At 34.3% G+C, this 71099-nt stretch overlaps 3 protein-coding genes and 3 non-coding genes across 12 annotated transcripts; 2 read left to right on the top strand and 4 right to left on the bottom strand.

Moving 5' to 3' along the window:
• Window positions 1-15984: 15984 nt before the first annotated feature.
• TRNAK-CUU (transfer RNA lysine (anticodon CUU)) lies at window positions 15985-16057 on the bottom strand. The gene has a single exon. It is a non-coding gene; the product is annotated as a tRNA-Lys (tRNA).
• A 2490-nt stretch (window positions 16058-18547) lies between these two features.
• LOC108360431 (serine--tRNA synthetase-like protein Slimp) lies at window positions 18548-20323 on the top strand. The gene is made up of 2 exons (XM_017612709.1): window positions 18548-19003; window positions 19061-20323. Exons 1-2 carry the CDS (start codon window positions 18683-18685, stop codon window positions 20144-20146), a joined length of 1407 nt encoding a protein of 468 aa, XP_017468198.1. The 5' UTR covers window positions 18548-18682; the 3' UTR covers window positions 20147-20323.
• Window positions 20324-20568: 245 nt separating this feature from the next.
• Window positions 20569-70339, bottom strand: Brf (Brf RNA polymerase III subunit). Its single transcript, XM_017612710.1, has 7 exons — window positions 69646-70339; window positions 69471-69575; window positions 25792-25941; window positions 23229-23459; window positions 21690-22299; window positions 21479-21603; window positions 20569-21390 (listed from the first exon to the last, which is right to left on the bottom strand). The coding sequence occupies exons 1-7, from the start codon at window positions 70085-70087 to the stop codon at window positions 21236-21238; spliced, it is 1818 nt and encodes a 605-aa protein (XP_017468199.1). The 5' UTR covers window positions 70088-70339; the 3' UTR covers window positions 20569-21235.
• Window positions 22908-22980, bottom strand: TRNAK-CUU (transfer RNA lysine (anticodon CUU)). Its single transcript has one exon. It is a non-coding gene; the product is annotated as a tRNA-Lys (tRNA).
• TRNAK-UUU (transfer RNA lysine (anticodon UUU)) lies at window positions 23568-23640 on the bottom strand. Its single transcript has one exon. It is a non-coding gene; the product is annotated as a tRNA-Lys (tRNA).
• On the top strand, window positions 26595-67933 carry LOC108360430 (BTB/POZ domain-containing protein 6-B-like). 7 transcript variants are annotated; one of them, XM_017612704.1, is made up of 7 exons: window positions 26595-26789; window positions 53950-54539; window positions 64360-64899; window positions 64987-65137; window positions 65213-65429; window positions 65525-65982; window positions 66042-67933. In XM_017612704.1, the coding sequence occupies exons 2-7, from the start codon at window positions 54128-54130 to the stop codon at window positions 66577-66579; spliced, it is 2316 nt and encodes a 771-aa protein (XP_017468193.1). In that variant the 5' UTR covers window positions 26595-26789; window positions 53950-54127; the 3' UTR covers window positions 66580-67933. The 7 variants fall into 7 exon arrangements, with proteins under 7 accessions (XP_017468193.1, XP_017468195.1, XP_017468191.1 ...); XM_017612706.1 differs by lacking the exon at window positions 26595-26789 and adding an exon at window positions 39629-39736 and having other exon boundaries at window positions 64990-65137; XM_017612702.1 differs by lacking the exon at window positions 26595-26789 and adding an exon at window positions 39629-39736.
• Window positions 70340-71099: the final 760 nt, after the last annotated feature.

Here is a 71099-nt window from a genome sequence, read left to right as displayed (position 1 = left end):
TTAAGGGACATAATGCGCTCTGCTCTTTCCTGTTCCTGATCAGGGCTGGACACTCCTATGTTTGACAAGGGTTTCATTATTTCGCAATGGGCAGTGACAGATAATGTAGAATGTGATTCGGTTTCAGGACTTAGTCTGGCTGTTACCTTTCTTTCTTTCCCAATAACGTTGCACTTCCTCTTTCATCCATATACCGACGGCTGAGTGGAAGAGCGACTTATCCCGGCAGCCGATTCGAAAACGCCCTATCGCGGAATATGGCTTAAGAACACTCTAACCGATACTTTTACCGAAAAGGTCCCTATCTCAGAATTTAGTTGAAGAATGCCCTATCACAGCTGCCGATATATTGAATTTACATTGAGATAGGGTATTCTCGAACCATTTGCTGAGTTAGAATGTTCTTCAAACAAATTCTGAAATAGGCCGTTCTTGAAAAATTTTCTGAGATAATGCATTTTCGAACCGACTGCCGAATTAGGTCCATCTTTCACTCAGCTGTCGATATAATAGTTTTCTGGTGGAGCTCAATGCGGGACCAATAAATAGTACTGTGTCCATGAATCTCTCTACGGGCTTTTTTCTGGCGATAACATCTGCCACTTCATTGCCCATGCTAATAAAATCAGCCTTCATTTCACATACTCTTGCTGCGATTAGCCAGTCATGGAGCCTCAGTATACTAAATATGACTATGCCTCCACTTTTTTCCCATTCGTTTCCCCCGTTTGTTCTATTGGCGAGGAATATCTTGAAATTTTGTGAAGTTAAACACCGGGAGGCATGGGCCCACAAAACGAATGCGCAGTTCCTTGTTCTTTCCTATATATAATCACGAGAAAAGATGTTCCTCTGCATTGTCGCCTAAGATGAGCCTTTCTGTAAACAGTAGATCACCTTTCTTGATTAAAAATAGTTTTTTATTTTCATTGGACCTGACACCAAACTTTATATTGTAATGGTTACTTGGCCCATGGTATTTCAGGCCGAGATACTAAAAATCTCAGTTTATAGCAGACTGAATTTTGAAAAAGATTTAAAAAGTGACTTTCTAGTTAGCTTTTCAAATATCCAGGCGGCCATAAAAGTCCTATCCTATAGAGCATTACCTCCATGCTCGCCACGAAGTGCTTAGTTACTATCCAACTCTTGGCGACAAGAAACATGGTATCACTATGCTGTGGAATCGTAGATAACCGTCGACGAATTGGCAATCATCATCTCTACTTTTGGGGCCTGAATAGTTTTGTGCAAATGGAATTTAGGAAAAGTTTAGTCAAGAAATATTCACACTCAGAGGTTTGGCATTGCCTGCCGAGAGGCGACCGCTGTTTAGAATTTTTTATTTTTTTTTATGTTGCTTTGCCCAGGGGCCGATATACGAAGTGGTAGTATGCACCTCTAACCACAACGGACGCCTGTTAATTGGAAAGGATCGACATTTGAAAAAATGCTGGACTACAACATCGTCCATTCTAGCACAAATAGTTGAAAGTCTTTTTTAAGGCAGCTGAAAGACAAGAGTCTGAAAGATTTTTTGTTTAGTACCTAAGTCTTACAAAACAGCTCCCTTGCTAACTTTCATGGTAAAAAGCTTTTTTGACCGAAAGCATTGCTGAAAGTGCTGCTCCAACAGTTTCAATGGCCGGGTGTGCAAACCACGAGTTCGTATCCTCTGGGCAGCGAAATTTTGTATTTAATTTTGTTTCTTTCTTTAATTTGATTTTTAGATTTCATTGGTTTAAAAATAAAAATATTTTTTCTTCATTTTATTTAATTTAGTTTTTTATATAAATAGTTTATATTATGTAAACTGAACTTTCCCATCATGGTGTAGTGTTTCTTTTGTTGCTACATTTTGAAAACTTATAGCTAAAAAACAAACATAATACTTAATGCTATAGCCTCCTCGCTACGCTCAGGTAAAAGCATTTCCTTGCTTATTTTAGAGTTACTGTGTTTCCCTTAATATTACGCAAAATTTACATAATTTTAGAAGCTTTTCCTTAATTCACGTTGATGCAGAAAATAGTGCGTCATTAATTTAAAGAAGTAAACTTTTTAAATATAAGTAATAATTTGGCCAGTGCTGTTAGGACGAAGTTAATTGCTTTACTGGCAAATGTCGGCTGTGGCGTCGCGTGCAGACTGCTGCTTCTGGTTCGAGTCCGGTTGGAAGTGGTTAGAGTAAGCTAGGTCAATTATTTCAATTTAAATATAAATTACAAATTGTAAAATGAATTTCATATATGGAAAACCCTAAATACTGAAATATTTATCATAAAAAAATAAATGAGATACTCTTTTCTTTTAAATACGATTTAAAAAAAAATGCAATAAAACAAATTTAATAACAAATAAAAAAAAAATATTAAAAAAAAATAAAAATCCTGCTCTGGGAAGACTCTATCCTTGCAACCCTCGACTAGCACTCCAGAGCTTTGCTCATTGCGACTGTTTAAGCGCCATTTGCAAAATTACATACTTATTCTTTTGACGGCAAGTTAATTTTTCTTAAGAAGAAAGAAATTAGTACTGAAAACGCAGGAATTGTAATTTCCTTATATAGGGTCAAATCGTTTACTCATTAAGGCAGCCATGTCTTCGTAGCCATTTCAAGGTAATATTTCCATCATCAAAAAATGTTTTTTCTGTGTGTAGCGGATCTTCCAAATAGGCATTCGAAGGAAAGAAAAGATCTTTCTGCCACAATTAGAAGTAAAACACTATTTTGCCGAAAAAATTATTATTTTTTTTCAAAAACCTCAGTGTTTCATTTTATTTTACTTTATTTTGTTTGTAAATTACTATACAACTAACTAAATTCCCTACGAGGATATAAAGTTATGTATGTGTGTATACGCTTACATACATGTGTGTTGATGTGTGTTTGTGACTGACATATTGGCCAATGGATGCATGTCGTCACACACGCGCTTCATAATTCGCACAATGCAGAAAAGCAAAAATTGGTTGGCGCACGCCAGTACACCCACCCAGAAAAGCATTACGCACACAAACGCACACGCATAAATACATGTGCGCGTAAAGCAGCACTTTGTATAAATATTTATATTCTTCTATCTATCTACCTCCCGCTCCCACTCGCTTACGCAATCTATATGCCACTTGCGCCACGCCACTTAAATGCAATTTAACGGTAATTACTTAATGTGAAAACATAAATAATAATAAACAATAAGGCCAACAATGGAAAGGCTCAGTTATATTATTTTATTTTATCGTTTTCTTTTTTCTTTTTTTTTTTTTTGGTAATAAATTTTTCCCATTAATGTGCGTTAAATTGCTTTTACTCATCAGCGACACGAGAGGCTAGGCGGTAAAGCGCCCAACATAACCGCAAAAACACATACATTTACATTTATCTGTGTTAAAAAGCGATTACGTGTAAGCCATTCTTAGCTTTGACCGCTTACTCAAACACTCAATCGTTTCGGTCAAGGCTTCAACGCTTTCGGCCACTCATCCACTCAGGCACCCTGGCGTATGAGTGATGTTTAAGGCAAGCTTATTCATTTTTTTTTTTTTTAATTTTCTTCTGAAATATTTGCTTGCGTTTCTGCTGGTTCTAGCTATGTATGTATGTATGTATGATTTACTTGCTGTTCCTGCTAGCGTTAATCCTCTAGGCTCCTGCCTAAGGTCGGATATGAGACCCGCGTGTGTACAGCGCAACTGGCCAGTGACCGAGGCCAGCGCTGCGGCTGCGGCTGCGTGGGCGACTTAAGCAGAGGCTATGTTGTTGTCGAGTGCTCTCGAGGGCCCGTGTGTAGTGCACATTCGTTTACGTTTAAGCGGTTATGCGTGAAGCATTTTGCGCCAACCTCTTAAACTGCACACGTTTTTTCGCTTTTCACCCTTCCTGTGGCATAGTTATTTATTTATTTTTAATGCATTTAAATCGCATGCATGCACACACACACACACACACACACACACACACACACATGCGTTCGCCTACGCTTGTAAAAATGGGAAAAATATGTAGAATGTAAAGAAACACAAAAATCGGCTGCCTTTGGCCCTGAGTTGCCCGTTAGCACTCACTTGTGCGCCGAAGCAGTGAATATGCTCTCAACAACCAATGTACAAGGGCAAAACGTTTGCTGCCTCTGTGTGTGCAGGGCCAAAGAGTTAAATGTGTGAAAATTTAAATGCTGCAGCATTTCGTTGACTGCATAATACTTTAAACTGCTTAAGTCGACGAGTATCCATAACTGTCAGCAAGATTTTCAGCAAAGCACTGACATAGTTTAAAACATGTTAACATATGTATGTATGTATGTATGTATGTATGTATGTATGTACGTAGTGTGTGCATAGTTGCTTAGAAGACACCCAAGCACACATACATACGTACATACATACATACATATGTAACTACTTATGCAAACGCAGACGTGCTTTATCCGTAAGTGAAACGCTCGCATATGGTCTCCTCGCTTCACTTCACTTCACTTCATTTGACTACATTCTCTGCTCACCTTCCCCTTCGTTTTTGACTATTTAATGCAAATTTAGTGAAAATATCACCTTTTACTGGGTCACATGTGCATGAGAGAATCCGCTTACATTAGAGTTTACATTGTTGTTGGTATTCCATGGTCACTGCACGTTTGAATCAGTGTTGCCAGTTCGCAGGCAAATCGGATTTTCGGTCGAAAAACGGGATTTTCTGCATTCCATACCAAGCAAGAAAATTTGTTAATTGATAAATAAGAAAAAGCTGCTCTCTGTGGTAAATTAACGTAGTTCATATGAACCCTATCAGCGGAATTTCATTCACTTTAATGAATTGTAAAAGCAAGTTTATGAGTTATACAGAAAGTAATTGGGAAAAATAAACTGGTGTAAGTTAGAAAAACGTGTGGGGAACTCCAGAAGTTGTGTATTTTGAAAACGTTGAAAAAATTTCCAATCATTGCTTGTTTTGTTTCCAAATGTTTTGAGTTTATAAATTCTGAAAAGTATTTTGAGTGAATTTTTTGAAAAATTGGCTTTAGTGGTCCGTATTACCTCGCAGGTAGGAGTAAGGATTACGCTGCAATTTATACTTTTGTAGAGCATTCAATTCTGAAGAAAACCCATCATAGACCAAGATTATACCATAAAATGCCTCAGAGCTGTAGAGTTTTGAAAAAAAATCAAAGTTTACGTGTATTTATACGAAATCATTGCTCGCCTTGCGCGAGTACTTAATGTTATTATTAAGGTTTCGAGTTTTTAGGGAGATTTTTTTAGGTGTTTTCCACAAAATTTCGGGGTAGGAGTGAAAAAAAACCAATAGGCGCCAAAAAGAAGCACCCTAATTTACATACATACTTGCGTTTTATATCCGAAAGCATTTTATGTATAATAAATACATACAGCGCGGGATTTCTGTTATATCTTTAATATAAAACGGTATTTAGGTTATATTTAGACGGGATTTCATTAGCCAAGTTACTGGCAACACTGGTTTGTATGATAGTTTGCATCGCTCATACGCCCCGTATGCTGTGCTTTGGTTGTTTATGCCACCAACGCTAAGCGGCAGTGGTTACGATGTAAGTGTATGTAGTGTTTAAAACTGATGTACTCAAAGGAAGCTAATAATAAACGGATTTTATTTTCTTTAAAAGTTGTATATCTACGCGAGAAGAAGTTCCAATTAAAATTTAAGGATTTGCAAAAAAAAAATATTAAAATTGCAGCCGTTTGTAAACGCTGATAATTGAATTGAAAATTCCACTTGGCACTTGGTTTACCCTGAGCGACTTGTTATCAAGACACTGTTATCACTAGCAAGAGTTTAAGTGCAGAGTTTGAATAGCAGCGAGATGGAAATTACACCAACAGGCAACTCTTATTTGTGGGTCTCGATAAAGCACAAAAGTTTTTTTTTAAGTTAAAATGCAATAAATATAACGTACGGCAAAAACAAAAATAAATAAATTAAAACCACACGAAACTATGGGCAAAATATAATAAAGCAATTTTTTTTTTAGTTTTTTTACTCTGACGGCAGGATTTTTTTAAAAGAACTTTGTGGTTTTAAAGATTCATTTATTTATTCTAAAAAATATGGGTTATCAATGCAAGAGAAAATTTAAAAACATTAATGTCTTTTGGTTTAAAAGGAGGAATAGGTATTGAAAAAGAACTTTTAATACATTTTATTTTTTTTGCTTATAAAGTTGGGAAGTCGAAATTCGAGGAGGTGGTCATGTCCAATTTAAATATTGCAAATTTCCAAGAATACTCACGGATAAAATTTTATAAGGAAATTTTTAATACCCATTCATCCTTATGCAGCCAAAAATTTAATATTTTTTGAAATTTTAAAGTCGCGTGAAAAAAAAAATCTTGATATCAGAGAGAAGAACTAAATACGCAGTTTTACTATATTTTGCCAACGTTTTTTTGGATCTTAAGCCTCAGAGCAGCGACAACACACACATACGTACATAGTACATAGTACATGTATATCTGTACAAATCGCGTGCCGTGGTGTTGATGGAGATTCAACATTTGAAAGCTAATTTATATGTATCTGAGTGTAGCTGAGTGCGCAAAGATGCTTGCCACAATTCGTTGATATCCAGAGATGCTCAGGGTTCGAATTCTACTGCAGATAACATGGAAATTAAATTTTTTTTTTTTGATTATTCACTTCACGGATGCTTATTCAGAACGAACGCGGTCACTGAATTGAATATTTATCAATATACAGTACTTTCGCTGACGTTTATAGTAAGATCAATAACGTTTCTATTTGATTTTAATATTTTTTCCCTGAGTGTAGAAACTTCCCTGTTACCGCTATGGCTATGCCATAAGGTTGCTTTTAGTATCAGAAAAACAATTATGAAAAAATTTCAGATAGAAGGTTTTGAATATAAAACTGCATTCCGAATACCGGAAACTCCACCTATTGTAATCAGTGTTCAGGAGCTATCCGGGACTGACAACTTACTTACAAAAATTTGCCCTACAAAGCTCATAAATTACCGGATAAAAATATGAAAATAATCGCACTACATAAACTCTTCAACACTAAATATTTCTTTGCTATATTTTTTTAAATTACACAATTTTGAGTTTACAAAAGCTTAACTTTTAAATCTCTTAATTGTGTGCTAATCAGCTCAAAATCAAATCAATACAATTACTTAACTTACCTACATTACAAAATTAATGAGCAAAATAAGAAGATCGAGATAGTTAATAGGGCTTGCCAAAATCTATCCCTTACTACGCTCGCACTGAAACCACCGCATGTCAAGTGGCCCACTCGCATATGGTCAAGGTACATACGTAGTTGAGCGTTAAGCAAAGTGGCCAATCAACATGATGACCATGAGCATAGGGTAGAACTAGTTTGGCGTTGAAACAAAGCAACAACACACGCGGTAATAACTCGTAAGAAGACGTTCATTTTGTTGCTGCTGATCATCATCATCAACAGTTGAGCCATTTGCCATTCTTCGCCTATGTCAGCTCATTTATATATGTCGAATGTACACAAACACATAAACATATACATATATGTGGATATGTACATTAGATTGTATCATCTTATAAGGTAAAAAAAAGTTCGACATGCTCCCCTGAGTTTAAAGTAGTTTTGTAAACAATTTCTTTGGCTGAACCTAGAATCGCCTTTTTTACATTTGTCGGTGAAACCGCTTAGATTCGGAAACAATTTTTTTTTTTTTAAATCGTTTTGGAATAATTGAAATATATACCATGATAAAAATATAGTAAGGTAGAACCGCTGAGAGTCACTTTTAAAATTCTTGACGTTTCCAAACAATTTAATTTTTAAATTTATTCACAAACTCACACACACATTTTCATTTTCAATCTCAAGCAACAACAATTTCGAACAATTTCAATTTTTTATTTTTGTTGGCAAACTTCAAAAAAAAAAATCATGGCCGACAAATTGAGAGAACGGTTCTACCTTGCTATGTTTTCATCATGATATATACTACCTTTTGCATAGCTGAACAAAAGAGATTTATTTTCCTTGCATTAGTTTGATAGGAACTGAGATCTAGTGCGTGCACCAAAAAATGTTCTCCCCGAAACACGAACAACGATATATCATCCTTCAAGCTCAAACTGTAAATGTCGAAAATAAGTTGAAAATTTAAAAAAGACGACCACCCCATATTTTGCAGAAAAAAAATCGAAATTTCCTTCGAATCGAAACACTGCCATAGCAAAAATGTAATGATTTTTGGCAAGCTTTAATTCACTGACATTAGAGTGGTACGTTAGGGTGGAGAAAGCTGATATCTGGTGCGTAAGTATTAGAAAGGGATACTTGAGCTCAATAAACTTTGAAACACAAAAATGTTCGCCACGAAACAAGAACATCGATACATCATTTTTCAAGTTCCGAGCGTAAATGCTGAAAATATAACGAAAAATACAAAAAGGTGGCGCTACGTTTGGCAACAAAAAAAAAAACATAAAAAAAATCAAAATTGTCTTGTCTAGAGTCGCACTTTTTTTGGTACAGTCTAATGTACATATGTATGTATATAAGCGCAGATTGCATAGGCCACTGTCGATTCGCTTACTTGCACCTTGATGAGTGCAACCAACTGAAGTGTATTGAAGTGAAGTGGTATATGTAAGAGCCATTGTCCGGTTGGTTCTACTCGTATGTAGATGCATATGTATAGTACATGCATATGTATAGTACATGCACATGTACATATGTATATGAGCATCCCAAACTTATAGCCATGCATACTTCTAAGCCAATGTGCCAAATGTTATGCAATAAAATGAAGTGCGGCAGCTACTTGGCTTGCCACCTGGTGGCGGCTGCCAGCAATCGGCTGCCGACCCAACTTGTTAGGCAACCAAGTCAGTCAGCCAGCCAGCCGTATCTGCAACTAATTTCCTACCACACTGACTGCTCACACCATACACTCGTAGCTGCTATGGCTCTGTTGCTCCTATTTGCGGTCGAGACAAATGCAAATTAGCAGTAGTTGAGCAAATTGCACACTTCATTGTTTGAGGCGACACATTAATACGAAGAGTAACGCGCCATGCCGCCGCCAGCAACTGGACGCAGCAACGATGCAACAACGCTTTCAAGTAAGTAGTTGCTCAAGCAGACGCTTGTTTAATATGCCAACGCCGCATGACACACATACAAAACCAGCTAAATAGCTCTATATATGCGTCTGGTCATAGGATTCTAATTATTTGACTACGTACTTGTATGTGTAAACATGTATGGAATTTAATGGATGTGCTTGCATGTGTAAAATTATGTTAATTATATGTAGCAGAAAATTGTTGCAAGTTGCAAACTGCAACTACTACACGGCAATGCAGAGATTCTGGCTCGTCAACTTCGTGCCACTTCACAATAATTGATGATTAATTATGCAAATGAATGACGATTTTAGCAATTAGCAATTTTGCTGCGTGTGACATTCTACACAAATGTTTTTACACACAGTTGAACATTGAAACAAATATTTTAATTCAGTTCGTTTCGCATTTATGGACAAGACTGTCAAGATATCTTAATCTAAAAATTCTTCCAGATGGTGATATGCCTCTTGTTTAGGTAGGACATCAATTGTGTACACTCCGCGGCCCAAACATCGACTCGGACCACTACCTTGTTGCAGCCAAGATAAGCACCCGCATCTGTGCAGCAAAAAATGTGTGTGTAAATATCTAATTTGATTTTAAATATGTATATGAATTTACCTTTTTTCGAAATTCCTTTGGGACATAACCGCTCGTTAACCGTACAAATGCAGTGCAGTGATGTGTTACTCGACAAGCTCTCAGCAGTGCCAATTAATCATTTTTACGCAACGAAACCTTCTCGCGTTTTTTTGACTAAATGTTAATTTAACTTTTTAATGTAATTATTCATTATTTATTTTTTTTTTATAAGATTTTCACTGTGGAAACATTTTCTAGCAATGAATTTTTTCTGATTTTTCCAAGGCACTTTTTGTTAATAAAATGCAAATATTTATCGCAAAAAACTTATAATTTATGTACACGCTTAAGTAGCATAATTAATTAAATCAGTTGAACTTTCATATCTATATAAATATTGTCAGAATAAACGCAGTTGTAACATACATTACCACAAGTTCATATATAGTGTGTTTGTTAAAAGCTGCAAAGTAAATATTTTTTATAAAAAAGCCACCGAATAAATAAATTAAAACACAGCGAAAGTTACTATGGACTACACGAGATTTTTTGTTTGATTTTTAATTAAAATAAAAATTTATGGCTTCAGCCGATATTCGGTCAGTAGTGGCGCCAATTCAATTACAAATATACAAACACGTTAGCGTTCGAGCTGGCGAAAAAAAAACGAAGTTGTTGAGTAATCCTATTTGACAAGGCTTTAGTCATCATGGCAATGCATTTAACATGCAGGCGTTCGGTTTTTTGCTCCTTCTATTCGATTGCAAAAAAAAAATTTGCAGAAATTATGCTGTATATATGTATATTTATGTAGTTACATACGTACACATACACGCACATTTAACCTGCGCAGTCTTCTACTGACACCCATTGACTGCATGATGGTGAGCTTTCACCGCACTATACTTTCAATTCTGGCAACTATCTTGAAAGCTATTTTCTGTCTTTCGGAAGACTAATCGAAAGATCTACTAAATTTTCTAAAAATTTAATTAAACAAATATATGTACATGTGTATGTACTTATATATTTTTATTGAATAAAATAAAAATAAAATAAAAAAATAAAAATTTAGAAAAGGGAAAAGGTTAATGATTTAAAACACTAAAAATTAAATACAATTAAACAAATTTTTATTTTTAAAACAAAACAAACACTAAAATTAAAAAAAAAATTAAATTCAAAAAATAAAATAATAACTTAAATAATATAACTTTCTAAAAATTAAAAGAAATTTAAAAAATATATTTTTCTTTTTAAACCGGTAAAATTTAGAATTGAAAAAATACATAAATTAAAAAAATAAACGAAACTATTAGAAAAATACGTTTCCACAAATTAAATGAAAAAATATATTTTTATTTTCAAAACGGTAAAACCTAAACCTCGAACTTGGCCTTGGGGCTTGGACAACGCGACCAAAATCATATACAAGTATTTTCTGTCAAAAAAGGCTTTTCATTATGAACGTTGGCAAGGGAGCTTTTTTTGTAAGACTTTTATGGCGGAATAAACGAAAGCTTTCAAAGTATCTGGCCTACTGTCTTTCGATTGTCTTAACCTGGGATTTGTACATTTGTACAGATTTGGACATTTTTTACAAAAGAAGCATGTTGATCGTCAGACAATAGACGACTGTGGATGGTGTCAGAGAGGAAACTGCTGACAATTCTTTCAAGCGTCTTAAGCGCAAAGGAGAAAAGGCTGATGGGCCCAAGGTCCTTGGGGCAGTTCCGCAAACACCTTCGATGCCACCACAGAAAACTTTCAAAGCTTTTTTATAGACCCGGATTAACTGTCTTTTGGCCTTATTGAATTTCTTCCTGCAAAGCGAGTCTAATTCCGGCGACCACCCCATGGTTTAGGGTCAGCGCATGCCTGACTTAGGGCCACTGAGCAGGTCGCGGTAACTACATTGACCATGTTTTCTAAATCCTCGGTACATTTAGTTTTTTTATGGGGGCTAAGCTAAAAAACTTGTCTTCAAATAGCTTTTCATAATAGCTCCAATCTGTGTTTTTTAACTTGTTGATAGTTGGAGAGAAATTCGATACTATTTCAATATAGCGTTGGTCAGTGAAGGAGTGCTCATCCAGAACCAGCCAACTCTCAACTACCTCGATAAAGCTTTCACTGTATAAGATTATGTCTAACACTTCCTTACGGTTTTTAGTAGTGGAAGGTGGTAGGTTAGTTGCGAAGAGGTAGTTGAAAAGTAATTCACCACGATAATATATGTCTGTACTGCCCCAATGGACATGGTGGGCATTCGCATCGATACCAAAGAAAATGTGGCCGTGTTCGTATTTGGTCATCAAGTTCCGCGCCGTTGAATGAGCGGGGTCATAGGGCATGTATGGCGAAACCAGCACGATGAATGTGCTCTCCAGCTCAAATAGTGTTGTCGCTATGTCACCATCACTATAATTTGGTAAAATAAAAATATAAGTAGTTTTAACGTTGACACTTTTTGTGAACAGCTCGTAACCCGTGGGACCCAATCCACAGACTTTTGATTTCAAACCCACGGGTATTGGACTACTGCCACCTCAACTTCGCCCTTGAGCAGACGACATAGTAGAGCAGCCGAGGCAGCGGAGATCTCCGGTTCCGGCGCCGGTACGGGAGCCTCAATGTCCACGTCCGTTGCTGCACAGGGAATTAGAGGCGCGCTGAGCGTCCCCGCGATAAAACCTAATTATGAACTCGTCGAAGCCATAAAATACTCGGTCATTTGATGGATCGTCCTTATCTTCCATCGGCTAATGCGCAAATGATCGAGATGCTGAGGGATCTCGCTTTAAGGCGGATTGTAGACAGAATTCGCGCAACTTTCGGTTTCCAAATGGAGGAAAATTATTTTTGGCTACTCCCTGTTGAATGACGATGGAAAATTTTCCCCACATGCGTGGACTTCTGGACCCGGCACCATCCTCCCAATTAAATATTAGGCATCCTTAAGTTAATTCTTCATTTCTGGCTCAAATCTGTTTTTTTTTTTTAATTTGTAAAGTCCTGGAATGTGAAATTTTAAGTGATTTTCATGAGCAGCCATATAAAGTTTCTGAGTAGGTGCGAGCCGAATGAATGCATTATATCATTTTCCAACCAATGAGGTTTTTTTTAACTTAAATCTCCCTTTGGCGTATTATATGCAAATCTGTGCTTAAGCGAAATTCATTCACACGCTTTCAAAAAAAAAAGAAATGCTAAAATACATGTGTATGCCTGATGGAAATAAATACGTTTATGCATGTTCATTAGGGTGGTCCAAAAATGCATGAGGAGAAGTAAAGTCGGAATTTTTATGCGCTCACCACTAGAATTGTTCTATATCGAGAAAATATACTTTTTTTTTTAATTTTGAAACCATAAAATATTGAGAGGTCCCTCAAAGCGCCGCAAGTATTCCACGCATTTTTACGCACTGATTATCTGCAGAAGATTCCCAGTAAAAATACCCAAGTGTTTAGTTAATCATTTTTTCAATGCAACTATGATTTATATGTCCGCCAAAAACCCGGAAAAATGCGGTAGTGGGAACAATAAAAACTCGTTAGTATTAAAAAATGGTTAAATAAACAATTGGGTATTATTACCGAAAGTTTCCTAAAGAGAACCAGGGTTTTCCGATCGAAAAATTTTGATTTTCAAGAATTCTACACCACTCCTACGAAAAATTGTTTTTTTTTTTGTTTTGTTATATGTAATTATATGGTAAACTTTGAGCGCTTTGAGCGACCTCTAAACATTTTTTTGATTTCAAAATCCTAGGGGCTGAGAGCATTACAATTCTGACTTTAATGTTTTTGGACCACCCTAATGTATATATGTAGATATATCAAAAGCCCTATGGGCATTTCAAGCTTAACCGTGGATTTTAATACCACGAAAATACATGAAATGCATACATACATATGTATTTTCGCTAACTCAGAAACCTACATACATACATATTTATATATATGTTTAAGTATGCATGTATGTAAATCCATTAGCGGTTTAAACTCAATCGTGAAGTGCCAAGAATACGGCTGCATTCCATGGATACTTAAAAACATATACACACATATTTAATCATACGTACATTCGAATAAACATATATTTTTGGTCTCACCTTAATATGCTATGTATAAATGTACATTAGGTTGTCCCTGCGAATTCTATGCACACAACCATATATTTTCCTTTAGGCCTAAATAAAGTTCGACTCTGCAGAAAAATGTATCAATCGATAAAAAATAACCAACTTGTAGTTAGCTTTTTTGCGGGATTTCTATAAAATAGATTAAAAAGCTAACTTGTAATTAGTTGAAAAGTAGTGCAGGAGTAATGCAAACGTAATCGTTTCTTTAAACAAGGTTCTTTTTAAATATTCTCATACAAATTTTACTTTGAGTATCATTTCTTCCTGAACTTCATAAATACTTTTTTCAAATGTAATGTTAACTAAATAAAGTCAATAAATAAACAAGTAAAAAAATTAAATAAATATTGGTTTTTTTATTAATACTTTATGCGCAAAATTAGTTAGTTACCAGTTAGTTGACTTCTCATGCGGGGGTAACCGCCCCTGACTATTTCGCGGCCATCGCCATAGAAATATATGTAATTAGCCTTTCTCATAGAAAATATATAGATAATAGTGGCCTTTAGTTCCCCCCTAATCAACTTCAAGTTAACTTATAGTTAGAAGCATTTCATGTAAGGGTATAACCCTAATGTGTGTGCAAATTTTTAGTTCCCTAATATTTTTCACAAATACAAACATACATATATACGCATTTCGAAGGATTTTTTTTTAACATCTTTCACTTGATAAAACCAAAAAGAGAAAATTTACCTGATTTCCAAAAAAAAAAAAAAATCCCCTTATTTTTTGGAACACTCTAATAGGTATATACACATTCATATATATCTGTGCATGAGTGTGTGAAAAATGCTGTTGTCGCGGTCTACCGAGTGCAAAAATTTTGCGGGTAAATAATGCAAAAGTGAATAACGCATATAAAATATATTGACGTTTAATACTTAAATTATGATTGAGTAAAAGTAAATTGAATAACGGTTAACCATTGTGTGTCATAACAATGAAAATATAAAATACGAATATGAATTGTGTATTTTTTGCTGTTCTGCACTGGAATTTAAATAACCCAAATGGTGAAAAAACACTGGTGCACTGCTTCGGAATATGTAAATTGAGAAAAAATCGAAATATCGGCAATATCGGTGCTTGGACATAACTACCTCTCATACGTACATTCTTAATTTTAAAAGCTTAATTTTAGCTACAATTATAGGCAGAATAAAGCGAAAATTGGTAGCTTTCTGTGAAAAATTGTGATCTTATGCTCTGTGGCCAAATTTCGTTTCGTTCGGTTCAAGGACATGACTACCCTCCCAAACATCCTTTTTCTCAAAAATTAGTTTTTAGCTATATTTGTGATCAGAATGTACTAAAAACTAATGAAAGCTTATGAAGTTAAACTTTTTAACTCTATGGCGAATTTCGTTTCATTCGGTATCAGGAAATGACTAACTCCTTTATGAATTTTAGTTATTTAAAAAAATTTATAATTTAATATTTTATTTAAAAACGATCTTAAATAAGAAATTTCCTAAATTTGCTCAATAAATAAGATAATTTATTTTAAATGTATTTTATAATATTGTAGTTTAAAATGTACATATATCTCAATTTCTTCAAATTCCTTCTTTTTTTGTAGACCTAAGTGATGATAGTTCCGGTTCCGACATTAATAACAAATCAGCCATTAAATCTCTCGTCATTTTTCTTTTATGGGAAAGTCGCACATTACCATTATATTTTTATGACTGGCTTCTAAGGCATTTTCGGACAATGCAATTAAATAATAATAAATAATAAAATTCGTAAGTGTTCTTTTATTTCTTATTACTTTTGCGCTTCTTCTATTAGGTTTTCCTGCACCATTTTTTTATATAATTCGTTTTTCCATAAATCTAAAAATTTTGAAAAACTGGAAAAATTTACGTTCAAACATGCAAACAAAATACTGACTATGTAGTTGTCATTTGACCCAGACGCATAAACAAAGTTGAGAGTTGAGCTAATTTGTGCGGCAGTATCATCGTCAGCTTTGTTGATATTGTATCCAAAATTTAAGCGTATCGATTGTACTTCACATTAAATAAAAAAAAACATTTGAGTTTCGGTCCTAATTATTGTTCTTTTTTTTGTTTTCTCAAAAATATAAATAAAAAATACATCGCAAAAAAAAACAAAATTAGAGTCGCCCAACGTGGGGCTCGAACCCACGACCCTGAGATTAAGAGTCTCATGCTCTACCGACTGAGCTAGCCGGGCAGTCAGCCGCATTTTGTCAAAGTCCGTATTTGAACGGCAGCAGAGCAAGAAATCTACTCTCCTTTTTGTTATGATCATTCTCCCTAGTTATATTTAGATCTCTTTCGTGCTGCCATACCGAAGAAAAGTTGAGCACTAAATTCAAAATTTCTTTCCAATAAATTGAAACCTAGTTGTCCTGAACGGCAACACAGTTATAAGATTGTTCATGTAGCATTAATTTTAAAAGTTGTCAAAAATTATAACGTTAAGGGCCGATTACTCAATGTTTGGTTTAACACTAATCTGCGGTTAAACATAGTTATCAACGTTACAGACTCCCTGTTGCATGCATGGAGTCGCAAACGTCGATAACGCTGTTTAACCGCAGATTAGTGTTAACCAGACATTGAGTAACCGGCCCTAAGGTGTTCACTTGTCCACAGAACTTGAAAAGTAGAGAAAATTGAGGGAGCTAAGTAACAGTTCGCTTTAAGGGGAAGATGCAAATTTTTATTGGAAAACTTTGAGCTTACAACAATTTGCAGTAGAAAAACGGTTGATGGCATGTTTCCGGATGCGATTCACGCTAATAAAGGAATTGTTTGTTGGGCTTTTATAGACATTACAATTTTTAATTAATTGTTAATTAACTTAAATTAATAAGATTTTTTAATAACATTTTTTATTAACTAAAGATAACATCAATTCCCTTCGTTGTAACTCGGTTGACAAATATCATTTATTATTTGTAAGTTATTGTTGTCTTTCCATTACATTTGCCATTTAAAACGGTCTCAAACTCAATAATAAATTACCAGTCTCGAACTAAATAAATTTCAAAATTACTTTTCAATTGACCTTTTATAAAACGGATGATATAAGTGCATTTGACTTATTTTTTAGTACAAAAAATATAATTATAATAATAGGTTGGCGCTTACATATATTTTAGTGTTTGGCCGAGGTTCTGCTCTGATTTGTGGACCGTTTACGCCGACTCCGAATGACGATTGTATATTTATGAGAAGCTGTTTTTCATGGCAGAACCGCCATTATCAAAAATGCAACCGCCAAGCACCTAGGCCCCCTAAGGACCCCTTAGAAAAATGGGCAAAAATCACAATTTTCACTTGCGTTTTTGCCGATTTTAAACAAACTAAGGCACTGACTCGATCAAAACGCAGGAAACACTTGGAATTGTAATACAATTTATAATTTAATTGCTAAAGTTTATATTAGCGATAATAAAAACAATATTACAACAATGTAACAAAATCACAAGCCGATACGAATTTGCAGCTAGTAGTTACGTATTTACGTTGAACTGTCAAATTGCCGAATGAAGAAGAGGTGCGTAGTTAACCCAACAAGCAATTGTCCACAATATTTTTGCGAAGAACTACTACGAGTTATGTGCAAAAATACTGTGGATTACGTAAAGGGTTTCGGCCCCCTTTCTTTCGCAACACAGAAAGGAGAATTCCACTTAGGAAGGTTTATAATTCCTAAGCGCGGCCGAAGGCCGCCTACGCAGAAAGTAGTTATGTGCAAAAATACCGTGGATAGCGGAGGGGTTTTCGCCCCCCTTTATTTCGTAACACAGAAAGGAAATTTTCACTTACGCAGAAAGATCTTCCCAAAAATGCTGTGGATAATTGCTCGTTGGGTTAACCACCCGCCTCTTCTTCATTTGGTCATTTGATATTTCGACGTAAATAACTATTAGCTGCAAATTCGTATCGGTTTGTGATTTTGTTACATATTTGGGGTATTCACAACAGTGTCGTATTGTTGTATGTCGTGAACTTTAAACGCCTATAAATATGTTAAGAGGTTCGCAAAGTACCATCAAAGTCATATTAAGAATGTTTGCAGTGTTCAAAAATAGTTGGCTGTCGTTTCAAGTTCTCTAAACATTTATTTAAGCTTTTAAAGTTTACCGCATACAACAATACGACACTTACGACACCGTTGTGAATCCCTCAATTGTTTTTAATATCGCTAATACTAACTTTAATAACTAAATTATAAATTTTAGTATGATTCCAAGTGTCCTGGGTTTTGATACATATCAGTGCTTTCATTTGCTTAAAACCGGCGAAAATGCAAGTTAAAGTTGTAGTTTTTGGCCATTTTTCTAATGGGTCCCAAGACCTACAAGAAGCTTAGGTGATCGGGGGTTGCTTTTTGTCAGTGGCGGTTCATGACCACTACAGAAAGAGGGTCCGAGGTGACTCAGCCCTTCCCCTTCTGCCCACCGCCCTTATTGGAAAGTTTCCCCGCAGGGGGTTTGCCATTGCCCGCCGAGATGCGACCGCTGTTAAGAAAAACCCTTTTTTCTACATTCTTTGCGATTCTGCTATAACCAGGCTGAAATGCGACAAATAAACGGCTTATGAATCCCCTAACTAATTCAATTACCATTTTTATTAGCTGATATGGCAGCACTGGAATGCCATATTGCATAAACAAAAATCAGCTGTTTTCCAAGGTTTTACAACGGGCGAAGGAAGAGGAAGTTTACAAAGCGTACCGGTGCAAATTTGACTTAATTTTGTATTGAAATCAGATTAATTACAACTATAAAGAGTGAGATCCTGGCGTCAAAAAAAAAAAGAAATTAGATTAGCTTAACAAATAAAAATGGTGCATTTACCTACATTCACAGCAAGGCATTTATTAACAACTGCAAAATATTACACCTTTCGACGTAGCATTTCCGCGCTATACATAACCGGAGACAAGGCAAAAAAGAATTATGCTCCTCTTCAGCCATACATGGATTTCGAAGGAACGCTTAACAGTTTAGCTTCCCTGGAGGATAGTATAAAAGCGCGAGGATTGCAAATAAACCTCAATGAAATAAAAGCAAAATATGAAAAATATAATAGCTTGCAGAGTCAAATAAAGCAAGTAGAGGCTGAGCGAGATTCAGTGTCCAATAAACTAAGAGAGATTACTAAAGTGAGTTCCGTTGTAGTTTTATTTTTACACCAAATATTTACCTTTCATTCCTTTCAGGCGGGTGCTGCAAGAAAAGACGAAATCGAGAAGCTAAAACAGAGTGGTGTGGAACTCAGAAATCATTTAAAAACACTTAAAACACAAAGCTACCCCATTGAAGAAGACTTCGTACATTCATTCTTAAGTTTGCCAAATACTTTGCATCCGGAATGTCCCCAAAACAATTTTGCAAAATTGCTTTACCGCAGCCCTACAGCACGTTGTGAGGAGCAACAGCCCACACATTTGGCTAAAAAAGACTTAATACGTTTTATAAAAAATGATCGCTATTACCTGCTAGGGACACCGGCGGAATTCGATGTATATAGCATGCAAGCTTTAACCAATTACTTTGTAGAGAAAGGTGGTTTCATGCAAATGTCAAATCCGGACTTTGTACGTCTGGTACTACTGGAAGCAAGTGCAACACCACTAGAGCACTACCACTTAGTACAAGAGGAGGATAAACCGAGCGAAATTAATCGCGCATTTCTTACAGGTGGCGCAACATTTGAAGGATTCCTAGGAGCCTTTGCACGTTTAGTGGTTTATCCAACGTCTTTGCCATTACCGTGCGTAGCGGCTGGTAGAAGTTACGAAATTGTGCCCAATACCAGCGGATTACCGGATAGCCTTTTTACTGCCACACAATCAAATGCTGTACAAACGTTTGTAGCTACACGAACAGCTGAGGAAGCTTATGAGCAGATGGAGAAGATATTAAATTTAGCTGTAGATTTTTACAAAGAACTTCGTATCCATTTTCGCATAACCTATGCAGACGCCAGTACGTTGACGAACGCAGAATGTTTACGTGCTAATATTGAAATGTATTCGCCAGCAGAACAGCGTTACATTTGTGTTGGACGAGTTAGCAATTATAGTGATTATGTTTCCAAGCGGATAATGTTTTGCATTCGTGGAAAAAATAACTACATTTTTCCACATTTGGTTGGTGGACCAGTGCTGTATACCACCCGCTTAATAGCTCTGCTGATAGAAAATGGACTGAAATTGGAAGACTGTAAGCTACTCGGTGATCGAGAAGTCCGAGATGAAGAAGGTGCTACAGGCTTAAATGAGTTTAAAGATTTATTCAAATAACATAACTTTAAGTTTAATATGAAGATAGTTTGAAATTTTTGCGCTGTCGTACTCATCTCTGCACAAATTTATCTAACAAGTGAACTATTCACACAGTCTTCCTCGTAGCAGCAGCAGCAGGTTCTGGCTAAAAATGGCAAAAACTACAGTCTTTTAAAAAGTATACCAGAACTTCGAAAAAATTTAAACAATTTTCCATGCAATTCTATTTATTGAATTTTTTGTTCGAACAGATACTTTTAAAATACATGACCATTCTTTTAAATTAAATTATCTCGTAACTTGCTTTTTTTTTATTAGGAAAAAAATAAATACCACTTATAAATATTAAAGACTTCCTTTTACAGATCGTAATCTTTCAGTAAGCTACATACATATGTTTGTGTATTAATAACTATTTTTTCTTGTGGACTGTATTCTAACAGGCGCACATCGTACATGAGAAGCCTGTGGCATGCACCTAGTTACCACCCTCTCGCCTTAGATTATCTAACAACTCTGCAGGGCTAGCTGCTGTAATGATTTTATGTTGTATAAAAGTATATTTATAAGCTAAAGAAAATGCAGAACAAATGCAATTGAAAAACACCTACCGCTGAATATTTATCGGAGAACCTCAATTTTACTATATTTGTTTATAAGTTTAAAGAAAATTTGAGATCTTTTAATCCTTACATTGTCCATTCCTTATTTATCGAATTACTTTTGTAAGCTGCGTATAGTAGTAAATTGGAGCTTTCAAAATGTGTTATTGTTCGGCCGAGCTTCTCCTCCGATTTATGGCGTACACCTTGATGTCACACGGAGGAGAGGGACCTTAAGTTTTCACCGACTCCGAACGGCGATTTTATTTCTATGAGAAGCTCTTTTTCATGGCAGAACTAACTCCATTCTGTAGGTTTGGTATTACCTATCGAGGGTTGACCGCTATTAGAAAACTTTCTTTTCATTTGCTGCGTGTGGTCAGAGTATTTTGTTACGCATTACTCATAAGTTAAGTTAAACTTTCTAAAGAATAAATTACAATTTCCAGCATATTGTAATAAAATAAATCCTATATTTGTAGTTCCTAACCAATTTTCCATTAAGTTAATAGTTATCCTCATCGTAGCCATAGTAGTCATCCTCTTCACCATCGTTTAGCATATCCTTTAGTGATGAATATTCCCGCTCTGGTTCTGGTTCAGGTTCAGCCTCAACATCAGCGTCTGCATCAGGATCGTCAACAAATTCGTCCAAATCGTCTGCAGCAAGGAAAAAACCGTAATATAATATTCATAACATCAATTGTTTTTGATAATTTAAAATCGAAATAAAAATAAAAACCATTACCATTTTCCACCACAACCGGCTCCTGCTTCGTAGGCGTAACAGCTTCCTCTGCCACTGGCAGGCCCATTTCCAGCTTAGGCACTTTAGGTGCTGGTCCACCGATTGTATAAGCTGGCTTGGCGCGACTGTAAGTAAATTATAAAATTACTTAAATATGCACCTTTACCACATATAAAAAAAAAATCCATTAGTCAGATGTGTATGTATGTACCCATTCTTCGGCTTTATCGGCCCTGTTTCCACAATAATTGGAACATTTTTCATATCCATTGCCTCGGATGTGTCACCCTCAGCCGTTGTTGTGCTGCTGCCAACCGCTGCACCGCCCTCAGTCAGGGTACGTAAAATATCATAGTTAATTTTGCTTGAGATCTTTTTCTCTTGCAGCATCTTCTCAATCGCTTCGCCAGCGGTGTTTGAGGGACCGATAGCCTTTCGACGTGGGCGACGTTTCTTCTTTTCCGGTTTACCTTCTTCGCGTTCTTTGGCCAGACGCTCCTCTTTCTCACGCATTTCCTTCAGATATTCGGCATTCAACGCATTCCACATATTGTTTTTGTACTCGGCCTCTTCATGTGTTAGAATGTAATTGTTGATTTCTTCATCGTCCAAGCCTTCTAAATCTAGATCTTCAATGTCGTCGTTTTCTTTGACCTTTTCCGCTTCTTGCAATTCGCTCGCTGCTGGGCGGCACATAGATTCGATGTCTGGTTTTAGTCCATGTATGACTATTTTTTCGCTTTTTTGTGGCACTATAACTTCAGGTGTGTCGGCTAGACATTCCTTGATCGCCTCAAGATNTTGAGGACCTTGTTGCGGCTCTGTACTTTGTTGACAACTGCGGTTGTGTGCGCGGAGAAAGAGAGCAGGCTATCAAAGGTAACCCCTAAAATTTTCGGGTTGTTCACCGTCGGTATTGGTGTGCCGTCGACGTGAATGCCTAATTCAAGCCTGACCTCCTTCGTCCAGGTGGTGAAGAGGGTCGCCGTTGATTTCGTTGGGGAGAGGGTTAGGCTCCTTGCAGTGAAGAAGCGAGAAAGGCTGTTCTTAATGCCTACTACAAATGTACATAGATGGATAACTATGCATGAAGAGATTTCCATGCAATTGCAATTATTGAATTGTTTGTTATTTTCATTTACTAATTAAAAGTCACCACATACATATGTACATATATCGGCCGCATTTTTATTAATGCAACAGCCTCTTTTATTTCTGAACCATACTAGATACAAATGTTTATTTTGCGGAACTTTATTAAATATTTGTATGCATTTCTTTATGGTTGCGCATATGTAGTACATACATGAGACGAGACAGATTGCATTCATGCGTTTAAAAAGATGGCTATAAGTTGAACGAATTTATTGAAATCTTTAAAAACTACCTTGTTTAAAAAAAAGGTATAAAAAAATAAAAAAATTACTATCGCCCAACGTGGGGCTCGAACCCACGACCCTGAGATTAAGAGTCTCATGCTCTACCGACTGAGCTAGCCGGGCACTTCATAATGTGATGTCAAATGCGCTACAAAACACCAGCTGCCAATTTAAATGCTCAACACTCTTAAGCGACAAGATCACCTAAGAGAGTCTGTGAGAATGTGATTTACAGTAAAAAATTTAAGAGAGAGTGACTTGCATGTATGTATTTAAGATATTACACTTTATGATGTTTTAAATAATAAAATAATAGATTATTACAAAACTAACTTATGTATTTGCATGTACTCAAACCAAAGTATCATTACTCACATCTTTGATACGGTCGCGATCCTTTTTCCGCGCTGCCTTAAAAGCCGGTGGATCTTGCTCGGCTTCCAGATCAACGGACATAAATTCATCCAGAGTGAGCGCGCTGGAGGGAGTGTCGGCGAATTCAATTAACCGCTTGCGTACGGTAGATTCATGTATTTTGACAATGCCAACAATATCCATGATTGTACGACTGAATTCATGCATGCGTGCCGCAATCAATAAAGCTGCAATCGAATTAAGAAAGTAATACACATTTACTTCGTTAGTAAATTACGCATAGATATTTTTTAAAAGCGCTCTATATTATTTATTTTAATAAAAAAAATTACTGCCGCCCGAGCAGGGACTTGAACCCTGGACCCTTGGATTAAAAGTCCAATGCTCTACCGACTGAGCTACCCGGGCATATGCCGGTGCGGCTATTTTTACTTACTAAGAACAATATGCAGTGAGTCACAGTAGTTCATTTCAGCTCGTGTGTACATGCATATGAGCGATTACACAGGGCAACACTAAATAATTTTGGTGCGGAAAATGTTATAGAATGTGATTACCTTTCGGTTTAAAAAACTTTCCATTATTATTTTGAGCACGAAATACTGATTATTTTCTGACTTTAATTTCTAGAGCAAAAATACATTTTACAATACAGTACGTCCTCAGTAAAAGTAACCGATAAATAAGGGGGTTGTTGCGTTGATTGAGGTTGCTGCCTTAATAGGATATTACGAAAATAGAACAGTATACAAATAGTTTTTTTAAAGTATGGCATTCAACTGTTGGGTACGTCCAGTACAACTAATATTGACAAAAAATTTTTCCCAGCAAGAATTCGCAAGAATCACGAAAAATATATGATTTTGGCACATGGTAACATTTTTTCGATGAAAATTTGAATAAAATATATAAACTTGAGTGATTTTCTAATGAAAAATGTAAGTAAATGCTTGGTTGTTTAATTAATTTAGTTAATTCTAACGATTTGAAAGATACTCGGCTGATAGAAACTGCATTCGCAATAGGAATGCAATAGCAATCAGACTCCGACAGTTACCACGACAAAGAAATTAAAACGTATGTTAAAGAATGTCAGAATAACAAGAAATGTACATGTAGATCCTAACTTTTTGTCCATTTAAAATAATTTTAAAAATACTATAGAAATTAATTAGGCCTGAAATGAAACCGTGGACACCAGCTTGCCGGGAAACTTGCAAATTCCTATAAATTTGCGTTCGTGCAGAAATTTGCAAGTTTCTGTACTTGAGAGAGAATTTGAGATAACTTTTGTACTCTCTGATATTTCGAGTGATGGGTAATTCAAATCACAATTAAAATTTATTTTTCATTTGGTCGACAAATCAAATCGGAAATAAAATTTATATAGGATTTGATGCAGCTTTTAATTCAGAAATAAATTTGATTTATGGATTTGTTATTTGGCTAATTAAATTCACGCAAAAACCTGGATTAGAATCGTAACATCCGTTCTCGGATCGAAAACCATACGAAAGAAAATGACGTGATACGTCAGTCGTATAAGATGAACGGGATATAGAGTACGTTCACGTATATCATAATCGGAAAAATGTGTTTACGTGACAAGTTATACGATATCGTATGTGACGAGTCGAGCCCTGAAATGTGCTACTTTTCGACGCGAATAATCTTCCACGGTATTTGAACGACAATATAGTCCTAAAATGTCCTCGTAAGTAGGCTTGAGCATTAGTCATCTGAGCTTATAGCTATGCTATGACAATGAACTGGTAAAATTAAGTCATTGCAAAAACTTATTTTGGGATATGGGACAAATACGGGGCATTAAAAAGGAAAAACAAAACATTTGTCATCCCATATAAACTAACAGAACAATTCTGGTTAAGACAGTTGAAACAATTTTGTAAGACATAATTGCAAGAAAGTAGGAACGATCGTTTGAAAGATTTTGTTTATTCTGGCGCGAAAGTCTTACAAAAAAAGCTTCCTTTCCCACTTTCACGATGAAAAGCTTTTTTTACATAAAGCACTTCTATATTATTTTGCTCTAACGAGAAAAGCACTGGTGAGCCATACGAGAGATCCAAGGTCAAGTACTCGAGCAGCGGATTTTTTTATATGTTTAAAAATAATATTTTGCTACCTTTTTAATCTAATTTTCTTTTAATTAATATTGTTTTAAAAATAAAAATACATATGTTTAATTAAATTTTTAGAAATTCATTTTATTTTCAAACTATTCCTTTTAGTTTAATTTTTTTTGTTTTAAAAAGTAAAGTATTTTTTATTTTCATTTAACTCTTAGAATCTATTTTTATTTTTTTAGTTTAACTTTTTTTAAAAATTTTTTTCAAGTTTTTAGATGTTATTGTTTCAAAAAGAAACATATTTTTTAATAATAATTAATTTTGAGAAATTTAATTTCTTAATTTTTTCTTTTTAATTAACTTTTATTTTGATTTCTATTTTTAATGTAATTCTTAGGTTTTTTCTTTTACAAAGAAATACATATATTTTTTTTAATTTCATTTATTTTTTAAGGAAACTATGACTTACCAGCACCACATAACCCGGTCGGTCGCCGACCAGAGTGGAGCGAGTCCTTTTTCATGCGTTGGACAATGCGTAGGGCAGTCATGGAGACTTCATGCGTCTTAGCGCCAAACTGTAGTTTATTTGCGAAGCGCATGATATACAAGCAGGGATCTAGAAGAGGGAAGAGAAATAAGAGAAGGCTAAATTATAATATATAAATAAGCAAAAACAAATTAGTACAAATATGTGTGTGAGCTTTTGAAAATGCGGAAGCAAGAATAAGGAAGTGCGCTGTACTTCAAAAATATTTATAAGAACCAAAAACAAATCACATAACAAGTATAGAGTACAAGAAACTAACAAAATAAAAACAAATACATATCTATAAATATGATGGTGATTTCGCCTTCAAGAAAAAAATCAAAGTTCGATTTGCACAAAAAAGGCAAAAAAATAATTGCTTAATCATGTAAATATACTCATTTTAGTTTATGGCTAGAAAAATTAGTTATTTTTGAAACTTTTTAAAATACACATACATATTTATATACAATAAAATTTCACTGTTTAGAAAAAAATCTTAACGCTCATACAAATAATCAAAAATTTATTAGCAATGCGTCAATACAACCTGTTGTCTGTCGACCGCCAACCAAGCAAGCTAAGAGGTAAGACAAGAATTTGACCTTGAATATCAAACAAAAAAAAAAAAAAAAACAGGTACTCGCCAAGGCATTCACTCGAACGACTAATTGACCAAGTGGCCGACGGACCAGTCAACCCACTAGACAACCAGTCAGTGAAAGAGCAACTTGCTGAGGCGGACAGACGCACGCATGCATGCAGTTGCGTGCAGTGCGGCAGCTGCTCGCCGGCTCCATTCTCAGTCAGTACCAAGCCTCCGTTAAAGTTGAAGCTGCTGTCGTCGTTTGCAGCGACAAAAATCTTGAACCCGATCTTGAGCAAGTGCGCGGTCGACGCATGCCCACAGCCGAATTTCAGTGTGCAACAACAAACAGGTGGAATGCTACATTGCAGACTGGTTTTCTGAATTAAATATATTTTTTATTTGGTTGCTCATTTTTCGCCGCTTCGTACATTATTGAATAAATTGTTATTCAACTCGCCGCAAAAAGGTGTGAGCAAAGTTAACGTGGTGATAAATCCAATATAAAACAAAATTTTGTATGAAAAAAATTTAAAAATAAAATGAAAAAAAAACTGCAAATTTCGTTTGTAAAAAACAAAGAAATTTTAAAATAAAAATATGTACATACATATAGTGGTACAAGTAAATTTACTTACTCACATGCATACCCGCATATGTAGGCGGATGTTTGCAAAAAAGTTGAAATAACCAAGTGTAAACACTCTGATGCTACAGAACAAAAGACTAAAGCAACAAACTTGTATTATTCACATGCCGGCCGGTTGGATTGCGCAAAATCTCATTTTCGGATTGCTCCGTGATATTTAGTTCGCAAATAGGATTTTTTTTTTTAAATATTGTTTCTGGTTTTGCAACTTACTGTTTGCATAACTTATTTTCTGCGAATTCAGCTTTTTAAATACGGATTACACGCGTAGGCTTGTAAAAATTGATGAGTTTTAGAAAAAAAAGCGATAAACAAAACGTTTCGATAAAGAATTAACCGCCGGACTTCTAGGAAAATTAAAACTAAGATATCTTAAGAAACATTTGTGGTTTTATTTAGTGTAAAACTAAATAAAATTTTAAATTCAAATAAGTTTCAAATAACTTTGTGCTTAAATTAAGGCCCTGTCTCCACAGGAAACCACTGATGTCATGATAATCATGCCAAGAAATATATTGCCAATGGAGACCGCTGATTGCTCATCGCCGGCAATATATGTCATAGCTTATTGCTTGATATCTATTGCAGGCAATCTGATAGTTTGACAGCCGTATTTTCATTTGAAAGAAAATGTGTTGGTGGTAACATCGCTGAAATTTTGATATTAAATTAAACTAAGAAGCTGTGCCCTATTGAATTATTTATGATTACGTTTTGGGAAATTAATCAGCATGGTTTTGGGATTTGCGTCATGTGGTAAATGCTTACATCAAGACATCAAAGTGCCCACATACAAATACTCATCAAACATATTGCACGTAACTATCTGTCAAAATGACAGTTAGTAGGCAGTCGGAGTTCTGAGGTAAGTTAAGGAAGAAATTACACGAAATTACAAAAAGAGACAAATTCTACTAACTCAGGTTATATCTTCAGGAGCATTTCAATAATCATACCTAATTGCTTATTTAACTATTTTTTAATACAAACGATTTCTTATTGGTCTGCCCATTGCATTTTTCGAGGTTTTTGTGGATTTTTGGCGGACCTATAAATTATAGTTGCGATGAAAAAATTGTTAAATAAACAATTGGGTATTATTATTGGGAATCTCCTGTAGATAAACAGGGTTTTCCGATCGAAAAATGTTGATTCTTAAGAATTCAAAAGTTGGTTTTTACCCATATAAAATTTGGGCGATTCGAGCGAGCTCTAAATATTTTTTGATTTCAAAATAAAAAAATAGCGATATATTTTTTCCGGTATAGAACAATCCTAGGGAGTGAGAGCATAAAAATTCCGACTTTACTTTTTCACACACATTTTTGGACCACCCTAGGTATATATCAGAAGGGATTTAATCTGAAAATATTTTTTAGGGGTTGCCACCTATTTGAAAAATTAACATCGATTAATTATAAATTAGATAAAGTATCACAACATTGTGAGTGTGAAACAGAAGGAGTTAAGAAAGGCTTAATTTCGAAAATATTATTTATGGCCACCTGGTCAAAAAGCAAAAAGAAAAAAAAAAGAAAATTAACCAGTTAAACGAAATAGTTTAATATAGGCATCAAACTTGAGAGGTTTAATAAAAAATATTTTTAAAAGGAGCTGCCACCTGTTTAGAACTTCATAATCAATTTATGTAGGAAGTTAAATAAAATATTTGAATGCGGGTATTAGGAGAGAGGTTTTCTGCTTTACATCCCGCCAAAAAAACGATACGGTCTAACAAAACTTTGTAAGTCCAAATTTCAAACTTTGTACAAAAATTTTAAAAATTCAACTAAATTTTTCCAGCTTAAAGTAAGCAACAAGCTAGAGAGTGGAGTGGAGGTTAAATCGAAATCGATAAATATATCGATCAAAATAATTACACCAAATAATATACATATACGAGCACACGTTGATAAACCAATGATTAGCGCACTGTCATGCGCTCCAAGTCTACTGTCAAATTTTGTGCAGGTTATCTCTTTTCAGTGGCGGTAAATTCAAAACTTTACCTCATTTAATTTAGACTCCCCGCCATTGAAAAGAGACAACTTCGTAAATCGAATCGTGACGAACATGGAAGAAACTGATTTATTGCGCTTGAAAACCAACACTGAAACCAAGTAAAGCTTTGATGAACACTTAAGCATTGAAATACCAAATTTTCAATTTAAATTTAGAAACTTGTGCAAATAAATTTCCAATCACCAATAAACATTTTGCAGCGCATAGAGAAACTCTCCATACGGAAATAATCGGTTTACGCACGTACCTACTCTTAATTTCTCATTTTCTTGTATTCGCATCGAAAAATAAAATCAATCCGAAATTACCTTGCATAATAAAGGTCATTTGACGTTATACTGCGTTTGTATTTATATACAGATATATGTATGTTTATATGTATAGTGTTGCCCAGAGTACAACTTTTAAGTACTTTATTTAGAGCACAAATTTATTTAGAATAACTTTTTGACGCCACAATTTGCTTCACGCACGCAGAAACACATAAATTCGTCAATGCTAAACCCAACCGCAACTACATTCAACTAACCGTACTTACATAACTACATACATATAGTTATAAGTATATTAGGGTGGAGCCACCGATGGAGTCCGCTCGATTGATATTTACTCTACCCACAACGAGTTTAAAGTTTTGAAATCTGCGCAAAACCTCACAACTGGCTGCAATAGCTTTGACGTGTTCCGAAAGACGAAAGGCGATATCTTCTGGACCAAAGGACTTTGCGTAAGAAGAGGGTTGACAAAGTGGACCTTAAGTCATCAAAAGCTCTGCACAAACGTGAGTAAAGAAAGTCTAGAATTTCGTGTGCTGCATCCGATGACGACCTAAAAAATATACGAGGCCTTTATTTTTATGGGCGTACAGACAAAAGTCCTGTGCATGTTAAAGAAGAGGATAGATTTCATAGGTGCAAACAAATGGAGGAGCACATTTTTCTTGTCCAGTAGCTGGGTTAAATGTACGTTGGCAATGCCACTCCAATATCTGGTACTGGTACAGAAACAGCTCGATGTATTTGTTGATATAAATACATCTTGATGGTGCCACTACTGGGCCTAGCACATTATCTGGATCATTCGGATAGTAATGCGAAAATACCCTCTGTATTTTTAACCCTTCTGTGGCATCGTTGGTACAGCTATACCAATTCGGTTTTTTTTTAACGCATTTTGAATAACATTAATGCATCTACGAAGCTAAAACTTTATGAATGTTTCACATAAACATTTACGAATTAATTCGTGGAATTTTTTTAGTGTTTCGTTTGTGGGTGAAAGTGGCTAAGGTATATCTATAACTTCATTGACATCCTTGATAAAATTTTACAGCAAGCAAAATTAATGGAATTGCAGATTTTTTTTTCTGTATACTTATTGACCACAAAAACGAATTAAAATATAAACTGACGGAAGAAACTTTTGGTGAAAAGATTTTTTCATATTAAATGCAACAATTTTTATTTAAGTTATTTATTAAAATAAGGTACATACTACAGTAAAACGGCGGGAGGGGGCATAAAGAGAAGAGGAGGGCAAGCTGATGAAGGTGACATTCCTGCAACTCACAACAGCCTCCGTTTGAATCTCTAATTCAATACTTATCTTAGTACCGCTAAAGTTGCTTATTTGACGATTTTTGTGCTCTACTTTGCTCATTAAATTTGTTTGACTGGATTCATGCATTTATTTTAATTAAATTTTTTTTTTTTCAAATTACTTTGCTTATGACGTTGTCAAGAATGAAGTTTAAATTTGCATCGTATGCAGATTTTAAAACTTTAAGCTCGATGTGTGTGTAGTAAATATCAATCGATCTTGATGCAATTTCCAAATTCTAAAATTCGTGTGTTTTCGATCCACCCTAGTCCCACCACTTATTTTATGTTTGAATATCTAACTTTAAATATTGAACTTTAGTAAAATGAATCCATAACGACGCGAAGTTAGCAGCCTGCCTCCAAAGAACAAAACAAAAAAAAAAAACCAGTCGATTTCTGATCTGCAGTGTGATTTGTTGTGTGCGTGTTGAATTCTCATGCATATGACAGAATTTTTCAGGGTCACTGTTTTGCATCAGCAGCAGTCGCCGCCGCCGCAAACAACAACAACAACAACAACAGTACTAACAGCTAAAATGCAATTATTTGAGAGTTTTGTCTTAACGATAAATGTGTAAATGTGAATATGAAAACCAATTTTGTATTAAGTAGTCTACAACGCAGTAAAGGAGATTTTTTTGTTGTATAATGCAGAAATTCGTTTATCAGCTTGTCTAACATTAAAATTGTGGCTGCTGTTAAACTCGTTTTATAACTGTAGCTTAGAATAAATTTGGACAAATGACTAAATTCGATCTTGTAAACAAACGGCTTGTGTTATTAAAAGAATTTGTTTTCTGATATATGTATGTACAGAAGTCTAAATTAATAACACCAAACCAACAGTAGACATTTTAGCTAATTTTGGTTTGGTTACGTTTAATAAATTATAAGCATATTTGGTTGATAAAGATATTTTGAAGAAAACAAATTTGTATATAAAACGGTATAATGCATTTTTTATGATTATCGAGATGAGATACAAATTTTCGGTCCAACAGGTATTTCATATTTACGAAAATATATTCCGACATTCAAGTAGCGCAGCCAAATGTTAGCAAAGAAAGTCACCAATCTTTGTTTGGTGGGGTCTGTCTACATACAACCCAAATATTTTAATTATATCCTTACCTTATAGATATGTAGGAAGACTTTATCTAATATTGGCTGCCTTTAGATTTCTCTTAAATAAAGTTTTTAATTGAGACTTAGAAAATCGTCAGCCTTCTTATAGTTTAAACTCTACGAATATTTATAAATTTTTTTTGCACCAGACAACAATCCATCCGATCATTTCATCAGGTAATCTTCGCTTCTGTGTAAATATCACACACTGTCTACAAAATAGGCCCAACACAAAAATCGGATTCGGAAATATAACTACTTCTGGACCGTATCGATCCAGGTATAACAGTAATGTTCTATATATGAAATAGTATGACTAGGATTGTTTTGAGCAGTGTTGCCAGAAGTTTTTCAGCAATCCAACTAGATGGACAAAAAAAGTAGCTAAAAACAGCTAAATAACAAATTTTTTAGGCAATTATTCAGATGTTTTATTAGTATTTTTTCACAAAAAACAGTAAATAGGTACATATTTCTTACATCTAATAACAAATTAAAGGTTATTTGCATGATACAAAAATAAGGTAGTTTCAATAAAAAACCTTTTGATAAAAAAAGCAGATTTTTGACAACTGCTCAACCGCCAACAGAAAAGTGTTAGTGATGAACTTAGCATTGCAATAATCGATTATTTGTCCCCTCTAACAGAGCTATGGGGCGCACACAGTATATGTAGACATATGTACATACATTCAACCTGCGTTTATCGCCTTTTAAATTTTTGTGAAGATTAATTAATTTTGAAAAAATCTAGAGCTAAAAGATTTTCAAAAAAAGCTAAAAAAAAAATCTTGCAGCTAAATTTGAATTTTTCCAGCAAAACAGCAGGTAGAAAATGGGTGAAATGGCAGCACTGGTTATGAGGAAGAATGTTACTCATACGCCATGTATGAACTATTACTGAAATTATAAAAAATAAATTAATGCGCATCTTCATTAGACCATTTAAAACTTTATTTATCAATACATTTTCTTCATATCTTCTTCAGATTTTCATCACTTATGATTCCTTAAAGCTTTGGGCGCAATACTAAATAATTTTTGGCTGCTTATATCTGCCTACTTAGAAGTAAGGAATAAATAAAAAAAAAACTCTTTAATTTACATAGGAATTATTTTATTATTTTCTTAGCTGGAAAACTACTAGCCAGTGATTTTGCTTTACTGGTTAATGCACAAACAAAACCGCAAGAAAAAAAATACGAGAAGCGTTAAAAAAACGGATTGAAAGTAGTTGTTGTGAAGCGGGGTACAGGAATCATAAATGATGGCAATACAGTACCACGCAGAGGGTTCTCGAATATCACAGCAATATCTGAAATAACTGGTATTAATTCCGCACCTCCATAATTCTGAAAAATACACTTTTATGAAAAGAGGGCGAGATTATTGTCAGATTTAGTCCATTTTCCACACCATAAATGCTTGGCCTTCCATTTACTTGTTGTCAAAGTTTTATTGAGGTACCTTCATTATTTATTATTCCAATTATTAATTAATTCCGCACGTCCATACAAAATTTCGCACTGTGTGACGCTACGTAGGGAATAACGTCTTAAAATTTGTTTGAAAACAATGCCTGTGGTTTAAAGAAAACGACATGAATTTTCATGAATATGTTTAGTAAATTCAATTCCAGCTTAAATTTCAACGAGATGTCCTTATAGTCCGTCATATTGAGGAGATAAGCTTAAGTAATAGTTTAGTAATAGACGATTATCTATGCTGCTATAAAAATGGAGAAAATTATGTAAACTTAAAATCAAATTTTATTCAAAAGTCATTAAACGAATGCACTTTAGCGCACAGCTGACGTAAAGCTTGCAACATTATCGTCTGTTGTACATAAGTAAGTGCATACATATATTTGTGTATAAAAAATTACATATTAATGTACGAAGAATTGTAGACGGCGGGCAATGGTGTTGCACTGACGAAGTGACGCTGAGGCAGCATTAAAAAGCCATTAGTAAATATGCTTAAAATAAAATTTGAAATGTCATTACAGGCTTACATACATACAAACATATAAATATACACAAAGGATGTTTGTCGCTATAGAGATGTACCTATAGCTATAGATATATAAACAAACTGGCGCATGCAGTGCATTCACGGCTGCAATGGTTTTACCATTGAATTAGAGATATTGGCATTCGCCCGAACAGCATGACATTTTTCAACGCAAATGCAGAAAAAATTTGCAAACTATTAAAAGAAATTTGCAATTCATTTAAGTCCAGTAAATATTACTCAACAAAAGTAAAATAGGGGGACGGATAGAATACGTTTAAAAGTGACTTTTCAGCAGCTGACTTAGACAGTCTGACCTATTCGCTGGCCGATTGCAGAGCAACACCAAAGTTCACTAATAAACGATTATCAAATTAGCGCAAAGTGCTACTGCACTAAAATATAGAAACTTTAGCGGCAACATCAATGCCAGCAACAGCAGCAGTGGTCGTATGGGCCACACACAAGCAACAAATATTTGAGTTGGTAGCGTAAAATGTTATAGCATAGTTGACTACTAAAGTAACTAAATGCGAGTTTGAGCGCCTCAAAGTATGTCAAGCATTTGACGTACGTATGTACCTCTTGACAAACACAGCCGCTATGCCATATCCACTCGTCTCAGAAAATACGTGTGTGTGATGGGAGGCACGCCGGCGGATATTGCACACAAATGCTGCATAGATGCGTTGGTGGAAGCCAGTCACTCATTTAGACAGTCGGTCAGTCAGTCAGTCAGTCAAACGGCCGACGGACCAAGCAGCAAACTGACTTGCTGCTGTGCCATTGGCAATAAAAGTGCATTTACTTGTATGAACTTTTGGGCGCTAAGTTAGCTGAAGTGCCCAGCAGGCGCCGTCAGTCGTCATCAACATCGTTTGCAGAAGCAACCAGAAGCTAGCTGTACATACATACGTATTCGCTGCAGCAATAAGCTTTTAGCGCCAAGCAAAAAATCACAACTCGAGCAACTTGCTGCCGAGTACGAGCAGCAATTTGCGCGCGTATAAAATTTATGTTGAACCTCAACTCAACTTACCCCTCTCTAAATATTATTTGTGTACTGTGGCGGAAAAAGTTTTGATTTCTTCTACATCCCTTGCGAAGCAGCATACAAAAACACAACTTATGTATTGTTAGCAGTTAACAGTTTTGTTGCAAATTGATTGCGATTATTGCAGATTGAGTTAAGCAGCAAAAACAACTTGTAGATGCAGTCTGAGTGTATAGGAGTACGCAATGTAAGCTAAGGACAATAAATTTTGGTACAAAATTGTATTTCGAATGATTGAATGGAATGAGTTGAGTGGTGGATTGGTTTTGAGTTTTGCACAAATCAGAAATTGAAAGTTTTTGTCATTTACAAATATTTGTGTTGTACTATATATGTGCATACATATGTTTTTCTGCAGCTTATGTTTTCCTTTCATACAACTAATCGATAGTGGAATTTAGTTCAAGCGCAGTAGTTTGCATTAACTTGTGACCTAGCAAGCAAAATTTTAATGCAGTAAAGTAAATAAAGGAATAGGTTTGGAGAGCGTTTTGCTCATAACAGTTATTGATGAAAACTATCATTGAAAAATTCACTATGAAGAAAATGTTCTACAACTGCTAAAAAAGGTGGTAACTCTCTTAAAAATATCCTATATTTTAATCAGTGAAGCTCAACACTCATACGCCGCCACACTGACACACTCACAAACTTTCACATTTATAAACGTTATTATGTATTAGTAGGATTTATAATTTTTTTAGTTGCTTGTTTTTGTTCAAAAGTAAAAAATCCTACTCAAAACTTTGCGTTTTTGATTTTTTGAGTTATGACATTTTGGGTGATATGTAAATAGTGTGCGTAGGGTTGATTATACGAACTACTAACTAAATCAAGCTTTTCGACTAGTTTGAAAGACTATAATAACGGACCTAAATTCGAAAATTGGAACACGTTTTACAGAGAAAAAGAGAATGAAAGAAAATTTTGTTAAAGTAAATAAAAACCGGTAAAGAAAATTGTATAACATCAAAAGAAGATAAATATGTAAATGTGTTAATTTAATTTAAATTAAAAATGTATTGAAAGTAGAAAAATATACCCGTATATTGACAGCAACTATAAAAAAGAGCGATATATAGAAGTAAACAAATTATTACTTAGGTGAGCTATTTAAATCTCTACTATAAATATGTATGTATGTTTGTATATATGTGTGTACACCGTATGACCGTATGCGGCCAACAAATACTTAACTATGAAGTCAACGTCGGCGGTGCATCATGACGTATGCGTGTCGTCAATTTTACCCACAATCAGCTGTGCGTAAGACAGTGTTACCAATTAATATTAATTTCGGTTTTATACACTTGAATAGTAATTGGTTATATTGAAACTTTAAACTAATACCGGATTTCCTCTAGGCATAAAATGGCATACATTTATATGACAAAGTTAGGCATTAGAAAATGCCTGTGCCGTTAGTTAAGAAAAATTGTCATAAAATTCGTTTCCACATGGCACATCTCAATGCCTGGTGGAAATTCGGCATAAGAAGTAAAGTCAGTTCTCTGGGTTTTATATTTTCGACTTCAATGATTTTCAGGCTGAAGTCTTTGCTTAATCAGCCTGTTAGCCTCGGAAGGCACCATACATTCTCATGCATCCAGGGGCCTATTTCATAAAAGTGACAGCTGCGATAATTGTAGATTTTTCAATAAAATTTTAGAGCCAGAATTGTCACCGATATTTTTTCTGTTTCATATATGCTTGTAGGTAACTGTGAAAACTTTTGGGAAAGCAACAGTGAAAATACTGGGATATTGTTGACAATGGTGCTGACTATTGTCACTCTGACAAAATTGTCGCGATAATAGCGACCAAACTAAATATCTAAGTCGGAAAGTTTTCACAGGAGAATTTTGTAAATTTATTTATAAGGTTATTGCGTGCATTTCATTGCTTTTCTATAATGTGAATATTTCTTAAAGCAAATGCAAATATTACATATGAATTTCAAATACACTTCATATGACTGGCGACAATTTTGTCAACGACAAATTTAAAACCCGGCAATGACAATTTGCCACCTTTTCAATGGAGTTTCTCATGGAACAAAACACCGACCAAACTGTCGAGTTGTCATTGACAATACGGAAAATGCCTGTCGCTACAACTGTCACTTTATGAAATGGCCCCAGGTGGCGATTAAGGCATAGCCAATACTGGTAATTTAAGTAGAGTTTGAATTAGGGCTGTGCGATTATTCGATTACTCGAGCAAGTTGGTTAATCAATTATTCGGTTAATCAATTACTCGAGTAATCAAGATTTTGATTACTCAAAACGATGATTAATCGAGTTACTTGAAATATCATTACTCTAAAAAAATAATTTTGCTCGTTAATAGAGTTTGCTTTGGAAAAAGCTTATTTTCTTTTTTACATTCTGTATATGAAAAAAATTGTTTGCTTTAATTTTTGAAAACAGAAACATTGTTTTCAAAGTATCAAGGAACTTTAACTACCTTATACATATGTAAAGAGTTGAAATGTTGATTACTCATTTTACTCGAAATGTTGATTAATCATAAAGCATTTTACTCAAATATTTTTGTTTTTGGTTAATCAAAAATCTTGATTACTCGAGTAACTGAACTTTTGAGTAATCATAATTTCCAATTAATCGAATAATTGAGTTATTTACTTTATGATTAATTAAAATTTTGAGTAATCAATTAATCGCACAGCCCTAGTTTGAATATAAAATTTTTTAAAGTAATCAACAATCTCCAGTCAGAACTGGCAAAGCGTGGCTAACCGAAAGTGGATAGGCCTACAATTATGCAGGGTATTTAGAAGTATATGGTCCACCTACTGCTCAAATTGAGCTTCAGTTATCATCAAATTGGTCAGGAAGAATATGTCTCGACTAACTGGACACTGAGTTCTCGATACTAAATATTGCTGCAAGACTAACAGGGCAATTCTGGCTAAAAAAGAGGAAAGACAATTGAGATAGAGTTCGAAAGATAGTTTTAAAGGTTTTATTTTTTCTGGCACAACATTCATGGTGAAAAGCTTTTTTGACATAAAGCTCTTCAGAATGGGCCAAATGGAGGTGTATATGATTTTTCTCGGACTGCTCCAGCAGTCCCAATGGCCGAGTGAGCAAAGTACTGGCGTGCTATTCGAGAATGCTCGTGCAACGTTTTTTACAAGCTTTCATTTAACTTGCTCTAGATATATATATGTATGTTAAGGGCAAATCTTGCAATAAATTTTTGACCAACTTCCCGATGACCTAGAGGCTTGAAACTTCACAGTTGGCTCAGAACCCGATGACAATGCAATAAGAAAGATTTTTGTTAATCCGATAGGTGGCGCAGGAGTTGAGATACTGGAAAAACCCGTATTTATAGTCCGATTTGGTTCATATTTAAAACGTATACTAACTATATGAAAGGCGATAACTCCACTAAAAATTGTGGCGATATTTGGTACACCAGTATTTATGGTCAGATTTTGTTCATATTTAGAAAGCTTGCTTTAAAAAGATTTGGTTATTTATAAGAATTTTTTTCGTCTTTGATATAAATTTCTTTTAATTTTTAGATTTTAATGTTTTAAAATACATATATATTTGTTTCCTAAATTTTAAGAAACTTAATTTAATTTTACGATATTTAGTTTAAGAGGTAGATTTTATTGAGGTTGTTCACATTTACCTGGTTATCAGGTTATCTGGTTATGTGGTTATATTTTTATTCCGTTTACAACAATAAAATACACTACAAAATAATCCATTTAACCAGATAACCTGATAACCAAGCAAGTGTGAACAACGTAATTGTTAAAAAAAAAATATTTTTTTTAATTCATTAAATTTAATTTTAAGAAACCTCTCGTTTTAATTTTTTTATTTAATTTTCTTACAAGTTTTAGAGTTTAATGTTTTAAAAAGAAAAACTTTAGAAAGTTATTTTTTTTTAAGTTTAATATTTTTTCTTTTAATTTTTAGTTTTTATAGTTTAAAAAAATATTTCTTTTTTAATCTTTAGTCGAATTTTTAATAACTTGTAAAAGACAAAAACATGCAATAAACGTCCTTTTTAACATATTTTTCAATTAGTCTTCCCAAAAAACAGAAAATAGCTTTCAAGATAGTTGCCAGAATTGACAATTGTCTTACGAAAGCGAGTTGGAAGACATTTGCCAGAATTGCCCTGTAAGAATTTGATCACTACAATTCCTGTCGTATATGTTATATACTTATCAGTAGAAACAAGTGATATTAACCCACTGCAATTTCATAGGGTGCTAAATTTTACTCGTTGGATTGAAGAGCAGCAATTATCTGCTACTATCTTCTAGTTGTCTCCCAAGATTAATTGGCGAGTTGTGCGCTCTTAAAGCGGCACGTATACATGAGTGCTAATTGGAGTTATTAGATATACTCGTCACATTTACCAGTCAACAAATGATCGTTTACGAAGGCAATATTTACATGGAAAGCTTAAAAAACGCCAACTTTACTTTAAGTATAATTTTAAGATGAAGAAAAAAATAGAAAATTTGCATTCTGGCAACACTACTGGTACACATTTTGCATTAGCTCATCGCGCTCTCCATTTCTGAGCTCAGCACAATTTCGCGCTCAAGGCAAAGCCGCATAACCAACCAACCAACCAACAACAACAAACTTCAAAGTCACATCGATCGCAGCGGCAACGCAAAAGTCAGCAACATTTTGCTGTTGTCTGAGAATTCATTGTTCATAACGAAATCGAACGTTGACTCGAGCGAGTCGTTTTATAACTAGGCGATCAGTGGTGGATGGCGCATCGCGATCAAATCAATCGCCTGCAAATCGAATATCGACGTTGATAGTGAATAGGTGAATAATAAAATTTGAAAAAATATATGTACATGAAATCCATTTAATTAAGAAAAAGTAAGAAGTGTTAAGCAGCAGCAAAACAGAGCGACGAGAAATGCTAAGCAGGCTTGTATGCGTCGGACGAAACAAATTAAAAAACGATAAAGCAAAAAAATCAGTGCCGAATCGGGTCGAGTGCGTGCGTGCCCGCGTGCGTACCTGATGTTCAGACGTGGTCAAGTGCGTGAAGTGCAGCGACAAGTAGACACAAGTCTCGACGAACAGTCAGTCAGCTAGTGGGGCAGTTAGTCAGATAGTTAGATATTCACACTGATATTGATTCAATTTATATGTTGATACTTTTCGATAGTCAATGTAACGCGAAACGAAAGGGTTAGTTAGTGTTGTTATTATTTTTGTTTACAATTATGTATGCACATGTATTTGCGCCAAGTTTACAACAGTGTAACGTGGGATAGATAGTGCGTTTATTGTAGTAATGTCAAGTGCTACAGCCTAATCAAATTGCTTAAAATTTATTAGTAATTTATTAGTGGATAACAACAAAAAGGTGAACAATAGAATGAATACAAGTGTGAAAAGATGCGCTTAAAATAACCGTGCAATGTGGAGACAACTTTTGTTGTAAAAGCACAATAAAGCTGAGTGTTTTATTCAATTAAAAAATGAATGCTGGATATTAAATAAAGAAACAGTGGTTAACCTAATAAAAATTATATAAAAAAAATGTATTCAAATTAAAATTAGTTAAACTTTACGAAATTAGAGTAAAATAACAAAATAATATAAAATAAAACCCAATTAAGAATATGTAAATCAACAAAATAAATCAAAGATAAATAAAGTAATAAAAATTAATTAATAGTCGTTTTTAAGCAAACAACAAAGCCGACTTCAATTCCCATCCAAAAATTTAAGATTATTTATTATAATTTGTTGTAATTAGTAGAAAAAATCCGAAGTTAAGTCTTTCTTGCCCATATACAGTCAAAGAAAAAATTTTAAATACAGAGAATTTTTCGCAATTTAGGCCAACATTTTTATTTGACTTTTTTCCGCTAACTTTCCATGAAAATGCATATAGTTCATACTACAACAAAAAACATAAAAATGAAATCTCTAAACTTTGTGAAAAATTCAGGAAAATTCAATAAATTTGCATATTAGTTTGCAACTTTTCTAGAAAGTATAGAATATTCAGCAAAAATAAGAAAAGCACTGAACAAATTCTAATTGCTCACAGGGTATATGTAACATTAAATTCTTATCGCTGATGAAAGAAGTTACTGCCATTACTTTTCTATCATACGATTGTAATTTCATATCAGGTTACATACGAAAGCCGGTAGGTGTTAATTAGCTTGACTTACATGCTTACAAATGTAAGTACAAAGATACATACGTATGCACATGGCTATATCGGAAGATTAGCGCATCGGTGCAAATTATAGACCACAAATTTGCTTGCGACTATTATTAAAATTTAATGAAGTATCAGTGTGTTGGAAATAAAGGGTTTGATTGGCAATTCACTTTAAATTTGGAAAAATACCTGCAACTTATTTTCACTTATATAATCTGTATTATGATAAAATGGGAGTTTTATTGCAGCAAGCATGTACCTATGCACTTTTTTATACTTTTGTTCGTAACGAAAAATAATTCATTTAGTCATGTGAAGCGCCGTATACAAACTTATGTATTAAGTATACTTCTTTTAAATGAAAAAGTTTCAAAACCCTGCAAAGTCATCGAGTTTTCCCACTTTTCGTAACGCCTAAATAAAGGTGTGTTTTTTTTTTTTTGTATTCATATGTGAACCACTTCTCACCCTTCCGACAGTAGGGAGCGTCAGATTGGTGAATAAAGAAAGGAATGATTTTCAGAAAGGCCTTTTGAAAAAGATCCCTAGCTCCTGAAATTGTCTACTAGATAGTAGATATGTATGTATGACCCTCCTAGGTGAGGGCATCAAAATATGAGCCTCAAAAATAAAAATAAATGTTGACTCTTACATGAATCTTTTGCGAGTCGTATATGATCCAAGTTAGGAGTCAGCACTTTGTGCCAATATAAAAACAATAAAGATTCGAAATTTATATCTAAACTTGTTTATACAGATATGGAAAATAATTAGGAAACAAAAAATAAACCAAATTTAGCTACAGCTGCTGTTATTAAATGCATATTGGAATGTATACATATTTATACATATGTATGTATGTATGGTATTCGAAAGGAATGCTTTTGCAAAAATGGCTCTAAACTGAGTTCAATAAAAGTCAAATAATGAGGCCAATAAGACTCAAAGAACAACCTAAAATAAAAGTGCGAAAGCAGTCATTTATGGAGCCAATAAGAGTCATTTAGAGCATCAAAAAGAGTCTGAAATCATCCTCCCCTTTGTTTGAAAATATCAATGCGCACGCCACAAATCGGAGGAGAAGCTCGGTCAAACACTAACATACATATGTATGTATGTGTAAGCGCCAATCTATTATTATTATTAAGTATGAACTTCGGAGGAAGGGAAACACCTTCGTTTCTGACTCTTAAATGAGCACATTATGAGCGTTAAGGCTCCGAAATAGGACTCCTTGAAGACTCGTTTATGACTGCAAATATTTGCAGGGGAGTTAATAAAATGATCTTTAAAGCAATACTAATCCTCATTTGATAATTAGATACAATTTGTAACACTTTTTGTCATTAATCAAGCAACGTAAAAGATAAACGTTCGGCAATAACAGTTATCAAGCAACGTAAGAAATAAACATTGGGTTATAACTCTTATCGGCGAACCAAAAAATATTTCTCCAACAATAACTGTTATGAAACAACGCTTCCGTTCAATTTTAGAATTCGGTCGACGTTTTCAATTTGTAAATTAAAGATAACAGTTATTATTGGTCCCTGTTTTATTTACCTTAGTTATGAGGTCCACCTTTTCACCCTTAGGTGACGATATGTGATTCTCTGGTAGGCACGCAGAGAAAAAAAAACAGCTAATGGTAAAAGGTACTGATTGGAAGAAGTAGCGCCTTCTATCGATATTTTTGTGCATTTGCATAAAGTTTAAAAACGTGATTGTAATCTTTGGTCGAAATAAGAAAGAATAAAAGGAGAATTAGCATAGTTATATTTATTTTATACATAAATATGTTAATAGAGGTATGAATACAATAGTTTATGTACTTATGTATATATGTATGCACGAGCCTTTAAGATCGGTAAATATTCAATAACATAAAATAAAATCCGGCAAAGTCAAGGTGAGTTCAGAGCAGGTTTTCGTATACTCAGCTTCTTGATGTGTGACACGTCTTCTTCACCACTTTTGGCGATGAGTTTAAACGAGGTCTTTGCTTTGTCTTTTCGTTCAAAAACGTTGATATAATCACGTGGCTACTTAGCACAAATTGACCGTTAACGCATAAATGTATATATATACACTTATACCTTGAGTCTATAGTATATATTTAGGTACATATGTACATTCTTAATAGAAGCTTTCTGTGGATATACAAGGAAACCCTTCAGAAATTATAATACTTTTGCTTATCTATGCATGTATGTAAATATTTATTTCGAATGCTACGAATTAATTAAGAATTTCAAAAAAAAAAAGCAAAAAGGCAGAGGCCATGAAAAAAAGCAATCAGCGTATAAGCATAAATTAGCCAGCAGCACTAAAAATAGTATTAACAAAAAAATAAAAATAAAAAAAGAGCTGAGACTCCGGTTGAAATGACAAATTTCAATAAAAGAGGCCCAATAGGTATGAAGTACTTCTTTATTAATGCACCAAATAAATAAACGAATAAGCTAAACTTTAAACTAAATGCAAAGTACTTCGCACTTTAGTCTTCTGAATATGCAATTATGCAATACTGATTGTGTGCCATTTGCGGGAACGGACAGACTGTATTTAAAAACCTTCACTTTACATAGTATGCACAAAAAAATATTATATGTACATTAGTATGCCCCCGCGAAAAGGTGGTTGCTTCTCCCAAGCGAATCATGAAGTTTGATTTCTTTTGCGTCATCCTCCAATAGTATCCAAGATAGTATTTGTTTCAGTTTGATGCCATTCGTGAGCTGGAGCGCTTGCCAAAGACGGGCATTCATCATAAATGTTTTTTGATTGAAATCCTTTTTTACAGTGCCACAATTGATAGACGAGTGCTAGCTTAAGAGATAACAACAAACTGCTTTTAACCAAGACAATTTAAATACAACTTCCGCCAACTATTTAATAACGTGCTTCATAGATCTGTTCGCAGTTGAAAAAATTTCTTATGAATTTTTCATGAAAATATTCTAAGCAATAGAGAAATGGGCGTTTGATATATTTGCATCATTGTTTTTGTATAAACAGCCTCGATAATTTGCAGCAATTAATTAATGCATATTTTATAAAAAATATTGATTGGAGCTACAACAATTTCTTGCCTGATTATCATTTTCGATTTCCTTTTATTTTTGAAGAGTGGGGCAGTCTAATGCGCCTATGTTGCTGAAAATATTTTAGCGAATCATTAATTTTGTTGCAGCATGACTTTAAGATTAATTCATATAATCAGCACCCCAAATATCTATAAGCACTACATAGTACATACATATGTATGTATGTATGTATGTATGTTTGTTTGCACACGAGTTCGTAGCAGTAGTTTCGTTGTAAATAGTTATAAACAAAATGTGCACAATGACTGTTGGTAAATCGCATGCAACTGTAAAGGGTTCATTTGGCAGGCAGCGGTGATTAAGCAACTTTTAACAAAAATTTAACATTTTCCATAGTTCTATAACGGCAGTTAAGGCGCCAATTCCTTTGCGGCACTTTAAGTCAAATCGATCGCTGTGATTACAAATAGTAAAGTCAGTTGACTCAAATTATTCGTTGAAGCGTTAAAAGGTATAAACAAAAACAAACAAAATATAGAGAAAGAAAATGGAAATTTGCGAAAAAAATATGCCACGCTTAGATGAAGCCTGGCGATAAACCAGATAAATTAACTAGATGTGTGTAGCGAATGCCCTCAGTTCTATATAAAATACTAAAGTATGTATATGTATGCATATTCGCAAATCTTAAATAACCATAAGATATTAAGTAAGTGTTCATTAAGTCACAAACTAGTCACGTAGTTTACTGATTTGATGATGTGAAATTATTATTGACACTTAGACAAATTTGTTCAACAATGACATTCTGTCAAGTTTTTGCTAAAATGTTTAACTTGGAATATGAATTTAGTAATTAGAAATGCATTACTGGCAAAATGATTGTTGAAGAATATTATTTATTCATTGCGTAATAAAAAATGAGGTAGCTAAATTTGAACAATATTTGTATCGAACCGTAACCGGTAAAAATACGTAAGCGACATTGGTTTCAAAATTTTCCCCTTTGATGCAGAAATGTTTCTAGAAAATTTAGACGAATTTCTAAATCAAAAAATAAATTTTGAAAAAAATGTCCGTAAGTTTTGACGACGGCTACGGTAAACTTTTAGAGGCCCCTGGTTTGTGTGCCATGCACTTGGAACGTCTGCTGCCTTGATGAGTAAGCTGCTACCCACAGGAGTATGAAAAGTTTTGTTTCGAATTTGTGGTGGTTATAGACTTCGGGTTGGAGAATCGACAGATGATCAAAGCACCTAAAGCGGATGGCATTTTCCCAGCTCATCCCCAATATACCTTTTTTAATACCACTTTTCCGGGCATGCTTTGTGTGGTATCACTCCGCTATAATTTAAAGCAGAGAAGGTAGAATCGGGTAAACCAGTAGACATGCATAGATATTTTTTTTACGGAAATGCTTTGCTTCAAAATCAATACGCAAGGAAGTCCATGTACATCAAAGGATGGCTGTGGATTGATTACGATATCACGAAACTCTATCTAATAGATCATAGGGTCCGGCGCAAAGGGCTTACCACATGCCGCTGGATAGCATGCGTCCTTAAATCCAGAGCCAATATATCCATTATAAGGCATACATACTGTTGGCTGTGAAAGGATACCCGGAGGTATTATCTCCTCTATTATGGTTTATCGTAGTAGACGAACTGCATTGCCGTCTTGTTGAAATGGACGGTTTTCGGAAGTATGTGGACGACAATGTCGTCCTAATCAGAGATATATGTCTCTAAACTACTACAGAACGTGCTGAACATAGTCTTCAAATTGCTAAAACCATTACTTCAGGGAGAAAATATATACATTTACACTTCTATAAAAAAGTCAAATAACTGGTAGTTATCCTTGATGGCAAGCTCTCATGACATCTACAACTAGACAATTCTATTCAAAAGGCCAGATCTTCTAGTCGGAACTGCCGAAGGATTATTGGGAGGAACTGGAACTGGTGGAAGAAGACATAAGTGAATTCCACTCAAGCGACGCTCAGAAAAACTTCAGCGACTAACCTACATAGGCAACTCTGCCGCGATGGGAACAACACAAACATTAGCTCTTGAGGCGCTTCTAAAGATGCCTTCTCTGCACAGTGTAATCAAAAAAATGCTTTATTTTTCACAGCGAGGCGAGACTTATCTCCGGGAAAAATTTGGGGGATAAGAAGCTTATACATTTATCATCTCTCAGGGCAATAGAACAATAAAAGTAAATGCGCCTTAGATTTATGGTACTGTGCTTTCCGAGGTTTAAGTTCACATATATTAAAACTTTAAGCTCCATTTCCCTAATATAACCAACTGGGACAACTAACGATCTAAACCAATGTTGGCCATTTCATGGGCACGCGGTGCAAAGCTTTTAAAGGCTTTCTATACAATTTGTATAGGCCTGGCACAAAATAAAAGCTTTCGCTGGCCAACTCTGATCTAAATCAATGAACGATAGGATAATTTGGCATATTGATGGCCGAAAAATTTACCATGGTATTGGTACTGATACACAGTGGACTTATGGACAATGAAGTGGAAGATATTTTTATGGGGCTTTGTAATGGAGTTATATGAAGACAATTCCATACTCATGAAGAATAGTAGGGTTACTGGAAATGGGGGCGTGGCACTTTAACCTATCTTTATGTATGTATATAATTGTTCTGTACGTGTGCTTGTGAGTGAACTCCTCATAAACGGCTGGACCGAATGAAACTGTTTGTATGTGTTTGAGTGGGTCCCTGGATGACCCTGCAGGTGCCACTGGAGTCGAGTTATTACCAAAAATCGTATTTATGATCCTATTTGGGTCAGATTCGAATTATATATAGATAACGGGAAGAGTTATACTTTTTAAGAAAATACTAAAATAGTATGTAAGCGGCCGGACAGATGTTTTTGAGTGGGTCCTTGGATGATTTAGATTCCGAACTGAATGCGATAGGTGGCGCTTCGGTCGAGTTCTACGTATTTTTTTATGAAAGTTATTTTAATTTTTTCGCATATCGCATATCGAAACATATAATCGAATAAAAAAGAAATTAATTTTGTTCGGGACGAGGTTCGTCGGGTCCGCTATAAAACAGAAAATAGTTTTTAGAATAAATGGCATACGAATTGCACATAAATGCACCTAAAATGAATTAGTGAGCCTCAACCCTTTGGCATTCAACAGTTAATCGCTTTATTCGCTCATTCGCCGCAGAACTGGCAATTACAACAACGGCAATGCACCAAATGTTGACCAGAGTATGTATATTTAGGGCGTACGTGTTACAAGAAAAACGAACAGCAATAAAATAAAATCAACGACCACAACAAATACGCTGAGCACAGCGAAAACATCAATCAACAATTGAGTAATAATACAACAGCGGACAAGTGTTGAAATGGTGTTACGGTCAAAATTTTAACCAAAAAAAAAATAATAAAGTAAAAAAAAGAGGAGAAAGAAATGCCGACCGCCAAGTGAATAAGTATATAGGTGAACAACGTTGTATGGAGTATGTATGTGTTTTTTGTGTGGGAAATGCTGAGAGTGCATAATTACACAAATGACATGATGGCAATAAAAGTAAGAAATGTGATTATCAAAAACTAGATAAATATAAAGATAAAGACAACAAATTGCGAACAAATGCACTTGGAAAGAGTGTTTTGCGCCCACCATTAGCTGTCGACCGCCTGAACAACGCGGGCGTAGAGCCGCAGAGATTGTTGCCGCAATACATATACCTAAGCGGTTGAGGTATTAAATAACAATCAAAAACGTACATTTTACTTAAAGTGTGCGTGTCTCTTTTTTTACTACACTACTTTTTCCTCCTCTGTGCCCGAGGCGAATCGCATTTCATTTGGAAACTTGGCGCTCAGTAATTAGCATTGGCGACAACGAGATAGATAATATCCACCAATAGCACTTTTTTAGCATTTATTTAATTTGTGAACATCAGCTGTGAATTAAACGAAATTTTAAGTGAACATATCCATGGGTACATATTGTATGTATGTATTTATTGGAATATTGTGTTCATCTCTCGGTGTTGATTACACCATTGAGTCAGGTAAAAAATACTGAGCAAAAAATTACTTAATGAATTCGTCGGCAGGCGGTAACAAATAAAATTATACTTACTATAAAAAAAATTAAAGAAATTTCATAACAACTACAATTGCGCATGCGCACCGGGATACCTACGACATACATATCTATCTATATACCACATTGATGAGTTAAAAAACGCAAAGAATTCACAAAGCTCAAATGAAATAGTATATGTACCAACAAAAACAAACATCATTGCGCTAAACGTTGCCGGAAACAAAGTTAGCATACCAAATACATCTTCACTGCGACTGCTGTTGCCACTTGACTGCCCCTAAGTCTTTTGGCATATTCATTTTATGTATTTCAAACGCATATCGGGCGAGCTGACTAGCCGACTGGCTGAATAGTAATTGCGACCAAATGGGTGGGGCGGCGATGAGCAAGAAACCAAACGCGCATAGCATTATAATTCGATTAAAAATAATATAAAAAAAATTCATATGAATATTTGTCCAACTTAGCACAAGTACGTATGTATGTATGTGTATGAAATAACAAGCAGAAAAACGTATGTAGTTGCTAATGTACGCTTATAAAAGATAAAAAAAAAAATGAAAATTTGCTTTGCTTCTACTACCGTTGCACAGTGGTTCAAAATTTCGCATTTTGTGTTCATAATTCACTGGAGCCTTCATTTTTCACTCTATTTGATAATTTTTTTTTAATGAAACTAAATAAATTTTGCCAGAGGCCAGTTGTGCCAGTTGTTTTTAAATTTTTGTGTATTTGTATTAAATTTTTGCTGAAAAGTAGCAATTTTGAAGAAAATCGATTCTCCTGTTCCAGTTAATAAATGTTGCATAATAAAAGCTAGTTGAAAGCAATTGTAGAGTTTCCCCAAAACGAAAAAAAATTCACAAAAAAATTTGAAGGTAACAAAAAAAAATGTACACCAAAATTAAAAAAAATTTTGAGAGTTTCTTGAAAAATGTTGGGTATGCAGTTTTACAGATCATTCAATTTTAGTACAATAAATTGCAATTTGAAAGTGCCTAAGTGGTCGCGTTGATTTTTAATACTTTTTTGCTAAATGGGAAATAAAAGCGTTTGTTATATTATTAAAAATCAACGCGAACTTTAATCATATATAAAACTGTCTACCCAACATTTTTATAAAAACTAAAAAAAATTCATTTTGGAAAATTTTTTTTAATATATTTTAAATTTTTTTCAATTCTTTTTCGTTTTGGGAGAACCCCAGAATTGTTTTCACTAATTTTTTTATGCAACATTTATTAACTGGAACAAAACAATCGATTTTCTTCAAAATTGATACTTTTTCTAGTTTTTCTGCACTTTGCACTAAAAAATTTAATACAAACCAGTCAAAATCCAAAAACCGGGCTAAACTAGTCTGTTGCAAATTTTATTAGCTTTCATTCAAAAAAAACAAATTATCAAATTGAGTGAAAAATTAAGGCTCCAGCGAATTGTGAACACAAAGTGCCAATTTTGAGCCACTGTGCGCTGCAGCTGAGGTAACAAAGAATAATGATGCCTTTGAGCGCTGAGAGGTGATGACGTTTTTGTTAATGCCGTCATACTCACATTCCCTTTACCTACATTTTTTATTTAAAATTTTATTGCGACAATTTGCAGCTATTGTTTTTCGCTGCAACGCGTATTGCATACAAAAATATATTTAAGAAAAAGTTGAAAGGTGTTGCATAATATGCGCCGGTATCGTCTACGGCCAAGGGGACGGACACACGACCAGATAGCGCTACCAATCAAGTCAGCAGCGCCGCAGCAGCACCAAACAAAAAATTTTGTGGGTTGTTTTTTTTTGTATACAACAATATGTAGAGTATACTTAGAGTTGGTGAATGGTTGTTGTACCTAAGCTTCTGCTGCAGCTGCAAAAGGAGATGAAGATGATGATGGAGATGAAAAATGAAACGTAAGCGTCGGTAAAATAAACGCTAGAAAGACAATTAAACTAAGTAAATACAAATTTGCCCATAGATATCTGCATTAAAAAATGAAATAAAAATGCTGCAAAGTAACGCGCCTTTTTAGGATAAATAAAATATATCCAATACTAAGTATATATGTCCATATGTAAGTATTACTTGCATTCAAATAAGATGCAGTTAAATTGCGAGGTTCAATTGGCAACCAATCTACATAGAAACATAATAAATACATATGTATATATACAGTCGGCGTCAAAAATATGCATACCCTGACGTTATGGCGATATTGTTTATTTATAGTTTTCGTAAAAATATAGTTCATTCAATAGCAAAACTACAAGAATACATTTATTTTAATTTCATACAGTACTCAGAAAAATGCAAGATATACTATGTAATTAAAAAAAAAATATAAATTCAAGTTGATTTCTCAGAAAAATTAGTATATTTTTTCGCTGTTTCGTATCTTTTTTAACATAAAAAAAGATTGTGTTCGGCATTATGAAAAATCGAAGGTAATTTTTAGCGCCTTGGAACTTGCCCTTTATTATACTAAAATTTAATTGGCTGTAAACTGCATACTCAGCATTTTACTGAGAAATCGAATTTAAAAATTCAAAACAGTCAATGACAATTTCTTGGTATTTCTTGCATTTTCCAAGTTCTGTATGACAGTAAAAAAAAAACAAATATACTTGTGGTTTCTGCTATTAAATAAACTATATTTTTATAAAAAATAAGACAAATTTGTTATAGAAATATAAATAAATAAAGGTAGGCATATTTTTGACGCAGACCGTATGTAGTTGCATATATGAAGCCGTTTTCAAAACAATGGATTTATGTGTATAAATATGAATGGGAATAGGTTAACGGGAAGCACTATATTTTTTGTCGTTAAGATATTATAAAGGCACATACAAACATACTGTGGCTCTGAGCATATTTCTGCCAGCATATTTAGAAACTTTTAGCCACCAATAGAAACTAAATTAAGAAAGATATCAAAATTATTTAAACGCAGCTTATTAGTCTAATTCTTTAACGAATCAATATAATATTATCAATTTTTATAATTATTTTTTAACAATTTAAAAACTAAAAACTCATTTTTAAACGACTTTAAAAAAAGAAGGAAGGTTATCAATTCGTCGGAATATTTTTTTTTTTTAATTTTTCATGTATGTTACCGGACAACTTTGGACCACGTGAACCGATTCCGTTTCATTTTTTATCGTATCGTTTAGTATGCGTATACAATTTTTTAATAACACATTTATAAAATGCATTTTTTCCTCTAAAGGATTCCATTTGATCATTTACATCGACTAATTATAACTTACTTTATAACTGACTTCTGATTACTGTTAAATAACTGTAAAACCTTGAGACCACTCTTCGCTCGATCTTTGAACATTCTGATTAAATTGGGTCACTTCTTCATGGAATGTAATAAAATTACAGTTATAACAAAATTATAACGAAGTCACGTTTTATACAACAACAAAAAAAACATGTGACGTGTTGTCTGGAAACAGCTGATTTGCAGTGGAAACGTTTTAACCCAGAGACAACCAAATTCCAAGACATTCGATCTGTAATTTTCTATGTTAAATTATATTTTGGTGTCACAGGTTAGATTTTCAAAACAAAAAAAAAACTAAGTAATGAAATTTTGCACTTTGAAAATATATAAAGAAAAGCACGAAGAAGATGTGAAAGGAGAAGCGTAACGAAATTAAAAAAAGAAAATAGTCTGCAATAAATGAAGCAACCACGATATATACGAGTACACACCAGAAAGTAGTGTTCAATGTAGGCATATATCGTCACCTGAAATGCAAAAAGACGTAACAACATTGTCACTGAAATGGAAAAAGTCGTGACTAATATTTTTATTTTTTTCATAAAACGATGTGGGGAGTTGTAATTCGATGAAATCCATCACATCAACCAAAAAGTGAATTTTGAATTTTTTTTAAGTTACAACCTTCTGCATTTCAGGTGACGACATGTATTGTATACTGTATTTACTGCAGCAACAAATGAAACATTGCATGCGCTTATGGAACTTCCTGTCACTTGAATTAACCCAGTAGATAATTTCAGTAGTTAAAAAGCCCTTTCGAATGGCTTTCCTGAGAGTCAAGAGGCCTTCCACTCTACATTCCTTTCTAACTCCTTTTTTGGAGTGACAAAAATTGCAGGGCTTCGGGAAGGCCTTCCTGAAGGGCTTTTATAGGCCGTACTTCTTTTAAAGTTACTTCTTTAATTTATAAAATTCATACATCTTTGAAGTATTTGGTTATAGTCTATGAGTCTACTTTTTGCCAGCGCGTTACGGGAGGTATGTGGAGTTGTCATCCGCCCGCGAAATTATACCCTGGGGAGGGTAGCACTGGGAGGCAGAACGCCCTTAACTTGTACAAATCATCGAAGAAAAATATGATTTAGTTAAGGCTGCAATTTTACCCACCGAGGCTCTGATAGTCCACAATTATCCGGTTACATTGGCTGACCGATCAGCCGGTAATAAAAGGGTAGCAGAACACACCAAACGTGTGATGAGAGCAATAAAATTTTTATTATTTCAACGATCTCAAGTCTAAAATTAAATTGGCAGATCGAAATTCCGGTATTAACTACCTGGCAGAAATGATGCCAGATGTAAATGTCTTTTTCGCGCCTTGGTGGTTTGCGGTTAAATTTATTTGGTTAAGAATTTTTGTAATAAAAAAATTGAATAACTTAGATGTATTATTTAGTATTTTATTAATTAAAACAACCATTTAATGATAGCGTGAATTATTCCCTGACCAATATATACAGTCAAGCACAAAAGTCTAGGCACAGAGAATTTTTAACACTTTCTGGAAAGATTTTTATTTAAAATTTTTTCTTTTATGAAACATGAAAATAAAGTTTATTAACTTTGTGCGAAAATCCAAAAAATGCAATAAATTTTCTTGAACATTTTCAACTTTCTAATCAGATTTCGTAGTAAAACTTTGATTATGCTGTTTTGTAGCTTAGGAAATTTTATTAAGTACAAGTTTGAAGGTGCTAAAAAATTCCATTGATTCTATAAGGTTTTGTTATTGTTTTTTGTTGTAGTACAAAAAGTCTCTGCGCCTAGAAAATTGTGGTTAAGCCAGGTGTNGTTTTATTTCCAACCTTTGTTGGAAATAAAGCAAAACTCAGATTTTGGTATTATTTCCCATTTAAAAGTGAGATAAAGCAAATTTTGCGTTATTGCCATTTGTGTTATTTCACCCCCCCGGTGTAGATACCTTGGGTAGGTCTCTTAGAATGGCTTTGCTTAAGAGGGCCCACCCAAATTATCTTCTGGGAAATTCAGGTGAAAGCCACCGAAAACGGATTTGAGGAAACACAAAGCTACGGCCAAGAAATAGCGACTGGTGCAGAGACACAAACAGGCGCGGTTACGAGTATAAACAATGAAATAAGATTAAAAGTGATTTTCTCTACATATGCATATATATATGTTCATACTTAGTTACAACACGAAATGAAACTAAAAGCGAAAAAGTTAATGCATTTGCCGCCACGTGAAAATTTAAATCCAAATAAAAGGCCATAATTACAATCGAAGCAGAATTCGAGAATAAAATGTGATAAGAAAAAAATCCAACAAACAAAAATATATATCATTATTTATAAAAATTTGTATATTTTCCCGCACCTCTATGACACCTCGAACCTAACACTAAACATTTTCTCTTTTTTTTATTGTCTCTTTCCTTTCAGATCGCACACAAATATTCTCATATTAAAATACACGCTTACCTTCTAGGAACAACAAATACATACATACATATGTACATGCAACAACTGCCAAGCTAAGAAGTGATATAGTAAATTAGAGAATTATGCATTTTAGTTTTATAATGTCAACGACGTTGGTCTACTGTGCAGCGCGTAGAAGATGATCGAAGCTTTTGCCAATAATTTAAGTAGTCATTTGGGGCGACATCTTTTCTACTGGGCAGTGTCCCAACCGGAAGTCAACGGTCTCAATCTGCGTCTCACCGAGTTAATAAACAAATTCCACGGCCCACTCGAACGTGGCGTTCAGGTGCTAGACCACCTGCTAACACTCGACGAGGAGGACTTCAATGGCCATTGGGGCAGCGCATATAGGCACAATTATGAGCCAGAATATGCGGGTAGCGATGGCAATGAGGAAGTACTTCAAACGGCAAGCCATCGAGAAGAGTTGCCAACACCAGCACGCGTGTTAGCAATGGCGAGTGGAAATCGTGGAAGCAATAGAAATAATAATAACAATAACAACATCAACATAAATAGCAACCGCATCTCCTCAACAAATCTGAATAGTAAGTTTAAAAGCAAAACTACATACGAAAAAAAAACTAGCAAATATATAGGAATATATGTATATGTGTATATATGTACAGTATCGGTCACATTAATAGCACCCCCCATTTCAAACTGATATTGTTTACCACTTATGTGTAATTATCTATTTTTAGGAATTTTAAATTAAAATACAGTTCATTCTATAACAAAACCCATATAATAAACGCCTACAAAAAATTTTTACCCGAATTTCAAACTTGTTTCTCACAAGTGTTAGATTTTGTTGAGTACACAGTAGCTCATTCAATTTTAGTGTAATAATGTGCAAGTTTCAAGTGGCTAAAAATAACCGTTGATTTTTTAGAATTCTTTTTGTCGAAAGTGTTACGATTTCCTTTTATATAAAATATAAATTCGGTTTATTCGTTATATGGAAGTAAATGCGACAAAAAACACCTATTTTGCTCAGTGTACTTCGTATGGAAGAAAAGACTGACATCGTCAATAAAAAAAATGTCAAAAATCAACGAAAGTCCCAACTACTTTAAACTTGCACTTTATTATACTAAAAATTTAATGCGCCACAAAACTGTGTTCTCAAAATCTTTGTAAGAAATCTAGCTAAAAATCTCTTTTGAAACTTGGATTTATAAGGGGTTTTCGTTAAAGAATAAATCATACTTTTATAAAAAATAATTAAAACTAAAAAATAATAAAATAAATACATACGTCAAATCTTCTCATATGGTAGTGTTCTATAGTTATGTTAAGCACTATATGTAGGCATAACGACGCAACGTTTAGTCAGAAATCGAGTTGTCCACAGTTGCTAAGATTATATTGTAAATTTATGCGCGGTAGATATTCACAAATATTTACCTACATACATACACATGACTAGGTGTAACCGAAATTGGTAATGAATTTAGTAGAGGTCAACAGCTTTTCGAAGAGCATTCAGTCGAATTTCAGTTGGATTTTAAAGTAGAAATTTACAAATGCGGTGTTTAGCTTACGAAGATGAGGACTAGGAAGGAGAGTGAAGAATTTTAAATGAGCAAATGAATGTGAAAAATGTATGCAAACAAACCTTGGATGCAATTAAAAAAACAAGGAGTACTCTAAACACCAAAAAATTTCTTTGTGGGATCATAACCGTTGGGATTTTTATATAAAACATTATTATTTAATCGCTAGGTTAGTAGCTTTTTATTTTTCGATCATCTCTAATCATTATTTTATTAAAACTTATCGAAAAAATAAAAACTATAGAATAACGATTATTTTTAATCGAAAAGGAGGCTAATAAAATGACAATTAAAAATGATCGTAAAAATATAAATAAAAAAATAACGATTTCGATTTTAAAATAAAAATCCTTTATAATAACCAGGGAACGGATTTTTAGGACCTAAAAACCTATAAAAAAGGCAAAATAAAATAACGAAATAGGCTGGAAAAGGCAAAATAAAATAGCGAAAAAGGCAGGAAAAGGCACTAGGTATTGCAAAAAAAGGAAAATAAGAACATATAAGAAATAAGAACAATCAAAAAATAGATTTATTTTAGAAATGCTTATATTGGGCCGTATGAATAAAAACTAAGCAATTGCTTTTTCTTAAAATTTCATATCTTTTACTTCAATTTTGTTTGAATACATTGAGTAAAAGATCTGAAATTTTAAGAAAAAGCAATTGCTTATTTTTATTCATACGGCCCATTACAAGTAAAAAGAGAAAAACTATGAACTAGTTTCATTATATGAAAAATTTGTACTTTGAATCTTTGACTATTTTATCCTTTCGAGTTTCTAACTCATAAAACTTTAATCTGAATAGTTGTAGTAACATTGAACCACAAGATGCATTTTGAAGTTTTCTGGCAGCATTTTCATTCGATTTTCGCGAAGAAAAGCCTTGAATATACTAAATGTGTGCTCGACGTAAGTTGATACAAGCGGCGCCCAATTTAAATATGGAACGTTTGAAACGTTCATATTATCAGGAATAAGGGCGTTTTCCTCGCCCTTTACAATTTTATCCACACCCCTTATTGTCTCCAAGCCTCCGTTAGCTGAGAAAACGGCTTTGAATTTCTCCAACACCAATTTATCAAGAGGTCCTTGCGCTTCTATAAGCCGCATGGGCATGTGTATATTTTTTAATCTTAAAAAAAAATTGTAAATGCTATAATCACTTTTTTAAAGGTAGAAAAGGCAAATATCTTAAAAAAGGCAAAAAAAGGCAACATCAAATGTGTATATATGGAATCAGGGAAAGCTAAATCGTGGACATTCTTAATCGAAAATACTCTATCTCTTTAGCAGAAAAAAAGGCAATTTCCATAAAATCCGTTCCCTGATAATAACGATTGTTTTTGGTTCCTGGATTACTTTTTAATACTTTTTATGCTGACGGCATTTTGCACTTTTTTCTTATGGAAGAAAATGCGTAAAACCGTTTTCAAAGAAAAAAATAACGCCAGTTTTGCAATCGCTTAAAACTTGCACTTTATTATACTAAAATTTAATGGGCTACAAAACTGCATACTAAAAAAAATTTGTAAATTTGTAATGTACTCATTTAACTCAACTTCGGTGTAAAAAAATTCATAACTCAAATTATTGTAGAGTGCACCCCATAATACTTTACTTAAATGTTGCGCAATACCCAGAGGTACCAGTGTGATTTTTTAAATTTTTTTTTGAGGGCATATTTTCAAAAACTAATTTTTTTTTTTTCAAAAAGTTTGTAGTGAAAAATTTTTCAAGACAAAAAAAATTGTTTAAATGTTTCTTTTTATAGAGAATTTTGATGTGCGTGTGTGTGATTTTTTTTTCAAATTTTTCCTCGCCCCGTTCTCGAGATAATTGGAAAACTATTAAATCGATTTGTTTTTGTTTTTGTGCTGTAAAGTTTTTAAAAAGGTATTACTCAAGCTCAAATTTCGTATTAATTTATTATTTATGTTTACCCATTGCCTTAAAAATTTGAAACAAATCAAACACATGAAGTTTGAATCTCGTCCATTTTGGTATGGAACGCCCCACATACATACTTTGTAACCATTAAACTAGTGTAAAAAACCTCGCCTTTATTTGAGTTATTTAGTAGTATTTTTATAGAAAATATATTTAAAATTTTATTTTATTTTACACCATTAAATTTTAATTTATCCTTAGAACTAACTTGTATAAAATTGTATTTTAGTTTCGGAGTACAAAAGTTAGTAGACAAGAAATTTTTCAAAATCAATTTACAACCTACGTAGTATGTACATATTTTTAAACAAACATGGTTTGAAGTGGAAATGGTCAAGTATTTTGTAACCACTCCCTCTCCCCGATCATTCACACTGTACCTAATTTGATTCATAATAGTGCGGCGTGGGGCGCGTGAGACCTTTGAAGCTTTTAGAGGTCACAAAACTGGAATTTTAATTTTTATTTTTATCAGCAAAAAAGATCGGGAATCTTTGACAAATATGGACAAATAGAAGCGGCAATGAAAAGTGCAAATAAAGCAAAGACTAATAGCAAACAAACCGGCGAAATCGAACAGAAAATCTCACAAAACATGCAAAAAAAAAAAAATAGCCAACCTCTTAAATAGTAGGAAAGCAAATGCTGTTGATATTTAAACGTACATAGAATGCAAAACCACGATAATATTTCTACGCCAATTTACAGAAAAAAAATATTATTTTTAGTGGGTAGAGTCTTTGTAGCCGGAGTTGCTGGTTCGAATCCCCGTGAACTCAATGAAGAACTGCTATTGAAGATGCAATGAAAACGTATAATTCATCACTGACTTAATCATTAAATCTTAAATTTTTTTTAATTGCATATTTGTTTGGATAGTTAATTATGTAATTAAATAATAATAAACTTAGCCTCCAATAATGCAAACGTGACAGCTACGATAAGTGTTATTAATACAAAACAGTCAACAGACAAATTTAGAAATTTGACTTTTATCAAGCATTTATAGTAGTCGTAATGTCAACTGTTGCGCGTATTTTATATTTTTTTTTTGCTAATTTCACTGCCAAATATTTATTCCTAATCCGAAAGCGAATTTAGCAACGCTTGTGTTGAGATTGATATGTTTTTCCGATCAGTGCATTTCCGATATTTGCTGACATTGTCAGGAACTCCAAATGAAAAATTTTAAATAAATAAACTATGTATTATAGACGCACATAAGTTATCGCATGTTTACGGGGAAAAACGTCATAAGTTAATATACAGAAATGGCTTTCGGGGCTTCATTTATGCGGCGTAAAAAATTCATAACGATATGAGTCAATTGTGTCTGATCAGAACATGTGTATTTATTGCAATTTTACTCTTTTTACTTTGATTTGAAGCTTTGTCCCTTGTAATATACACTAGGCGACAATTGAAAGTATACACCTTGTTCTATTATAATATTCACTATTACTTTCATGAACAATTTTTTGCATCAATTATTTATGAAAATGTAGTTCATTTTATAGTACAAACCGTATAAATCAAAGTTTCACACTTTATATAAGGTTCACTAAAATCCGAAATATTTTCAGGAAAATTTTCAACTTTTTATTCAGAATTTCTTGAAAATTTTCGAGTATGCAGTTTTGTCTAAGGAAGTGCAGGTTTCAAACGGCTAAAAAGTCTCGTTGATTTCTAAGATTTTTTTTTGTGACGGAGTTTTGCGGTTTTTTTCACATAAGCATGAATTTCTTATCAAATAAAATGCGCAACAAAATTTCAAAAAATCAAAGCCAGTTTTTGTAATTTACAGTTCTTATATATATAAAAAATACGTAAAGTCTAAAAAAATCTCAAAAATCAACACGATTTTCCGCCGGTTGAAACTTAAACTAAGATTGAATGAGCTGCAGAATTGCACACTCGAAAATTTTCTAGAAATTCTGGCTACAAAGTTGAAAACTTTGATGAGTTTGAAGTTTTTGACTTTTTTTTTGACCTTTACATAAATATAGTGTTAAACTTTGAATTGCACGATTTGTATTATAGAATGAAGTATATTTTCATAAATGATTAATGCAAACAATTTTTCATGAAAATAATTTTCATAGAAAAAAGGTGTACGCTTTCATTTGTTGCCTAGTGTATTGTGCATTCCAGCCCAATTGGCTTTTGCATTTCCAATTTTTTTCGTAATCTATTATGTTAAATAGAAGATTTAATTTATTTTTTTATTTTTTATGCTATAGTACCATGAACCAATGACTACAGATCACGTAATCCGCCGTATTTGTAATCGATTTTCAGAAAAAAGTTTTCGTAGCGTTTTTGATGTTTTTTGGTTTTGTTTACATCGTCTTCTACCTCTTCGTAGTGATATTTTAGCGATTTTATGTGTTTTCTGCAGCGATTTCAATTATAAATTTTGATTTATTACAAATTTATGATATAATATAAAGTGCTTTGTGATTGGAACAAGTTTGTGCGTCTGTTTGATTTGCCAAGAGGCGTAAATTTGCTTGAAAAGTGGGTGCACATTTGTGGTCAGAACATTGGCATTGAAAAATCGACCGGTGCCGATAATATGCGATTGTAAAACACTCTCAATCTTTAAAACCATATTTTACGAACTTTTTTTGCTTATTGTCATCAAGTTTCACTTTTTATATTTTATAATAAATACCAATATAATCGCACTCAATCACCGCGCCTTTTTCGTTTTCTTTGTTTGCTTTCATTTTTAGGCAGATGTCAAAAACGCTCAGAAATTAACTTTTTTCATTATTTTCCGATTGCGTGATCTTATTAGTTTGTTCATGCTATAGTACTAATTTGCAAAGGCCGCCCCGATTTTCTTTTATATTTTTTTATCCAGCCATTCTTTCTTTACGATGTAGTATTTTTTTCTTTTTGATGAATGCGTTGAGTGGGACAAAATTTATTAGCTTTCCATTAATTTAAAAATTAAATGCCATTACCGCATTTGGCCTAAACATTTTCAAGTCGATCAGAACGTGTTTTTTGGAAAACATTTAAAAACAGGAACGTCTTTTTCAAACAACTATATCGCGGAAACGACTGGACAATAAACAATTAAAAAAATCATTTGAATACGCTTTCGCTATGCATTTCACAGAAGCTTTTTCATATGTAATAAGGAAAAAGAGCAACAATTTTAAGTCCAAAATGACTGTTTGAAAAAATCATCTAAGTTTTTTCGTTGTGTAGTCTTATCTGAGACAAAAATATAACTTGAAAATTTGTTGAGTAGTGTAATCATGAATCCTATTTCGAACCGATGATTTCGTAAACATTTATTGTAAACGACACTCAAATAGACAGACGACCGCGTTAATCTGGATGAATGTCGCAAGTGTGAGTTCAAATCCCACTGCTAGTAGTTTTTTTTTTTTGTTTTTGTTATTTTATTTTAGTTATTTTTTTATATAAATAAAAATATCAATAACAAAATCGATAAATAATCGATAACAAAATCTATCAAAAAACCGATTACGAAATCCATAAAATATCGATAGCAAAATCGATGACAATTTCGATAAAAATTACGATAGCAAAATTCGTAATATTGGTAGCAAAGTCGATTAGAAAATAAATAGACAAATAATCTATAAAAAACCTATAACAAAAATCAATTAGAAAATCGATAAAAACATCGATAACAAAATCTATAAATAATCAATAACAATATCGATAACAACAGCGACAAAAATATCGATAAGTCCCGAGAATCCCGAAAATCTCTAAAGTCCCAAAATAGTTCCCAGATTGTGTCTCTGTGCCTCTATCTACATATGTACTTCTCTCTATTAATTACCTTCTTTATTTTAATCTTACTTCCTCTACCTTCATCTTTACTTTTATCGGTATCCTCATCCTCATCTATTTCTTTATATTTATCTTTGTTTTTACTTTTATATTTTCCATTTTCTTCATCTACATATTCCCCTTCACAGGAAATAAAGCCCGCGGGTTCTATTGCCTTTTATTGGTGGGCGCTATTTCCCCTTCGAAATGGAAATAACACCAATGGGCTTTATTTCTCTTTTTTAGGAATCGAATCAAGCAAACATTTTTTTTTGCCGTTATTTATTACTTTTACTTTTTTTGATTGTACTGTATAGTTGTTTTGCCCTTTTTAATTAAAATTATACTCTTAGAATTTTTAGTACCTTCAAATAATTATGTGAAATACCATAAAACAAAAAATATATTAGTGTTTATAATTAAACCAAAAAATAAAAAACACTACAAAGAATCGCTTGGATTGGGACCGAACCAGGGTGCTACAGAGATTACTACTTTAACCGCAAAACAAAACTTAGCAAAACTTAAAACCTTGTTTTAACATTTTAAAATCATCTAATGAGGAGTTAAAAGTTGACTATGACATAATAAATATAGTGATTATTATAAAACACAATTTTAATCGTTAAAAACCTTTTTTTAAACTTTTCTATGTCTACGGGCCTTTGAGTATACAGTTTTGTAGCCCATTCCATTATAGTAAAGTGCAAGTTTGAAGTGGTAAGGATCGTGATAAAAACATAACGAATTGAATTGTACGGCAGAAAATGCACAAGCATTTTCTTTATATATTTTCTAAATCTAACAATTTCCTACTTATGACATATTTGCGGTTAGAATTAACTAAGCATTTGTTTCTCAGCGCCGTGCAACCCTGTTAATGCTATGTAGTGCTGTCACGCTCTTGCACCTGCGCTCTAGCACTCAAAGACAAAATGGTGCATCCCGAGTTGCCACACTAATTATGCAAACAAAAAAAATAAATGAAATCAAAAATTTTCTATACATTTAAACATTTTTTACTGCATAATTTAAGTAGCAGCAGCATGTTAATTATATTTGTGCACAACAGCGATAAATACAGAAAAATATTTGAGAAGTTGTAAACAAAAGCAGTTCGAAAACCAAATCCAAGCGCCACAAGCCACACCCGAAGAAGTGGCAGCATTGCAGAAGCCCCAATTGTCATTTCTCTCAACAAAAAAGAAAACAAGTGAATTGAAAATGGCAGAAATGCACAAAGTTAATGAAAAAAGTGTAGTTAAATGAAATTTTAATTGGAAAATTTTTGAAAAAAGGAAGAATAGACTGCGCCGTTGTGAATTGATATGCCAGAAAGACATTTGTTGGTGCTTAAACGGTTCTAGTAAATATTTGCGAAACTTTTTCCAACTTTTTGTGTATACTTTTGTCCCCCATCTATAATATTCAAACCCTGAAAAGTCCTTGAGTGCTGCGCTAATTTCAATGGCAAACAACAATAGACTTTCGCTGAAGTCTATTAACAAGCGGAACCAGGAGGCGATGTCGCATTCACAAATGAATGCATGGATAAATGGTAGGTGCTAGTACATAGCAAGCTGCATGTGTGAAGGAACATTGCCATAAATATCAAACAAGCAAAATATTTTTACATACCTATTCATAAAATGCAGCCGAAGTATCTTCAGTGGCATTTTTTATTGATTTTTTGTTTTTGGATTCCTTTATACTTTTAGCGATAAGGTAATGTAACATGGCTTTTAAAAACTTTAACAATAATTTTTAGTGTTTTGTATATGTAGATTCAGACGGTCAACTTAATTGTAGATTGTATGTACGTATGTACATACATTATTTAACTGGTTTCATTTGAGTACTGTGAGACTACGAGAAAATTCAGTAAAACTTTGTTTGCGGGACTCATTTTTAGGTGTAGCATTTTTTCCAAGGAAGTTGAGTGCCCAGATTAGGATCTGATCCGAACTATGCCCATACATTAGTACCCATATGTAGTAGTCACCCCTTTCATCATTATTTACTTGCGATGGATTACAGTTTGTCCTTTTTGGTCAGAGTTTCGATTGAATACATTCAGTTTTATATAACATATTTGCCTTACAGGATCTGCGTTTATCCTAATGCAAAAAATATCTCGATTACTTCTGTCTTATCCTGAGATTCTCTCGAAAAATACATACCTAGTCTGCCTTATACCCAGTTTCGCCCGAAAAAATTCACCCGAAATTTGCCATCCGCTCATAGTAAATACATGGAAACCATAAGGCAAAAGTGAATCGGTTCGGGGAAACTGAAATTCATGATAAGGCTGTTTATATTTAATTTTAAAACTACATACAGATATACCTCTTTTGCACACCTAACTCAAAATTGTATTTACTCTGTTTTTTCGCCAATAACTTTTTTTAAAATGCAGCACAAAGTTTACAAGCATCCGTTGCAATGGTTACATTACACTAAAATCAATTTCCCGACTTTAGCTGTTATTCCTTTTTTGTAAGTCATATATGTACTTACCTGATAATAAAGTATTACATGGCAGTACATATTTACATACGTACATACATATGTATACGTAAATATGTTGCATGTATTTTTAAAACTTTGATATACGTAAATATTGCTAGTCAGAAATGAAACGAAAAACCACAAATTTTCCGCAACTACTGATAAGCGGCTGCTAAATTTTCAGAACACGTGTATAAAATTGAAATCAGTTGAGACAAAATCATCAAGCACTAGTAGTAACTCGGATACGTCAGAACAAGATATAGAACGAATCATTGTTTAAATGAATATATAAAATATATATTTTATATTAGTAGTAGTGCTAGTAAAGTAAGATTTTTCCTTGATAATGAGCAAAAACACAAACAAAAGAGCTGCGTACAACAAAATGGCTAGAGAGAATTTCGATTTTCGAAGAATATTTCGAACCAACGCGACTAAATTAAAAAGTAAACATGCTCGTGTTTTATCTATATTTCACGTTAGCTTATCTATGCTTAACACATCTTTGTTTGCAAATGTTATCGTTACAGTGGAAACGCTAAACAATGGTAATGGTCTACTCTTATCACCGCCACACAACAATTCGGCAAACAATCACCATCAACAACAACAGCAACAACAACGTAGTGCCATGGTTGGAGTAGGCGCCGGTGCAGCAGCAGGTGGTGGTGGTGGTGTCAGCAGTGCTGGTGGCCCTACAAGCGGTAGCGGCAGTATTGCAACTGGCGGCGGTGAACATAATATACAAATAACACAACCTATCAGCGCACCCTCGTCGCCACTTGCATCGCCGGGTGCTATTAGTAGTTCGGCGCTCTTCTGCTTGCCGTCAAGTTCGTCGGGTGGTACAGCTGGCGGTAGCACCAGTAGCAGCGGCGGTGGTAGTGGCAGTGGTTCGTATGTATGTAATGCTGGAGCAGCTAACCAGTCAAACAATTCAACTGCGAATGCGGTCGATACGGCTGATCCGAACTGGCAGGCCACAAAAGCGACGGTGCTCGAACGGAATGCTGCTATGTTCAACAATGAGCTAATGTCGGATGTAAAATTTGTTGTTGGAGGGGAATTTGGTATGTTGCTATTAATCAAATATATATATTATGCATACATTTGTATGTCTCAGAAGTTTATATGTGCTTTTAAAATTTTTATATTAGCAGATTGCGTACAAACTATACCGGCGCACAAGTATATCCTGGCTACGGGCAGTTCGGTGTTCTACGCTATGTTTTATGGTGGGTTGGCCGAAAACAAACAGGAAATTAAAGTGCCTGATGTGGAGCCATCTGCGTTTTTAACGCTGTTAAGGTTGGGCATTGTAGAAATATAAGATCGAAAAGTGTTTCGTTACTAAAAAAAATATTCGTTGTTGTTTTTAACTAGATACCTATATTGTGATGAGATTCAATTGGAACCTGATAACATTTTGGCTACGTTATATGCGGCCAAAAAATATATTGTGCCACATTTAGCACGCGCATGCGTCAATTATTTAGAAGTCAAATTGACGGCAAAAAACGCCTGTCTACTTCTCAGTCAATCGCGTCTATTCGAAGAGCCCGAGTTGATGCAGCGATGCTGGGAAGTAATCGATGCACAAGTGAGTTAACACATTAAATATGCTGATTTTGTTTTATCTATGTGAATAAGTTAGTTTTTTGAGCCGTGTTTAACATACATTTTATTTTTATACAGGCCGAAATGGCAATTAAATCGGAAGACTTTGTCGACATCGACCTAAAAACGTTCGAATCGATATTGTCGCGTGAGACGCTAAACTGCAAGGAGATCCATCTCTTTGAGGCAGCGCTCAATTGGGCTCTGAATGCTTGTCAGAAAATGGGCATTGATGTCACACCACAGAATAAACGAAACATGTTGGGACAAGCATTGCATTTAATACGCATACCAACCATGACTTTGGAGGAGTTTGCAAATGGCGTCGCCCAAACGGGTATACTCACATCACAAGAGACTATTGATATATTTTTGCATTTTACCGCACAATCTAAACCGCATTTAAGTTTCCCTACACGTGCACGTGCCGGTCTGAAAACACAAGTTTGTCACCGTTTTCAGTCATGCGCTTATCGCTCGAACCAATGGCGTTATCGCGGGCGTTGTGATTCAATACAGTTTTCAGTGGATCGCAGGTATGTACATATTGCTATCGGAGTTAAATCACAGCTTATTTATGCACATTTTTATTTAGAATTTTTATTGTTGGTTTCGGTCTGTATGGTTCCTCAACCGGTGCTGCTAATTATAATGTAAAAATCGAATTAAAACGCCTCGGACGCACCCTCGCCGAAAATGACACGAAATTCTTCTCTGATGGCTCAAGCAACACATTCCATGTGTTCTTTGAGAATCCCATACAGATTGAACCAGAGTGCTACTACACCGCCTCCGTGATACTTGATGGCAATGAGTTGAGCTTTTTCGGTCAGGAGGGCATGTCCGAAGTGTGCATGGGCAATGTAACATTCCAGTTCCAATGCTCATCGGAGAGCACAAACGGCACTGGAGTGCAGGGTGGTCAAATACCTGAACTGATATTCTATGGGCCGACAATTGTTACTGGTTTAAATTCACCTACTAATTCGCTGTGTGCTACACCAATTGGTGCTGGCAGTAGCGGCAGTGGTGGCGTATCGAATGGCGGCGGTTTACACGTAAATTGTGATGACTTATTGGGTAGTGGCAGCAGCGAAGTTGGTGGCAGCGGCAGTGGTGCACTGAGCGCATGAGAAATAGTGGAGTATTGCAAGGACGATGAATTGGAACTCTTATGAGAAGCTTGAGGAGAACAAATAATTGCAACCTATGGTTTTTCAATGTGAAATTTAGTGTTAAAACTGAAATGGATTAATATGTAGTTCTTAGAAAGAAGTCAGCGAATGGACAACCAAATAAATAAATACAGGCAATATTTACAAATATGTACATTAAACAAATCAAAGCATGTATAAACACTTACTTTACGTTTAAGTTAAAATCAAATGAATGACGTAAGCTGATTAACATTCAGACAACATAATTGAATGAAATTCGGAATGAGGAGTAAAAACACAAAAAGGCAATCAAATTTGGTAAAACAGATTCTAAAGGCATATTAAAAAACACTAAAACACACTTACAAAGACTTGTAGAATGTAGTATTTTGGATTGAAATTAATACAATAACCTGCGGAACATAGTAAACGAACAAGCAATTGCAAATTACATACCTACTTACATATGTACATTCATACATTTGACATGATCGAGAAAAGAAAGAAATTTACTACAAAGTTACGTATTTATCTAGTATTTATTAAATCCTGAACAACATTCAGGCCAAATAAGAAATTAGTAGGGTGAGAAATATTAAAAGGTTTGAATGCATATTGACACATATACAACTATATAAATAAACACATTACAAAGCATGTTAGTACTTTTTTCAGTAGTTTTTTCATATACTCGACAGGAAGAGAAGTATTCATATGCATACTTCGTACTTGAAAACATTAAAAAATATTTGAACATTTTGCGAAAAGACATTAATATAGTATGAGTTTAGTTTGCAAGCCATTAAGCGTTTCATTATTAATGCAAATACAAATGCCACACATAGTCGAATCAACAATTAGCAATCTCGTAGCATTTTAGCGTTTGTCTTACGTCTATTTGACACGTATATAAATATAATATAATCACTGTATCGATATTGGAATATTTAATGTTCTTTAAAGGTCTGCTATCAATGGAAATGAATTGCATTTTCGTCATTTAACACCTTGCATTTACGCTGGATTATTTTTTACAGACAGTTTTTGCATTGCTTTGTTTTTAGTTTTTAGGTACAAGTGTTTGTGTTGCGTTTGAGATTTAAATTTAAATGGCCAGCAAGGAGTTAATGCAAAAACTCAAATAATGCACAAATGTTGGATTAGAACTGGCATTCGCCTACATCAAAGGCAATACTTAGGTGCCTTTTTCTGCAATTTATTTTAATATAAGTTATGCTTTTTGCTATCAAATTCTATTTAAAGGTGTTCTTTTTATATTATCTCTTGAAGCTTTGTATTTATATAATAAAGATCTTGGTTTTTTGAACTACTTTTGAGAAGACTTTCTTATTCGGGGGTTAAAGAGACCAGTTTGATTAAAAAATATAAGATGTATATAATTTCAATAATATGGAAATGGAGTTAAAGCTGGATTTTGACTAAAGTTAAATCGAGGGTGTTATGGGTGGGTATGTTAGCTACAATAATGAATGTACCAGTCTCCTCCTACCAACTGCAGCGGGAGCACGCTTCATAATTATCCGTAGACTCGTTGAACTCGGTCCTAATGCTCTGGCTGAGGTTGCTATACTAGCAAGTGAGAGTAGTAATCTACGCCGAGCCGATCCCGGGGATAGCCATATCAGTGATCCCAGCTTCGAGAATCGACTAACTGAATTAGCGAAAAAAGGGGTCCAGCACTTGAATACCTGCAACTTAAACCTGGTGTAAGTAAAGATTGGTTAACAAACCTGCCAAGCCCGACAAAAGGGTGGAAATCGTTCCCACGACAGTCGGGTCTACGTAACCGGAACGACCCGTATTTATATCTGGCCAAGGACTGTCACTCCAGCAACACTCCCCAAATCGTCTTTTAGCCGACATGTCACAATATATATGTATATACTTTGGAGGAGCATAAGGCGGAAATTCACGTGACCAGAAGCCTGCACGACCTCATCAGCGAAGAACTTCATGTAATCTTCGGGAAAACCAAAGTCTGTGAATGCCTATGAATCTTGATGCTAAAAACACCTCTACGAGCAGACAACACATTGAAAGTATGTGTCCGATAGACAAGCATCATCTCTACAGTCTCGCAAATACACAAATCAGACGAAGAACTTCAGCTGCCTCGAGAGATTCGCGTATATACCGCTTGTGAAGCCATCCTCCACTACACCAACCAATAAGCTATCGTCGTACTTCCACATATTTTGAAATCTGATAGTCGCTGATAATGGAATGGAGATGGACATAAATCACATGCCCGGAATTGTAAAAAGAGAATAAAAATTTCAAGCAGTTTCGGCATACTTTAAAAGCCCAACAGTAGGGACTATAACATATGTATACCAAACAACTCTTCACATGCCGGGGAACCTCCAACTCAATACCACCTCTCTACCTTTGGTATGCATGCTTCCAGGGCATTCAGTTTATTGAGCTTGGCGACAACGATTGAGGAAGGAAACCTACATCAGGACCGCTACATCAACTACATATACCAGAATACTATAAAAATTTGCAGCAAAAAGGTTCAGAAGAATAAACAACTGCTTTTGATGTGAAATTGTATGCAGGCTTAGTAGCAGGGCAGTGAAAACGTAAAGCCCACTTTGCATTTGAACTAAAAAGAATTCCATCAAGACTCTTATCGATACTAATTAGACAGGTCTGCATCGGAACTTATGGGTTTTTGGAAGGTTTTCAAAAACTGAATCTCGTGCATTTTAAAGTACTCCTAATAATTACCTGAAGCATGAATTGTATATGTACAATGTACATTGTATATGCATAGGTGATTTGCAAAAAATAAATTTTATAATACAATTATTGAAGACAATAATAATGTTCTATTCACTCACCGACAGAGGGAATGTTAATGCACAAGGCATTTGATAGCTTTAAATAAGTACGACCCAATTCGTATGAGCAGATTTGTTGGACATCGCTGATGTCAATGAGCAGATCTATATTTAGAAAAAGAAACATGTTCATTCATAATCATTTTTTTAAATACCTTACACTTAATTCACTTACGTGATGTGCCCTCCGTACGGCAAGTGATATACACACAAGCGGCATAAATATGGGTACTCTTGCGGCCACGCGTCAAGTGACGTGCCAATGCCATTTTGAAGAAATTCAATGCTGTATCAATGTAATGCTGCGTTAATTGCAATTGCTGACACAAATGTGTGATTTCCTTTTTGGCTTTTTTGATTGTAACTTCACGCGACTCCGTACCGGAACCTACTTGAAATTTGCCATAGCCATAATTCGTGGCACCTCCAGTAGACTCAGCGGACACAAATTGCCCGATTGCCGCTGCACCACGTCCAACTTCTTCGAACTGTATTTCCGAAACGATCAATGAATCTTCTAGGACGGAACCGCAGTTCGTACAGACGGCATCGCCACGTGCATTGTCCTCTTCGATATCGGTTGAACCACAATTGCGACACTTTAAACCGGAAGACATTTTGTTGCCTAATTAATATATAATCCGATGTTTAAATAATTTAAGCAATGGTTTGTTTTAAAATGGAGTAAAGTTTTGTCTTCAATGTTTTGGAAAATTTGTTCAAAGCTTGGAGGCAGTATGCGGCATTTAACCAGCTGTTGGCGATTGCTTCTATGTATATGCTAGGTAGATTTTTTAGTGTGGTGGCACTTTGATTAATTAGATGCGCATATTGTAGCAATTTTTTGTTATTTTTTTCGAGTTTTCCACAGTTCTCCCAATTAAACAGCAGGCAATTGTATAAAAAAAATTCGTTGAAATGAAGGAAGCAAATTGTCAAAACATTAAGGGGAATTGTTGTAAGCATTTGTTGTTGTGGGCATTATTTACCGGTGATCCGCGCCCAATGTTGCATTTGCTACTTGGTATTAACAGTGAAAAGATGCGGTTATCTCGCAAAGAAGTATTCAGTTTTGATCAGTGCTGCCGCTGCCGCATTAATTCACGAGGTTGCGAAGAGAAGGTGACGCTTCCGCAAACCGCTACTTTTTGCCGATTTCGATATTTATCGTGTAACATTCACAAGGATGTCCAGTAGATATCTAGACAGATTGAAGAAAAGGCTCCTAGTTCATCTACGAGTATGGAGCATGATATTGTCTGCAATTTCTTCGCATAATAGCTGAAACACAACGCCGGCAAACGGCGAACTCACCAAAGCGAAATTCGCGCTGTCAGAATTAGAACACCCGCAAGCATATGAAATCGAATACAGCCAACAGCGAAATGTGAAGTTCGCTTGGCAGCGATTCATGGCAATTGATTTATTTATTTCGCCCTGTTGCGCGACGGCAGTTTTANATCGTTGCGAATACGTTGCGAATTCGGCTGTTAACTTCGAATCCGCAAACGTGCGCACACTTGAGCGATTTTTTCGCGTCGATTTCCGATGTACAATTCACTCAATTTTCCCTTTATTTCGTGTATTTTCGCACTCGGCGTGCCCAAATCGTACAAAATACTATTATTA

This window comes from Rhagoletis zephyria, unplaced genomic scaffold (assembly GCF_001687245.7).
Source record: "Rhagoletis zephyria isolate East Lansing unplaced genomic scaffold, Rhagoletis_zephyria_1.1 Rzeph_scaffold_00570, whole genome shotgun sequence".
NCBI lineage: Eukaryota > Metazoa > Arthropoda > Insecta > Diptera > Tephritidae > Rhagoletis > Rhagoletis zephyria.
The sequence above is the reverse complement of the archived record's forward strand: the minus strand, read 5'-3'. Positions and strand labels throughout refer to the sequence as shown.

Excerpts from the sequence above, each read along its gene's own strand:
- LOC108360431 (XM_017612709.1), top strand. The coding sequence starts at position 18,683 with ATGGTGCATTTACCTACATTCACAGCAAGGCATTTATTAACAACTGCA. Across the intron at positions 19,004-19,060 it reads AACTAAGAGAGATTACTAAA|GCGGGTGCTGCAAGAAAAGA; the intron begins GTGAGTTCCGTT and ends CATTCCTTTCAG.
- LOC108360430 (XM_017612704.1), top strand. The coding sequence starts at position 54,128 with ATGATCGAAGCTTTTGCCAATAATTTAAGTAGTCATTTGGGGCGACAT. Across the intron at positions 54,540-64,359 it reads CTCCTCAACAAATCTGAATA|TGGAAACGCTAAACAATGGT; the intron begins GTAAGTTTAAAA and ends TTATCGTTACAG. Across the intron at positions 65,430-65,524 it reads GGGAAGTAATCGATGCACAA|GCCGAAATGGCAATTAAATC; the intron begins GTGAGTTAACAC and ends ATTTTTATACAG.